At 36.8% G+C, this 72,089-nt stretch overlaps 1 long non-coding RNA gene across 1 annotated transcript; it reads left to right on the top strand.

Moving 5' to 3' along the window:
- The first annotated feature begins 41,457 nt into the window (after positions 1-41,457).
- LOC122198876 lies at positions 41,458-63,316 on the top strand. Its single transcript, XR_006193198.1, has 3 exons — positions 41,458-41,535; positions 61,216-61,277; positions 63,142-63,316. It is a non-coding gene; the product is annotated as an uncharacterized LOC122198876 (long non-coding RNA).
- The last annotated feature ends 8,773 nt before the right edge of the window (positions 63,317-72,089 follow it).

Raw genomic sequence — 72,089 nt, 5'->3', positions numbered from 1 at the left:
AGAGAAACATTGATTGTCTTTGCAACTTCAAGTCTAATCTGATTTAGAAACTATGTATCAGTTTAACTTGAAATAAGCTAAGAATGAAATATAGGCCATAACATAGAGTCTATCTAGAAATTCACATACGAGTAATTGATAGGTAATTTTTTTAAATACACTTCCTTGGGTTATTATTCCTATTTTGAGTGTAAGTTTCCTGTGATAAATTTTTTTGATAAAGTTCAGAATAGTTTTATTTCACTAATATAATCAGGAAAAAAAGGTACTTTGCTCTATAGACTGTAAGTGTCCCCCACAAAATTCATATGTTGAAGCTAAATCCCCAGTTTGACTATATTTGGAGATAGAGCTTTTGAAAAGAAATTAAGGTTAAATTAGTTCATAAGGATGGGGTCCTAATTCAATAGAATTGTAGATGTGATGAGAAGAGGCAAAGATTCCCCTCTCTTGTCACAGGCACACACCAAAGAAAGGCCATGTCTTCACACACTGAGAAAGTGGCCATCTGTAAGCCAGGAAGAGAGTTCTTTTCAGAACACAGCCATATCCCCTGACTTCAGACTTCCAGCCTCTAGAACCTGAGAAAATAAATTTCTGTTGTTTAAGCCACTTAGTCTATGGTATTTTGTTATGGCAGCCCAAGTTGAGTAAGACATTTCCCAAACTGACCTTCTACCTACGGAGATAAATTCTGTGTAATTGTATTTAGTACTTAGTATCACTCTCAAAAGCTACTGAGATCATTACTTCTCTTACCAAATCTTCATATTCCTTATTTTGTTCCATAAGAAACATAAATTCATTTCCCTTTGAAAGAATTGACACAAATTGCTATCAGAATCCTAGCTGATGCAAAAAGCTTCATAGTGCCACAGTTAAGAAGCTGTGCAGTATTTCAGAAGGATGGTTTTAAAGCTTAGAAAGCAGGAGTTACATCTGATCTAGTAAGTGAATTAGCAAGATGCTAATGAGATTAGAGAGGGGATATGCCTGGTCCAGTCGCAACTGAAGAGAAGGTTGGCTAAATTTCCTTTCAACACAGAACATACTGGATTCTGATTCTCAGACACGCAGAGCTTGGGAAGTGGGTCATCTTTTCAGACTGGGTTAGTTTGCCAACTGAGTATTTATTACTCAAGTATAATAAAAATGACAAAAAAAAACCCTCAGACTCCAACATTAAGCAATTGACAAGGTCTGTGTGCTAACAGTAAAGACTTACTGTGGGGATGGGTGTTAACGTAAGTGCTCTGTGCCAGATGCCCAAATTAGAATCCCAGCTTAGTTAGACTCCTACTTCTTGTTATTAATCTGATGCAACCTTTTGGAGCTTCAATTTCCTCACCTCCAAAATGGGATGATAGTACCTACTACTAAGGAGTAAATGAGTAAATTCATGTAAAGCCCTTGGCAAAGTCCCTTGCATATAGCACTCAATAAGTGTTAGCTACAGAAACAGTAGGACCAACTCTGTATGTGAGTGCCTACATACGTATAACATGAATGAAACAGGTTTTTTTTTTTTTTTTTACAAATTACATATAATTGACTTTATAAATTTGTGTAGATGCAGAAAATACTGCTCCTACCTCTCTATCTAAAGAACTCATTCCCGTCCTGTAAGTGATTTTTGAAGATGGAATATTAGGGTTAGATGTTGTGCTGGTTGGTCTCCACTTGCCCATCCAGAACCATTCCCCACTCTTTCCTGCCTTACTATATCCCAGGACATTGACCTCTACTCTCTTCACACATGGTTTCCAGCATTCTGCTCCCTGTGAGTTTGGACAGTGGGAGGCACTGATAGGAGACTGGAGGTTGGAAGGAGAAAAGGATCAGAGTGTATTCCTTCTTCCTACCCTCCTCATTTCCTCCCTCCTCCCTGTTTCCTCCCTCCCCCTCTCTCCATTTCCTCCCTCCCTGGCCAAGATTTTAGTTCTGTATGTGTTCCTCCGTGTAAGGGGCCACCCCCTCACATGGCCGATACCTGGTCTGTAAATCTTCCTTCTTCTCATCCCTTGTGATTTAGGGGTGGTAACACCATCCCACTGTTTCTAGTCCCTCAGTAAGGTGACTACACCATCCCCTACTCCGGTGTCTGTTTACTAAACATTATTCAATGATTGGGGTTTTCCATCTGCCCTGGGTGCTGACTCTAGTTTGCCTACATATTTATCTAATTTGGTATTGCTACTGGAGGTCACCTTTAATTGCCCTGTTTCTACATTACATATTCTAAGGTTTTTTAAAAAGTTTATTTATTTTGAGAGAGACAGAGGGTGAGCAGGGGAGGGGCAGAGAGAGAGGGGGAATCGCAGGCTCCATGCTGTCAGTGTGGAGCCCGATGTGGGGCTCCAACTCACAAAACTGTGAGATCACGACCTGGGTCAAAATCAAGAGTCCAATGCTTAACCAACTGAGCCATCCAAGTGTCCCTCTAAGTTACATATTCTAATTACGATATGCCTATTTAGAATCACCAAATAAGTTAACTGGAAACTATTATAAAAGCCCATATATTTCAATATTTGCTCCCTTACAGGAATTCTTTCTTTGTGTTACAGAGATTTTCCTTAAAAAAAATGAAAGTTATGCAATGGATTAGTACCAGTCAAGAATAGGTCTGGATACTGACTGAAGGTCAATTCTAAACAGAATGTCAGAAACACAAGCAAAGCCTTAAGATGGGAGTATAGCATACCCGCTGGCCCTGTCTTCAAAGTTAAAGAACCAAACAACTGGCTCACCCAATTATTGGCACATCATGGATGACATGAAACTCATAGATCTGTAATCTCCTTATAATAAGTAAATTATCCCAATCAATTCTTGGGTATTTTTCATTTGAAGAACTTGGATAATATTAGTAGCTAAGCATTTTTGGATTTAAGAAATAGAGACATGACAGATTAATTTTTTTTTCTTTTTTAAAATGTTTATTTATTTTTGAGAGAGAGATGGAGAAACAGAGCCATGAGCAGGGGAGGGGCAGAGAGAGAGTGAGACACAGAACCCAAGCAGGCTCCAGGTTCAGAGCTGTTAGCACAGAGCTGGACATGAGGCTCAAACTCATGAGCTGTGAGATCAGGACCTGAGCCAAAGCCAGACACTCAACCGATTGAGCCACCCAGGCACCCCTTAGTTTTTTTCTTCTAGTATGAAGCCAAGAAGCTGAATTACTACTGTCCTAGAAAACTGAAGTAAACACAGTGAATTGAGGAAATAGTATAAAACTCAAATATAGCCCCTGTAAGAATGTGACTCATCAAATCAGATGGTTTGAATCCTTCTATAGAGTACTTAACAAAATTCAGAAGAGAGATAAGAGCCATGATATTTGAAGACTGCATACCACTTTGGCGGGATTCCGACCCCACCCTTGCCCTACCAACAATGAATAGAAAACAAAATCTCTCTCAGACAGTAGCTAGAAGGACAAAAGAACTTGGTTCAGCTATATCAGGAAGAATCATTAGTATTACTCACATTATAGCAGGAGAAACGTCTAAACAGAACTGCTTAATTATGAGCAATGTGAAATGCCATGGCAAATAGGCAACCATAGTGTAGCAAATAAAATGCGTGGTGAAGAAGAAAGTATGCAGGACAGGAATGTAACTTTCAGAGGAAAAATAAAGACCCTAAATGTAAAATGAAAAAACAAAACAAAAAAACAACTTAAAGCACAAGAAAACTCATCACAAAGATCTCACCTTAGAGAATTAGTAAGAACATACATTCACGAGCTCAAAGATAAGATGATGAACAATAAAAACAGAAAAAGAGGCAGTTTGTAGATTTAGGAAAACAAAAGTAGACCATAAATATAATCACAGAAATAAATTAAATAAGGCAAAGTATAAAATAGAGTTTACTAAAAATTGAAATAGTGACCTAGAGGAAAGATTTGCGATGATTTTCGTTAATGTACATGAAAGAGGCAAACAAATAAAATAAATAAAATAACCATAGGAGGGCTAATGGATATTGAGGACAAAGAAAATCCAACATAAGGATATAAAGCACTCCTGAAATAAGGAATCTGAACAAAGAAACGCAGATGCATCCAAAGATAGAAGGATTTTTTCCTAAAATGAATTCACTCAATCTGTCTATATATACCCCCCCACATACACACAATGGGAATAGTATTCACCAAAATGTAATGATGAGTACTACCAAATGGCCAAATTCAGAGTTATTTTATTTACTTTTTATTTACTAATGAGAGACACAGAGCGTGAGCAGGGGAGGGACACAGAGAGAGGGAGAGAGGGAGAATCACAAGAATGTGGTCAGTGTACAGAGCCCTATGTTGGGCTCGAACCCACGAAAACATGATACCATGACCCGAGCCGAAATCAAGAGTTCAACGCTTAAATGACTGTGCCATCCAGGCACCGTAGGAATGACTTTAAAATTATTGTGTCATTTTCACTTTTCTAACATTTAAGGTAAATATGTTTCATCTGTATTAAAAAACAAAAAAGATGGGACTGATTTGCCTAGAAAATTAGATGATATATTAAAGCAGAAATTTTCAGTGCCTACCCATTTCCCTTCAACCCTCCCATGTGCTCCAGCTGGTTCCCTACCACCAATATCCACATTTCTGTGCCCAAGTGCCATCCCTCTCAACTGTGGAAGCCTACTATGTGTCTCTCCACATTGGGTATGACCCAGGAGTGTGGAGATATTAACATTCACCCCCAACAGCCCTACATCCAGTCTCCTTGATTTCAGGGGGAATCACTGAGACCTATGTTTTGTACCAATTCCCAGAATTTCTCCAAGAGACCAACTCCAGTCACCCACCATAGAACCAGATTAAATAGTGTGCTCTTTTCTGGCTGTTTTCCCTTCCCTCATTGTCCCACTCCTCTACCAGGGTCCTGTACTCATGTCAAGTAAAGGATTTGCACTCAAATCATTGTCTTAGGATCTTTTGGAAGAACCCAAAGTGATATGTACATCATGTGCAAGTAAAATAATAAACACTGGAATTTTCAAAAGTGCCAAAATGATTCTGGATGATGAGGTTGTTTTGTGTAGTTTTTCTTCATTGTAGGTTTAAAATTTGTCAATTATAAAGAAAAACAACTATAAACAAAAAGAGAAGCAAAAGATACAGACTAAAGTAAACACTGAGGCAGACATTATCATTATAAATTAGTAACCAATGACCATAATTAAGCAATACCCTAAGTTATCAGCACATTCTGCCACGTAAAACCATTTCCTTTGTGCAAAATAAATTTTACATGACAAATCTGGAAGGCAGGTACCACTGTACCTAGGTCTGTATCTGCTTCCTTATTTACCTCTCTTCTCCTATCGATTGTTCTGATCCTGTTAATCTCTTGGCATTGTGCTTTCACCTTATTACACAATCACATCTACTTCTGTGCTTTCTAGTGTATTTGTAGCAACACAGTTTAATTTTTAAAGGCAGCCTATATAGAGCCATAAATTTGGGAGAATAGTAAAAAATCTTGAGCCCTGTTTATTCCAACTCAGTAATTGTATAAATTATACCCAGAATTACAATGAGGTTCATTCAAATTCAGCTACTTAAAAGCAACTAGGACCAGAACCAAACCAGGTCTCCTGAATTCTAGTCCAATTATGTTCAAAACACTTCTTCATTCCAAAGCTCCTTCTAAACCTATTTCCCTAACCAGGTGCTGGTAAATAATGATGTAAGGTTGATAGCAAACAGGCAGGGAGGAAGAAAAAGGCCATCAGAGGCAAAAGGAGTAGGGTAGACCTTAAAAAGAGGAAGATGACAATGGCCTACTCAGGATTTGACATGATTCACTGATTGCTGCTAGATGGAAATGGGTATTGTCTGATGGACAGAAGGGGAATGATTATGCAATGAGTAGCAAGTCTGAACAGGGCTAAACCAAGCACATCCATCCGTGTCTGACCAGTTTCTCTTCTAGGGTAAGGTTTAGCTACAGTTCTTGCCACCACTTCCCTTCCTCTCTGGTTCCAAAAGTTCAAGCCTCTGCAGTTAAAAACTCAAACAAAACAAAACAAAACAAAACAAAAACAAAACAAAACAAAAAAAAACACCACTGCAGCCACCACCACCACCACCACCAACAAAAACAGAACACAACCCACCCTTCAAGCTTTCAGATATTTTCAAATGGAGTTCAGAGAAGAAACGCTTTTTCCATCATCTTAATGTTATTCTGAAGTTGGAGTCTTCAGAAGTGATTGCCTGCAAATTTAAGATGGGAAAACAAAATCACAGTTCCTAAGTTTTCTGAAGGACAGAGAAAGGCTAAAATTAAGGTATATCCCATTACCGAATTTTTGTATATTTTTGGATGCTGGACTTTTATCTATTTTTTTTTTGAAGAAAAATAGAAATAAAAGTAAAAATGTATTATAGGACATTTAAGGTCAAAGTCATACAAGTTTACGTATGATGATGGCATGGTTGTAGTTTGCTCCCTGTCGCAATCTTCTAAAACTAAACTTTGAAATCAAAGTTCTCATGTCATGTGTTCATGATTTATGCTCACAGATTGTTGAATTATGTATTATGTACATGAAACAGTGCTAGTCAATATGGGCAGTTTAGAGATTAGTAAAACTGGATTCGATTAGTAAAATTAGATTATAGGAGTTTATACTTCTATAGAATATAGTTAGCATAACAAAAAAAAATAAATGCCTATTAGATTTGCTTTATTAAGAAACTCAAACTTTCATGCTAGAGAAAGTCACATCATCTGATTACACGCAGTGCACTTCGTATCCTTCCTATTTCCCTTGAGTTTGTTTAAATGCTTTGTTTTAAAGTTCCAGTCTTCATTTAACCAGGTTGACTTGAGTTCAGGGAAGAAGTGAAAAATCCATCTTCAGACAAAAACATTAACGGAAGAGAATCCTTTTTGAGGTCCCCATGCTGTTGGGTGCAACCCATGCGAGGTTTTCTTGTTTTTTGTTTTTGTTTTGTTTTGTTTTTTTCTGATGAGAAGATAAATACTGCGGACCAGACCTCAGAACTTCAAGTCCATATTCATGCCCTACAGGTGAAGTTTTTCTTCCTTTCCTCACCTTGAGAAATCTGGGTTTGCTTTTAATGAACTAACTACAGATATTTCTTTCAAAAACGAAAGTGCCTAGTGTGAGTACAGAGGAAGATGTGATTACTTCTATTTTTTTTTTATTTTTTTTAAGTTTATTTATTCATTTGGAGAGACAGAGAACAAGCAGGGAAAGGGCAGAGAGAGAGAGAGGGAGAGAGAGAATCCCAAGCAGGCTCCATGTTGTCAGTGCAGAGTCCAACTCGGGGCTCAATCTCATGAATTGTGAGATCATGACCTGAGTGGAAACCAAGAGTCAGACACTCAACTGAGCCACCCAGGAACCCCAGAAGTGATTACTTCTAGTTGGAGAGTCAAATGAGGAAAGTTTATCAAAGGCTTCAACATTTGAGCTCAGGCTTGGAGAAGAATTTCTACAATGAGTATGTGGGAGGGACAGTCCAGTCTGAAGCAGTCTTACTTCCTGATTTGGGCCATTTCTATGTTCACTAATAAAAGATAAAGCAGCAAAGTACAAAACAGAGAAGTAGCTGTATCTTTGTTTTTAATGTGAAGTTCCAACCAAAAATGAATTAAAAACTCAGAAACAGAAGAGACTTAAAACAAGCTTTTAGAGTTTTCTGTGAATATGAATTATCCAGGGTACATTTTCCCAATTATCACGGCTGACTTAAAGTTTGGATATTATCCACTGCTTTATTTATGGTACTCCTTCATATTTTTCATCTGACTGGCTTTATAATATCATAGAAGCTCCTGAGTAAGTCACCTTAACTTAATCTTCCTAAAATTTAAATGTGGAAATCTTAAAAATATGAAGAAATGCTCTTTAGTGAGTACGTAGTTAAGGGAAGGAGATGTTAATAGGTTATTTGAATGATGAGATACAGTGTTTCCTTTGGATAGAAGAGCGCTTTCTTGAACTTTAATGTTTTAAAAGTGTATCTATCATATGGGATTTTTATTTTATTACTATCAAAGTTTAGCTTTTTGCAATCTTTTCTCCTTATTTTTTGCACGTGTATTGGCCTCCAGTTATATATAAGACAGGCCTATGATGACATACAGACTTTCATAGCTCTTATTATCAGATAAACACTAAGGAATACAGACTTTACATATATTAACTAATTTGCTCCACCATCCCTATGAGTTAAGTACTTTTATTATGCTCATTTGATAGTGGGAAAAACAGAGGCATAATTGACAGAGATTTCATTGTTAATAATTAGAGGAACAGAAATTCAAACCCAGTTTTCTTTGCTCTTTTCATCATTGCACAAAAGAGCCTTCTATAAAACCAAGACTATCATTATAATAACTGGCATATAGTTAAATCCGATTTTACAAAATACAAGTTAGCCCACTCCTAATGAATTTTAATTTGTACATGTAGCTGAAATCATAAACTGAAGGAACTTAAGGTGATACATCTAAATACCTTTGAAAGGTAAACATAAGCTTAAGCATTTCAAGATGTACACACCAACATTTTAAGAGGTGTCAGTTGATGCATAGTTCATTTACTTATTTAAAGCTGGCAAAATAGTTCTAAAAGTTCAGTTGTTTTTCTGAGCCTTTTTTAGACAATGCTTAGAATATATGCTCTATAATGTGCAATGTAAATATTATTATACATGAACTGTCAACCCTGAACTAAATCCACCTTGCTATTGTAACTGTTTACCTTTGCTTAGAATATATTCACTCAACCATGATTAATATGGCATTGAGTTTATAGTCAAGAAAACAACCTTTCAATTAAATGTTGTGCCAATAGAAAAATAGAGATCACTTTATAACAATTCTCTAAGTTGTAGTTTCCAGTCTTTACTCAACTGTGTTGCTAGAATTAGGGGAAGAAGTAAAAAATTCATCTTCAGAGCAAAATATTAAAGATAAAAGAATTCTATTTTCTCCATCATTTAAATGAAAAAATAAACAATCCTTTCAGGCACCTGTGTGTTTGACATTGTGTGGACAATATATAGGGAGGAGAGTAAAGTATGTTTCCTTTTTCTTTGGATATTTGGGACTGGGTAGATGCTCTCAACATTAGTCCTATGGTATAAAGTATGTGTTTTGAAATACAGCTGGTCAGACAATTACTTTCACTTTATCTTAACTGATCTGTGGTTTGCCTGTCACACAACCATAGTCACTAGACAGGATCATCTTTTATTGTGTGATAGCTGCTTGTGTAAAATATTTTACCCTTTGTGAGTATTGGCAATTGCAGTGAATGGCTGTAGCTATGCCTAACTTCTCATCACCATCAAGGTATCTTCTTTGTGTTGATTCCCTTCCATTTGCTGTCAAGTCAACCCTGCTTTCTTTCTGAGTAATGTAAATTGCCACAGCGAATTGGGAGATACCAATTTCGGTCCTAATTTTGCTATAGATTGTTCAGCTGGCCTCTCGTGTGTGTGTGTGTGTGTGTGTGTGTGTGTGTGTGTGTGTGTGTGTTTTGTACTTGCTTCCTTCCCTTTGAATTCAAGGTATCTCACAGGAGGATCATCAATCAACTCATTAAAAACTCTCTAACTGGAGAAGTTTCAGGGGCCTTTTAGTAATTACAGACTTGAGACGTGTACAAATTGCAAGCATTTAAACTTTTAAGACTAAATCACTGAACAAAATTAGCATTTATAGGTTCAATATTACAGGGTGAGTTCTGGTGGAGAAACTGCCTTCAGTTCACGAACGTACTGGGTAAAACCTCAAAATTCTGAGTCAGTATCAGTCTTTTTATCTAACGTTATTCTGTTCCTTGAAATTCTGGTGGTCAAAAGTACTTTGTCTTCATTTGTGACAAAGACTGAAATATCTCCTAAAAGACAGAAAGATCTTTAGCTCTTCCTGTATCTACTCACAAAGTTGGACAAATACATAAAACTTTATCTTATCATCCGGGTTCCATTTTCTCTTTTAAATTACATTGCTAGTTCTCTCCCTCTACTACCAATTACACTAAAGGAATCTAAAAGGTGAACAGAAAAATTCCTGTGAGAGAGAATCACTCCAGGGATCTTGGAATCTATTAATATCAAGGTGAAGGGAGACCTCGTGCTTCTCTGTGATATTAGCTTATAACCCTTACCTATAGTCTTTCTGCTTCAATAGAATATACCAATAATTTGTATCATGTATGAAAGTCCATAGCAGAGATTAAGAGAATCTACATGAATTTTTAATAACTCTTCATATTGCCCTATTGCAACAAACATTTAAAACATTAACAAACAATCTGAAATGGATACTGCTAGGGACTCTTCTAGTAAGTAACCTATTTGGGAAATGATATTAAACCAACTACAAGGCTATAAAAAAAAGTGTACAATATTCCAAAGCTGTGAAAAGTAAATTAGACAGCTTCAGTCTTGGCCCCAACTCTTGGCTTTTTATTTCAACTTTTATACCTGCCTCTGTAACTCTTAATGTTGATAACTTTTTGGATTCCACTCCTGCTATTTTGGAAGTTGTCTCCCCTGCCTGTGTTGAGTTCCTTGATCTCACAATCTTGCTCATCTTAACAGGCCAGTCATTCACAGGCCATTATTTTCTGTGAAAATAAGCAAAGAATTTGGAAATTCCCTAGTGCGTCATGGACATTTCCAGATAAATGTCTCACAAGAACCTTAAATTCAAGCTGTTCAAAACTGAACTTGCTCTCCTTCTAAACAAATTCCATCATTTTCCTGACTTCTGTATTTCTGACCATGCCACCACCCTTCTCTTGATTACTCAAACTTCTCTTCCTCATTCTCCTCATAATATCAAGTCATTAGGTTCTACTTCAAATTTCTAACATCCTTTACAGCTTTTCCATTCCAAGCTCAATAGCCTCATAATCAGTTTCCCCACCATTAACTATCATTATTTCAGTTTTATGAACCACCTCCCAAATAATTATTCTAAAGAACAGATCCAATAATGCCACTTCCTTGATAAGAAATACTTAATGTTTCTCACTGCATACCAAATTCACATAAATTGTCCTCTCTGGCATTCAAGATCATCCAAAATACATCTGTCACTTACTTACCATGTCTTAAGCACTGATGTGGACGTTATACCCTCACCAAGCTCAACACCCCTATCTTTTCTGAAGAGACCTGGACTTTGCTTCTTAGCTGCCTTTGCTGTTTTCTCACTGATAATGATCATAGACTCTTCTGTTCAGACACTACTCTCCAATAGAGCTTTCTGTGAGAATGGAAATGTTCTGAAACTCTGTGCTGACCAACATGGTAGATAGAAGACACGGGTAGCTAGTGAAACTTTGGCATGTGGTAGGGCAACTAAGGAATTAAATTTTTAAATTTATTTGATGTTAGTGAATTTAAATTTAAATTTCAACATGTGTTAATGGTTACTAAAGAATAAAGGACCAGATCCTGCTCCAATCCCTCTGAATTCTCTCCATCCTACATGTAAATGTGAACTTTCTGTACTTTAATGTCTCCAATGATTTCACTGATTAGAATAATTCCTTCTTGAACCCTTACAACATTTCAGCTATATCTTTTCATAGCTTGTATAAGAGAATATGGGGAAAAAAAGTGATTAAAAGTCTGGATTTTGGATGCACAGTCTAATACTCTACCTGTGTCACTTGGCCAATTGACCTAACTTCTTCAACCCTCAGTTTCCTTATTTGATAATTGTAATCTCATAGAGTTGTTATGAGAATCAAGATTAAGAGTGGAATGCTTATGGGAATGCAAGCTGATGCAGCCACTCTGGAAAACAGTAAGGAGGTTCCTCAAAAAGCTAAAAATAGAACTACTCTATGACCCAGCAATTGCACTACTACGTGTTTATCCATGGGATACGGGTGTGCTGTTTCGAAGGGACACATGCATCCCATGTTTATAGTAGCACTATCAACAATAGCCAAAGTATGGAAAGAGCCCAAATGTCCATCGATGGATGAATGGAGAAAGAAAATGTGGTATATATATCCAATGGAGTATTACTTGGCAATCAAAAAGAATGAAATCTTGGCATTTGCAACTACGTGGGTGGAACTGGAGAGTATTATGCTAAGTGAAATTAGTCAGAGAAAGACAAAAATCATATGACTTCACTCATATGAGGACTTTAAGAGACAAAACAGATGAACATAAGGGAAGGGAAACAAAAATAATATAAAAACAGGGAGGGGGACAAAACAGAAGAGACTCCTAAGTATGGAGAACAAACTGAGGGGTTACTGGAGGGGTTTGCAAAGGGGGATGGGCTAAATGGGTAAGGGGTACAAAGGAATCTACTCCTGAAATCATTGTTGCACTATATGCTAACTAATTCGGATGTAAATTAAAAAAAAATTAAATTTAAAAAAAAAGGAAAAAAATAAAATCTTAAAAAAAACATGACACAGACTGAAAAACAATAAAAAAAAACAATTAATAAAAGAGTGGAATACTTAGCTTTGCTTCACTGTAAGCATCTGTCTGCAAATCGGTGATCTATTCCTTAAAATTATGAATGCAATGTCTAGTGAGTATCCACTCATCACTTAGGATGCCAAGATGAAGAAGGTACAGTTCCTCCATTCTTGGACTCAGAGGCTGCTGTGGAAATGTTTCCTATCTTTCCTTCTGGATTTTGAGCCCTGAAGTGCAGAAATTATGTTAATGTTTATGGTCTACTAAGAGCCTTGTACAGTTTATCCTACAAAGGAGACTATCAATAAAAATTTATTTCTCTACTTAGCTCTTTCCCCTTTTTAACATAGGTAGAAAATTTTGTACTCCAATGGCACATTACTCAATCTTGTATTACAGTTCCTTGTGTGAACATTTTCTCCCTCTTTCCTTTATCCCTTAAATACTAAGTAATCAATATGCATTTGAGGCTACTGGCTGTCTTATTGCTTCCCCTCTCCCATGCTTACTTTGAAATATTTCTCTGAGAAGTAGAATATCCTCTAGAGGCTTGAGAGTAAATTAAACAAAAATTAAATGTCTTTTTTTTTAAATGACCTCACACCTGTCAGAATAGCTAAAATTAACAACTCAGGAAACAACAAGGACGTGGAGAAAGAGGAATTCTTTTGCACTGTTGGTGGGAATGCAAACTGGTGCAACCACCCTGGAAAACCATATGGAGGTTCCTAAAAAAATTAAAAATAGAACTACCCTAAGACCCAGAAATTGCACTACTAGGAATTTATCCTAAGGATACAAAAATACTGATTCAAAGGGTACATGCATCCAGTGTTATAGCAATGCTATCAACAATAGCCAAATTATGGAAAGAGCCCAAATGTCCATCAACTGATGAATGGATAAAGAAGACGCGGCATGCATACACACACACACATACACACGCAGACACACACACGCACACACACTGGAATGCTACTTGGTGACCCAAAAGAATGAGATCTTGCCATTTGCAACAACGTGGATTGAACCACAGTGTATTATGCTAAGCAAAATAAGTCAGTCAGAGGACAGACATCATATGATTTCACTCATGTGTGGAATTTGAGAAACATAACAAATGAACATAGGGAAAGGGAAGGAAAAATAAGATAAAAATGCAGTGGGAGGCAAACCATAAGAGACTCAAATACAGAGAACAAACTGAGGATTATTGGGGGATGGGGTAAATGGGTGATGAGCATTAGGGAGGGCACTTTTTAAGATGAGGATTGCATGTCATATGTAAGAAATGAATCACTGGGTTCTAATTCCGAAGCCAATACTACACTGTATGTTAACTAACTTAATTTAAATTAAAAAATAATGTTCTGAGAATTGCTAACACATGGTATATCATTTTAAGTTTCTGTAGATTGCAATGCTCATACATTATAGTTACAACTTCATGTTGCTAATAATTGAGAATAGAGCATATTTCATATGCCTTTTATTTAGTTTACTATATAATAGCCAATGACTATTTAGCGTATACCCATCACAAAACTTACTTGTTGAAAGATTTTTGATGAAATGGAGTTCTTTGCCTACTCATGGGTTTTTTTTTTTTGTTTTGCTTCCTTCTAAATTTTATTTTACAACCATAATTTCTATTATTTGCCTCTATAGATCTCATTTTTATTGCCCATATTGAAGCGATCATTTTGCTCTTTAATATACCAAGTGATTCTGAATCAAGGAACTCTGTTAAAGGGTTTGTTCTATTTTATGATTAAAAGTTATTCCTGATTTTCCATCTCATAATAGGAAATAAATTGTGAAATATAACCACCACCAAATAGTTTCTACCAGACAAAATCTCTTTAAATATAAAGGGGAAATGAGATTGACTAAAATTTTAAAGAAGTGAAAGTTATACTTATAAAAATAAATACTGAAAGTCATGTTTCTTATGCTTAAAGCCAGCAAATGAGAAGTATTGAAAAGCTCTGAATATAATTGCAGTCATGATAAAGCATAACTGGATAAGTCTAATTTTCCTTATAATACTTTGTTAATTAGAAGCATATGAAAAAGACACTTAAACACCAAGTAAGAATTTTAGCTTGAGGTTTGGGCAATATCTAAATTCTTAAAATTTTTTACCATGTCTAAGTTAGGTTTAAACCAGATAGAATGTAATGAACTTTGAGGTAAATCAGTGGTGCTTTTGTAAAATCCAATTAGTGGTTCATGGACTTGTCTGAAGCTTTGCCTCTTCATTCATATTCTTTGTAGAGGATAATTACACATAGACAAAGCCCTACAATCCATCAGGTCGACATTTGAGAATAAATTGCTATTAAATTACAATGCACTTTTGTCATATTTGCTGTAATACACAGGATTTATGTTGTGTCATAAATTTCTCAAGCTTATGTTTATGGCACTATTCAACAGATCGGATGTTTTCCATATTATTAACTAGGTGACTTTCCAGAATGTTAGACTCTCTTTTCTAACCCTTAACCACTAAACCCTTAGTTATGTAATAGTACAGAATTAACAAAAATTTGTCATAGAGTGATCATATAGATAAAAGCTGATAGATTTCTGTTTTTAAGTTGCTCTTATGATTCTTTTAATGGAAATGTTTTAAAGGGTATATTTTCACTTAGAGATTGTTTAAAGGTAATTTTTTTTTCCTTGACATGGGAAACTAGAGGTATATAAAGGATATCTTAAAATATTGCACTGAATTTTAGCAGGGAAGTGACTTAAAACGAAATAGGTGGAATTTCACCAAATATATCTACCTCAAAAAACTCTTCATCATCTGTCCAAGTTTTTATGTTAAGCTAGACCCTTAACCATTTATTGAATTTGATTTTCAGATGCATCTATCTCTGCATATTTTCCTAAGCTTATTTTCCTAAATAGATCTAAAACTATCTCAAAAGCTTATGGAGCTTTAATGCTGCAAGAGCTTATCTACTGCTGTCCCCTCCTTTCACAGAGGATAAAATAGAAACAGACATACAAATAAGGCAGTCTGGTCAAAAAAATAGATCTTATGTGTGTTACCTCCCACTTGTGTCCTACTTTTGGAGGGTTCTGTTTACAAGCTTTTAGCCTCTCAACTGCTGATGGGTCTAGATTTTGAATAATCTCTTTGTTTGATTTCTATTTTCCTTCTCCTAAGAGCTTACCCTCTGAATACATTTGACTATCACTCTTGAATTTTTTTTTCCTCAGTAAAATTACATTCTTCCATTTCTTACAATCAACGTGACAAATACTATTATTTTTCACATTTTTAAAAAGTTTATTGGTTTGTCTCCAAGTTTGTAGCCCAAATTGTATCAGTTAGCTACTACCATTATGTGCTACATAAGAAACCATCCCAAAACTTGGTGGCCTAGAGCAACAAGCATTTATTTTGTGTTCACACACCTGCAAGATGATGGAATTTGGTTGGTGTGGACTGGGTTGGCTGGGCTTGTTGCCAAACTCTAGATTAGGTCCAGATCTACTCTATGGGTCTCTCTTTCCTCTAGAGCTGGCTACCTAAGTATGTTATTTTCACAGCGAAACGCAAGACTGCATCCAATCTCACAAGCACATTGCAAACGTCTGCTTGCTTCATTGTGTCAGCATCCTGATGGACAAAACAAGTCACATAGCCAAATCTACCATCAATAATACAGGAAAGTTATTCCTCCCCAAGAGGCAGATGCATTGGTCTGGGAGGGAACATTTGCTGAACAATAATTTAACACACTAGTTCTGGAACTACTCAAACTATACTGATACAACAATGTCTTCATCAGATATATTCAAGTAATTTTCAGTGAATACTCATTGCACACCAGCTGTGTGCTAATACTATTCAATCCTTTGTTTCTGCAACTCTCCACTTTGTGAAGATGTTATGATCTAAGAACTCAGTAACAACTTCTTGGGATTTCCTTCTAGATGGATTGGATGTACAGAATTGGGTAGAGACTAATGAACACTGGAATCATTTTAAATTCATTGTTAGAATTTCACAAGCAACGTTTAAATTAACTGTTAGGAAAGACAGGACTGGTTTTTGCATAACCCTTCCCATAGTAGAGATTTTAAGAGTGTGAAAGAGAAATGGCCTTGCCCAGGGAAGCTGATCCATGTAGGCTGGCTCAGCAGTTGTGCAAGCCCAGAAATACTACACTGTCAGTATCTTTTGTGATCCAATGCCTGCATATCTCACACCATAGTCTGCCTTACACTTTTGTCTACACTTATTTCAAATGCATGTGTAATTGGATACCCATTCTACCACTGTTCAATTTTTGGCTCAGTTTTCACTATGATAAATAATGATGTGAGAAACATCTTTGTTTATAGATGGTCTATCTCTGATTGTTTTTTAGACTAGATGGGAAGAAGAGTTTTTCAATGGCAGGATATAATTTCTTATAAGGCATTTGTCACAGTTCAACAAAGTTCTTTATGCCTGTTAATCTGGTTTTTTTTGTTTTTAATTTTTTGTGCTATAGAAATGGAATGTAACTTATATAAATTCTCCTTTCCTATGTGGCCTACTAAATTTGTTGACCTACTTCTATATTTAACTGATAATGATGCTTATCACCAATCTTTTATACCCTAACTTTCCCATTCTTAAAGTTTTAAATTTTAGTCACCTTTCAATTGTCTACACAATAGTTTTAATAGTGTGAGTAAAATGTATTGGAAATGCTTGCATATTTGGAAATCTCTTCTAGCACTCTACGTATATATGAACATTGCTAAGTACAACCTCTTCCTTCATGATGATGTACATGTTGCTCAATTTCCAGCTGACATTAATTTTTAAGAAAAGAAAACTGAGGCCAAGCTAGTTTGTTTTCTTTCATGAGTGACTTGCATTTTCTGTCTGGATGCTTTTAAGACTTTTCTCTTTGCTATTCAAAAATGTCCCTCACATTTCATCAATCATTTCAGATAGAAATAGTCCTCTTACTCCATTCCAGAAAGTAGCATTTAATTACATCTTAGATAATTGCTACTGTTTTAGTTGAAAACAACTCCTTACAAGTAGTTGAACCAGTTTAAAGCTCTTCTCAATTCACAACCCATTCACAGTCAAGACTCAGTTGTTTAGGAAGGGCCTATAGCTATGGCCCCAGGGGCTCTCACCCTTCCCACACACTTGTACCTGGGTTCTGCCTTCTGCCTAGCCCTCTGTCACCTTTGCTTCAGTGAGGCAGGCTGACCCACATTCTGCTGGAGGCTCACCTTGTTTGCCATCTCACTCTTGGTTCCAGTGCCCAACTATAGCTGAAAGCAGGCCCATAGGAGGCAAGGCCAAGTCTACTGTCTCAGATATTTCTTATTCACGACAAAAATTGAGACACTCCCATGAACCAAATTTCCTAAATATATACATATGTATGTATGTGTGTGTGTATGTATGTACGTATGTATATATATACATATACATGTGTATATATATGTGTGTGTATATGTATATATATGTATGTATATATAATATACACACACACACACACACACACACACATATATATATAATAAATGGAATCAGTAGTTTAGGTTTACTTGTGTCCGTTATCTTCCGGAAAAAATTTCGAAACTATTGAAAAGTTAATTCAGAGAAATAATTGGTTATTTAAAAAAATCAGTTGAATTCCAACAACCAATTTCATCCACTTACTAAACAGTTGTTAATTTATTAAAAAAAAAAAAAAAGTTTATTTTATTTTTTTTGAGAGCGAGAGAGAGGGTGAGTGGGGAAGGGGCAGAGAGAGAAAGGCAGACAGAGAATGCCAAGCAGGCTCTGCACTATCAGCATAGAGCCTGACATGGGGCTAGAACTCACAAACCATGAGATCATGACCTGAGCCCAAATCAAGAGTCAGACGCTTTAACCGACTGAGCCACCCAGGCGCCACTACTAATTTTTTATTTCAAATCCATTTAAAGGGTTCATTTCGTGGGTGCCTGGGTGGCTCAGTCTGTTAAGCATGTGATTCTTGATTTTGGCTCAGGCCATCATCTCACAGTTCCTGGAATCAAGCCCCAAGCTATCAGCACACAGCCTGCTTGGGATTCTCTTTCTCCCTCTCTCTCACTGCCCCTCCTGTCCCTCCTTCTCACAATAAAAATAAACATTGAAAAAACAGTTTCATTTCATTAAAAATTTTCAAATTGCTTTCAATGTAGAGTCACTAGCAAAAGGACCCTAGCAACTACCATAACTCAATAGTATATATTCTCACTGATTATTCAAACAAACCATGTTTAAAGACTAGTTTGATTCAATTCTTCACAACTTGAATGTATAGCCTTGGATTCTTGCTATTAAGGGTGTCATTGTAATTAATCAACGATACTTTATATAAACATAGGATTTTAGTTATTAGGCTCAATTTTATGTGGTTATATACACAGCCTCTGTATGCATTCATGAGTATCTATGTGTGTGTTTAAAGGAGCTCCAAGTATACTGATAATTTAAAATTCTAAATTTCTTGGCTAAATTTTGCAGTCTTGATACTGTGTTTCAGTATTTTAAGTAATCAACTTTCTAAAAATAAAATGAGGGTCACTTAATTTATTCTGTTTATCATGTACATACTTAACATGTATATATATAAGTAACTTTTAAAAGTTCAGTACTTACAATTCCAATTTCCTTAAAGTGATTACTTTACATATATGATGTATTAATTATTAAATGTCTTATTATATAATGAATATAATTCCTTTCCTCAGCCAATATAAGTACCAACTATGTACTTTCCTAGATGCTCAGGAACCAGTAGTAAGATGATGAAGTTCCTTCATTCATGTAATTTTCATTCTGGTTTATGAAAATGTAAATATGGGAACAAATGTGAAATTGTATATATAAAAATACATAATTATACACACACACACATATAATTTCATTAGTGAAAAGACTATGAAGAAAATCATGTAGACACTTCTCACTAGGAAAATATACTTTTAATCTACCAAATACTCATGGCAAGGAAAAATAAAGGAGTTGTGTTTAATTTTCAGTCTGCTTTGCTTGCAAATGATTTCTAGCTCATTTATTTTATGAGCACTTGGATGTCCAATCTTTTCATTTAAAAATAAGTGTTACATAGCTACTCCACTTACTGTTTTGATACAAACTTATCACTAAAGAAAGCTACCAAACAAGGGAATAAAGCAAGAGTAGAAAGGAATAGGAATGCCTGGGTGGCTCAGTAGGTTAAGCTGCCAGCTTCAGCACAGGTCATGATCTCAGTTCGTGAGTTCAAGCCCTGCATTGGGCTCTGTGCTGACAGCTCAGCCTGGAGCCTGCTTCAGATTCTGTGTCTCCCTCTCTCTGCCCCTCCCCCATTCACATTCTGTCTCTCTGTCTCTCTCTCAAGAACAAACATTAAAAAAAAAAAAAACAGAGAAATTTCTCTGTAATGGGCCTGATAGTAAATATTATAGACTTGTGGGCCATATACTCTTTGTTATCACAAATATTCAACTCTGATATAGCATGAAAGCAGCCAGAGACAGCATGCAAATGAATGAATATGACTGTGTTCCAATAAAACTGTATGTACAAAAAAAATTTTTTAAGTAGAAAGGAACAGAGAAGAATGACAAAACAGCCATAAAACAAGTTTAAAAAGTGTATTAAATACCTGCCTATAAATAATGATTTAGAATGCAAATGGACTAAATGCTCCAATCTAAAAACACAGAATAGAATGTTAACATTTGGGGGATCTGAGTGAAGGCTATACAGGGATTCTTTGTACTATTTTGAAATGTCTATGTATTGAAAATAATGCCGATATTAAAAACAAAAAAAAAAAGGGAATGGAGGCTTGAGGGGAAGACAGTGGAGTAGGATGATCCTAATCTCACCTCATCCCACAGGTACACTTACATAACACCAACATGAGTGTAAATAACCCAGAAAACAACCCAAGACTGGCATAACAGACTCTCCACAGCTAAACATAGAGAAGAGGCCACATTGAAAACTGTAGGGAGGGTGGAGACAGGGCTTGGACAACTGACCTGTGACACTATCCATAGGAGGGAGTGACACCAGAGGCACAGAGATGGGAGAGAAGCAGACCCCACACTGGGAACAGAGGACCCACACTGGAAAGAAATTCCCATAACATTTGGCTTTGAAAACCATAGGAGGATTAACTTTGTGAGTTCTTACAATCTGGGGCCTTAAAAATCAGCTCTTCTCTGGAAGAGCTAGAGGGTGCTAGGAAACAAAGTACCTGATTTTCAAGAGACAACAGAACAAACAGCCCAGCTAAGATGCAGGATAGAAGCAGCAGGTTGAAAAACACTTGGGGTATATGGGAAACAGACTTATCTACAAATCTCAGAATGCATGTTGGAGGGGCAGGCATCTTTATGAGACTTCAACCAAGAACAAAAGAGCTGGTAGGTGCCATTTCCATCCAATGCCCCCAAGCCTAGATACATGGACACCTAAAAGACCCAGCATAGCATGAACACTCTCCACCTAGTTTGCTAACAGCAAGCCTCACCTTCACACTCTTCTGCAGACCACCCCTTCAAAGGCACCCTTGACAGGAGTTCTTTCAAGCTCTTCATTTCCCCTCCTACAGCAGACCCCTGCAAACCTCATGAATACCTTGTACCCTAACCCCATAGTCTCATGCAGGCCCTCCCCATCCAACATGCCCTTGGCAGGAGTCCATCCAAAGTGATACCACAGTGTGGCAGTGGGCAAGTGGCCCTGACAGGGGCCAGCACCACTCTAAAGTGACTCCTGCCCCAGGGAGAGAAGATAACTACACATACCAGTCCTACAGCCGCCCCAGCAGTGGGCAAGGGGACAGACATCATGTCTGACTTCAGGCCCCACCCACCAACTAAAGCTTCTCAGGGGACAACACAGGGAGAGAGTCCTGCAGTTCAGTTTGACCACAGCTCTGACAAATGCCTGGTCTGACCCAACTCAAGCCTAAGGGTGCCCCAAACCGGCCCATTAACAGCACAGGGACCAACCCCTGCCCATAACAGGCAAAGAGAGCCATTGGAGATGACTAGACTGAAGGTAAGTGCAGCTCAGCCATAGCTGTAGAGTACATGCAACACACATAGAAGACACCCCTGAAGCAAAAGAGGGGACACTGCACTACAGGGCATGACAGGACCTCTTCGTCATAAGGTTACTATTTTCAAGAGCAGAAGTTGTCACTGACCTTCCTAACATATATAAACAGACACAGAGAGTTAGACAAAATAAGGAAACAGGGGATTATATCTCAAGTGAAAGTACAGGATAAAATCACAGCAAGTGACCTAAACAAAATGGAGATAAGTAATAGGTCTGATAGAGAATTTAAAGTAATGATCATAAAGATACTCACTAGACTTGAGAAAAGAGTGGGGGACCTCAGTGAGACCCTCAACAAACAAAAAACATAAAAAAGAGCCCAACAGAGATGGGAAAATTCCACAACTGAAATTAAAAATATACTAGAGGGAATAAATAGACTAGAGAAAGCAAACAAATTGCTCAGCGACCTGGAGTACAAAGTAATAGAAAACAATCAGCTGAATATTAGAAAGAAAATATATAATAAAAAATGAAAATAGATTAAGGGAGCTCACAACACCATCAAGCATAATAACATTGACATTATAGGGATCTCAGGAAAAGAAGAGAAAGAAAAGACAGTAGAAAATTTAAAGAAATAATAGCTGAAAACCCCAAATCTGAGGAAGGAAACAGAAATCCAGATCCAGGAGACAAAGAGAGGCACCAACAAAATCAAGCCAAGCAGGTCCACACCAAGACACATAGTTATTAAAATGGAAAAAAGTAGTGATGAAGAATTTTGCAAGCAGCAAAAGAAAACAAAGCAGTTATATACAAAGGAAATTCTGTAAGCCTATCAGATAATTTTTTGCAGAAACTTTGCAGGCCAGAAGGCAGTGGCAGGATATATTCAAATTGCTGAAAGAAAAAAACCCTGCAACCAAGGATAATCTATCTAGCAAGGCTATCATTCAGATAGAAGGAATGACAGAATGACAGAATTTCCCAGACAAACAAAAGTTAAAGAAACTAATGACCACTAAACCAGCCCTACAAGAAATGTTACAGGGACTCCTTAAGTGGAAAGGAAAGACCATAAGCAGGAGTAAGAAAAGGAGGAAACACAAAAGCAGTAAAAATAATCACAAGTGTAAAAATCAGTCAAGGGATTAATAAAATTAAAGGATGTAAAGTATGACACCATATACCTAAAATGTGTATAGAGTAAAGAATGGGTACAAATTTAACTGACCATCAACCTAGTATAGACTGCTATATGAAGAAGAGTTTATATACAAACCTAATGGTAACCACAAACCAAAATCTAATAATAGATAGGCAAAAAATAAAGCAAAAGGAATTCAACTATATCACCAAAGAAAGCCAACTCATAGTGAGGGAGCTAAAGAAGGAAGGAACAGAGAAGAACTACAAAACAACCATAAAATAAGTAACAAAATGACAGTAAGTACATACCTGTCAATAATGCCTTTCAATGTAACTGGACTAAGCACTCCACTTAAATGACACTGGGTGACAAAATGGATAAAAAAATAAGACCCATCTATATGCTGCCTACAAGAGACTCATTTCAAACTTAAAGACACATGCAGATTGAAACTAAAGAGATGCAGAAACATGTATCATGCAAATCAAAGTGAAAAGAAAGCTGGGGTAGCAATACTTACATAGGATAAAACAGACATTAAAACAAAGACTGTAACAAGACACAAAGAACACTACATAATCACAAAGGGAACAATCCAACAAGAAGACATAACAATTGTAAATATTTATGCACACAGCATGGGAGCATCTGAATATATAAAGTAACTATTAACAAACATAAAGGAAGTAAGCCATAGTGATACAATATTAGGGAACTTTAACACCCCACTTACATCAATGGACAGATCATCCAAACAGGAAATCAATAAGGAAACATAGGGTTTGAATGACACATTGGACCAGAGGGTTCTAACAGATATATTCGGAACATCTAACCAAAAATGGTGGAATACACATTCTTTTCAAGTGCACATGTAACATTCTCCAGAATAGATCGCATGTTAGACCACAAAACAAGTGTCACCAAATTCAAAAAGTTTGAAGTCATACGATGCCATGTGTTTTTTCCAACCATTATGCAATGAAACCAGAAATGAACCACAAGAAAAAATCTGAAAAGCACACAAATATATGGAGATTAAATAACGCGCTACTAAACAGTGAATGGGCCAACCAAGAAATCGAAGAGGAAACAAAAAAATACATGAAGTCAAATGAAAACAAAAACACAATAGTTCAAAATCTTTGGGATGCAGCACAAGCTGTGCTAAGAGAGACGTTTATAACAAAACAAGCCTATCTCAAGAAGTAGGAAAAATCTCAATAAACAAACACTTAAAAGAGCTAGAAAAAGAAGAACAAATCCCAAGGCCAGTAGAAGGAAGAAAACACTAAATCTTAGAGCTTAATAAATGAAATAGAGACCAAAAAAAAAAACCAAAAAAAACCAAAAAAACAAAACAAAACAAAACCCACACTAGAACAGACCGATGAAACCAGGAGCTGGTTCTTTGAAAAGAACAGCAAAATTGAAAAACTTTAGCCAGACTTCTTGAAAGAGAGAGAAAGAGAGAGAGATAGAGAGAGATGGAGAAGTCAAAATTAGAAATGAAAAGAAATAACACCAAGAAATATGAAGGATTATAAAAGAATATTAAGGAAAATTATATGCCAACATATAACTTTTCATAGTATTCCCTGATAATTGCTTATATTTCTGTGGGATTGGTTGTAATAATTCCATTTTCTTTCATGATTTTATCTATTTGGGTCATCTCCCTTTTCTTTTTGAGAAGCATGGCTAGAGGTTTATCAATTTTGTTTATTTTTTCAAAAAAAACAACTCTTGGTTTCATTGATCTGCTCTACTGTTTTTTAAGATTCTATATTGTTTATTTCTGCTCTGATCTTTATTATTTCTCTTCTTCTGCTGGATTTGTGGTGTCTTTGCTTTCCTTTAGGTGTGTTGTTAGATTTTGTATTTGGGATTTTTCTTGTTTAATGAGATAGGCCTGGATTGCAATGTATTTTCCTCTTAGGACTGCCTATGCTGCATCCCAAAGCACTTGGGTTGTATTTTCATTTGTTTCCATATATTTTTAAATTTCTTCTCTAATTGCCTGGTTGACCCATTCACTCTTTAGTAGGGTGTTCTTTAACCTCCATGTTTTTAAGGTTTTCTAGACTTTTTCCTGTGGTTGATTTCAAGTTTCATAGCATTGTAGTCTGAAAGTGTGCATGGTATGATCTCAATTCTTTTATACTTATGAAGGGCTGTTTCGTGACCCAGTATGTGATCTATCTTGGAGAATGTTCCATGTGCACTTGAGAAGAAAGTATATTCTGTTGCTTTGGGATGCAGAGTTCTAAATATATCTGTCAAGTCCATCTGATCCAATGTATCATTCAGAGCTTTTGTTTTTTTATTGTTTCTCTGTCTAGATGTTCTATCCATTGTTATAAGTGGGGTATTAAAGTCCCCTGCAATTACCACATTCTTATCAATAAGTTGCTTATGTTTGTGCTTAATTGTTTCATATATTTGGGAGCTTCCATATTTGGTGCATAGACATTTATAATTGTTAGCTCTTCCTGATGGATAGACCCTGTAATTATTATATAATGCCCTTCTTCATCTCTTGTTATGGCCTTTAATTTAAAGTCTAGTTTGTCTGATATAAGTATGGCTACTCCAGCTTTCTCGTGACTTCCAGTAGCATGATAGCTAGTTCTCCATCCCCTCACTTTCAATCTGAAGGTGTCCTCAGGCCTAAAATTGGTTGGAGCATTTAGTCCGTTTACATTCAGTATTATTATTGAAAGATATGGGTTTAGAGTCATTGTGATGTCTGTAGGTTTCATGCTTGTAGTGATGTCTCTGGTACTTTGTGGTCCTTGCAACATTTCACTCACAGAATCTCCTTAGGATTTCTTGTAGGGCTGGTTTAGTGGTGATGAATTCCTTCAGCTTTTGTTTGTTTGGGAAGACCTTTATCTCTCCTATTCTGAATGACAGACTTGCTGGATAAAGGATTCTCGGCTGCATATTTTTTCTGTTCATCGCATTGAAGATTTACTGCCATTCCTTTCTGGCCTGCCAAGTTTCAGTAGATAGGTCTTCTGCTAGTCTTATTGGTCTCCCTTTATATGTTAGAGCGTGTTTATCTCTAGCTGCTTTCAGAATTTTCTCTTTATCCTTGTATTTTGCCAGTTTCACTGATATGTCATGCAGAAAATCAATTCCAGTTATGTCTGAAGGGAGTTCTCTGTGCCTCTTGTATTTCAATGCCTTTTTCCTTCCCCAGATCAGGGAAGTCCTCAGATATGATTTGTTCAAGTATACCTTCAGCCCCTTTCTCCCTCTCTTCCTCTTCTGGAATTCCTATTATACAGATATTGTTCCCTTTGATTGCATCACTTAGTTCTCTAATTCTCCCCTCATACTCCTGGATTTTTTTCTCAGCTTCCTCTTTTTCCATAATTTTATCTTCTAATTCACCTATTCTCTCCTCTGCCTCTTCAATCCGTGCTATGGCCACCTCCATTTTATTTTGCACCTCATTTATCGCATTTTTTAGCACCTCATGACTATTTCTTAGTTCCTTGATCTCTGTAGCAATAGATTCTCTGCTGTCCTCTATGCTTTTTTCAAGCCCAGCAATTAATTTTATGACTATTATTCTAAATTCTTGTTCCATTATATTACTTAAGTCATTTTTGATCAATTCGTTAGCTGTTGCTACTTCCTGGAGTTTCTTTTGAGAATTCTTCTTCTGTTTCATCATTTTGGGTAGTCCCTGCAGTAGCTCCAAACTGCAGGGCACTTCCCCTATGCTTCCCAGAGAAACTTGTGTTGGTGGGCTGGGCCACAGTCAGACCCGATGGATGTCTGCCCCTAGTCCACCGCTGGGACCACAGTCAGACTGGTGTGTACCTTATCTAAGGAAAATTATATGCCAACAAATTGGACAACCTAGAATAAATGGATAATGCCTAGAAACATATAATCTACCAAAATTAAATCAGGAAGAGAAAATTTGAACAGACCAGTTAACAGCAACAAAATTGAATCAGAAATTAAAACAAAACAAAACAAAAAAACCTCCCAACAAACAAATGTACAGGATCAGATGGCTTCATAGGCAAATTCTACCAAACATTTAAAGAAGAGTTAAAACCTATTCTTCTGAAACTACTCCAAAAAATAGAAGAGGAAGCAAACCTTCCAAATCCATTCTATGAAGCCAGCATTACCCTGATATCAATACCAGATAAAGACACTATAAGGGTGCCTGTGTGGCTCAGGTGGTTAAGCATCTGAGTCTTGATTTTGGCTCAGGACATGAACTCGTGGTTAGTGAAATCAAGTCCCACATCAGGGTCTATGCTTACAGTGCAGAGCCAGCTTGGGATTCTCTCTCTCTCTCTCTCTCTCTCTCTCTCTCTCTCTCTCTCTCTCTCTCTCTCCTTCTGTCCCACCTCCATTTGTGCTCACCCACAGTCTCTCAAAATAAATAAATGGGCTTTAAAAAAAAAAGGCACTACAGACAAAGAGCATTACAGGCCAATATCTCTGATAAACCTAGGTGTAAAAGTCCTCAACAAAATATTAGCAAACCGAATCCAACAATACATTAGCAGAATCATTCACCACAATTAAATGGGATTTATTCCCAGGATACAAAGGTGGTTCAGTATTTACAAATCAATCAGCATCATATACCATGTCAATAAGAGAAAGGATTAAAACCATATGATCATTCCAATAGATGCAGTATTTTTTAATAGGATTGTTTATTACGATTTCTTCTGAATAGCAAAAATGGTAAGTGAACTGATTCAGAATAAAATTTATTTAGAAATGTAAAGGAAATAGATTGGCTTCATGGCAAGAAAAATGCCAAGTGGAAGATAAGGGACATTAAATAATAACTTACTGTGTCCTATGGTTACAGGCTGAATTGTATACTCCACAAATTCATATGTTAAATTTCTAAATCACAATGTAATGCTATTTGGATATGAGCAACTTGAGAGGTAATGAAGAGAAGATGAGGCCATGAGGGTGCGGCCCTCATGACAGGATTAGTGGCTTCATGAGAAAAGGAAGAAAGAGAGAGAATTCTTTCCGCTATATGAACAAACAGTGAGAAGACTGCCATCTTCAAGCCAGGAAAATCCAGCTCTCAGTAAGAACCAAAGTACTTAGTACCTTCATCTTGGACTTCCTAGTGTCCAGAACTATAAGAAATACACATCTATTATTTAAGTCACTCAGTCTCTGGCACTTAATTATAGCGACCAAAGGAGACTAATAGATCTACTATTAGTAGATGGCGGAGATGGTGGAAAAACATACAAGCAGGCTTAACCAAATTATTAAACAGCACAATACAAGGATGGTAGGATAATTATTGTGACATTAATTTCTGTCTTGTTTCTTCTTGAAATATTAAAAATAAGTTTTACTTTCCTACATATAACCAAGCATAACTTCATATTCTGTTCATCTTCACCAGCTTTTGTGTACCAGGGCCCCAAAGTGTAAGCTGTGAGGCAGGCAAAAAAAACATTACCAGTTAGGTTTTTGTTTTTAAATTACAGAGACACTAGTGGTGGTAGTTTTACAGAGAGGGCAAGGAGTCTGAGCACTGAATACCTTGATCTTGGGGACCATGCAAGTTTTAGGCTGGGGCACTGAATATCCCAGGGGCAAACAGAAAGGACTGCAGTCTACAGGTTCTTCCTCAAATTCTTTCTATTCAGTATGGGCCCTCTTATACATTTATCCAGCCCTGCAGTGGGGAGTGAGACCAGTCCCCTAACAATGACTGATATTGGGTTTCTAATTCACAGTTAAAAAAACTCAAGTCAGATTTAACATGATTTATTTATTTTTTTTTAAATTTTTTTAACGTTTATTTATTTTTGAGACAGAGCATGAACGGGGAAGGGTCAGAGAGAGTGAGACACAGAATCTGAAACAAGCTCCAGGCTCTGAGCTGTCAGCACAGAGCCCGACGCAGGGCTCGAACTCACAGACCACGAGATCATGACCTGAGCCGAAGTCGGCCACTGAACCGACTGAGCCACCCAGGCGCCCCAGATTTAACATGATTTAAAAAAAAATAAATAAAACAAGAGAACTTTCTTGTAACCAGTAAGGTAAAGCAAATTCATACCACATCATGCAAATTGCATACAAATATGTGAAAAGGGTTTTTAGATGCTCTTCCGGGCAGGATCTCCAATTTTAGTATATGTGCTGCCGAAGCGAGCACCCGGGCAGGATCTCCAAATTCACCCTAGAAGTTTGGGAATTGTAGGGAGAAACTTCTATAAGGTAGTGTTTCTCAATTCTGCTGTAGCGGCACAGAATTCTCTTGAGAGCTTTTATACTAAATGCCCAACCCTAGCCCAAACTAATTAAAGAATCTTTGGGCATGGGATCCAAGCATCAGTTCTGTTTTGCTTTGTTTTTAAACCTCTCCAGCCACTGCAGAGCCAACATGAGATCTATTGACTCAGACTATACTGAGCCATGTGGCAGTCAATAGTGAGGCCATAGGACAAGGAGAGGCAGTGAGAGTGTGCATGCTATGGACAGATGAAACTGTATGTGGAAAGGTCTGAGGCATACAATTGAGGAAGATGCTTATGAGGAGTTACAATTTGAGTCAGTGGACTCTGTTGTACATTTCTGGAGAGGTAAAGGAGGTATTGAAGGATGCAGCTAGACAGGCCCAGTAGAATTTTGGCACATCCTTGCTGCCATGCCAAGAAGCTTGGCTTTTATCCTGTGCAGTCCACTGGAACACTGTACTCAGCTGGCTAGGGAGTTGTCAAATTGGATTAGCATGTGAAAAGGAGCATTTCAGCAGCAGCTTCGAGAAGGAACTGGAGCTGGAGGCAGATAACACCAGTGGTAGGGAGAACAGTTGGCATTTCAGAGAAAAAGATGATGCGGCTGTACCCAGAAGTATCCAGAATGGATAAGAAAGAAGTGTGATAAATATTTAGGAGGTTAAATTGATAGGGTTTGGATTGAAAGGTGGCAGACATGAAAATGCATTTGTCAGATCTCCCGCAGTGTGTGGAGGGTAACTGACCAGTGCCCCCAGGTTCCAGTCCACCAGATCAACCACTTTATTTATGACAAGGCCATGATTCTCAATGTTGCTCCTAGCCAATGAATGAACATGGTTGGGGGTACTGATGCAAGCCATTCCTGTAACACGCAGGACTCCTGCAGCATACAGGACACCTACAATGAGAGACTTCAGCTGGAAGACTCCTCCTTCACCAGCTTTAACCTTTGTCTTCCTGCCTTGTCCCTCTCCTTTACAGAGAAGAGATTTTCTTTACAGTCTGAAGGATTTTCCTATTGACTCCTGCTCCTCTCCCTTTGTCCTTCAAAGGTATTCCCCCCAATAATCTTTTTTTAATTTTTTTAAAATTTATTTATTTAAAATCAAGTTCATTAACATATAGACATATAGTGTAGTACTGGCTTCAGGAGTAGAACCCAGTGATTCATCACTTCCATACAATACCCAGCACTCATCCCAACAAGTGTCCTCCGTAATGCCCATCACCCACTTAGTCCATCCCCCATCCAACACCTGTCCAGCAACCCTCAGTGTGTTCTCTGTATTTAAGAATCTCTTAAGGTTTGGGGCACCTGGGTGGCACCTGGGTGGCACCTGTGCTGACAGCTCAGAGCCTGGAGCCTGCTTCGGATTCTGTGTCTTCTCCCTCTCTCTGCCCCTCCCCGCTCACACTCTGTCTCTATCACTCAAAAAATAAATAAACATTAAAAAGATTAAAAAAAAAAAAGAATCTCTTAAAAGTTTGCCTCCCTCTGTGATTTTCTTATTTTTCCTTTCTTTCTCCCATGTTCATTTGTTGCATTTCTCAAATTCCACATATGAGCGAAATCATATGATCTGTCTTTCTCTGACTTATTTTGCTTAGAATATGCTGTAGTTCAATCCATGTTGTTGCAAATGGCAAGATTTCACTTTTTGAGCACAGAGTAGTATCCTATTATATATACATACACACACACACACACCACATCCTATATATATATATATATATATATATATATATATATATATATATATATATATATACACACACACACACACACACACACACCACATCCTCTTTATCCATTCATCAGTTGATGGACATTTGGGCTCTTTCTATACTTTGGATATTGTTGATAGCACTGTTATAAACATTGGGGTGCATCTGCCCCTTCAAATCAGTATTTTTTTATCCTTTGCATTAATACCTAGTAGTGCAATTGCTGGGTCATAGGGTAGTCTATTTTTAATTTTTTGAAGAACCTCCATACTATTTTCCAGATTGGTTGCACCAGTATAGATTCTCACCTACAGTGCAAAAGGGTTCTCCTTTTTCTGCATCCTCACCAACATCTGGTGTTTCCTGAGTTGTTCATTTTAGCCATTCTGACAGGTGTGAGGTGGTATCTCATTACAGTTTTGATTTGTATTCACCTGATGATGAATGATGTTGAGAATCTCTTCATGTGTTTGTTAACCATCTCAATGTCTTCTTTGGAAAAGTGTCTATTCATATCTTCAGCCCATTTCTTCACTGGATTATTTGTTTTTTGGGTGTTGAGTTTGATTATTTCTTTATAGATGTTGGATACTAATCCTTTATCCAATATGTCATTTGCAAATATCTTCTCCCATTCTGTTGATTACCTTTTAGTTTTGTTGATTATTTCCTTTGCTGTGCAGAAGCTTTTTGATGAGGGTCCAATTGTTGATATTTGCTTTCATTTCCCTTGTCTCTGGAGACATGTCTAGTAAGAAATTGCTGTGGCTGAGGTCAAAGAGGTTGCTGCCTGTTTTCTCCTCTAGGAGTTTGATGGTTTCCTGTCTCACACTTAGGTCTTTCATCCATTTAAATTTATTTTTGTATGTAGTGTAAGAAAATGGTACAGGTTCATTCTTCTGGATGTTGCTCTTCAGTTTTACCAGCACCATTTGCTGAAAAGACTGTCTTTTTTTCCCCACTGGATATACTTTCCTTCTTTGTTGAAGATTAGTTGGCCATACATTTGTAGGTCCATTTCTAGGTTCTCTATTCTGTTCCATTGATCTATGTGTCTGTTTTTGTGCTAGTATTATACTGTCTTGATGATTATAGTTTTGTGATGCAGCTTAAAGTCCAGAATAATCATACCTTCAGCTTTGGTTTTCTTTTTTAACATTACTTTGGATATTCAGGGTCTTTTCTGGTTCCATATAAATTTTAGGATTTCTTGTTTTAGTTCTGTGAAGAATGCTGGTGTGATTTTTATAGGGATTTCATTGAATGTGTAGATTTATTGGGTGGTATAGGCATTTTAATAATATTTGTTCTTCCAATCCATGAGCATGGAAGGCTAGAAAGGTCTGAAATACACAACCTAACCTAACACCTAAAGGAGTTAGGAAAGGAACAGCAAATGAAGCCTACAGCCAGCAGAAGAAGGGAAATAATAAAGATTAGAGCAGAAATACATGACAGAGAAACAAACAAACAAAAAGACCCAGTAGAACAGATCAATGAAACTAAAAGCCGTTTTTTTGGAAGAATAAACAAAACTGATAAACCCCTAGCCAGACTTATCAAAAAGAAAAGAGACAGGGCCCAAATAGATAAAATCACAAAAAAAGAGAAGAGATCACACCCAACACCACAGAAACACAGTTATAAGACAACAGTATGAAAAATGATATGCCAACAAACTGGACAGTCTGGAAGAATTGGACAAATTCCTTGATACTCACACACTACCAAAGTCAAACAGGAAGAAACAGAAAGTTTGAACAGGCCCATAATCAGCAAAGAAATTGCATCAGTTATCAAAAATGTCCCAACAAATAAGAGTCCTGGGCCAGATGGCTTCCCAGGGGAATTCAGACATTAAAAGAAGAGTTAATACTTACTCTTCTCAAACTATACCAAAAAAAAAAAAAAAAAAAAAAAAAAAAAGAAATGGAAGAAAAGCTTCCAAATTCATTCTGTGAAGCCAGCATTACCCCACTCCCCCAATAATCTCTTTCACATTTTATCCCCTCTTGGTGTCTTCCTCTTGAAAGATTCAAATTAACACTATACTAATTAAGTGTGAGGATGTGAGAAAAGGAAGGTTTTAGGATTTTAGAACATTCAGGTACAGATTTCCCTTAGGGAACCACTTATTATGAATCAGAACTCAAAAAAGAGGTCAGAAACACAGGTATACATTTGAGAGTCATCAGGGGCAGTTTGCACCATGGCCATGAGTGAGAAAATCAAAGATAATAGATAGCATGAATGAACCAAGTATAAAGCGAGGAAAAACCACAGAGGACCCTGTGGAGGAGGCAGAGAAATGACTAACAGATGGGGAAAGGCGCGCACACACACACACACACACACCATTCTATACACAAAACAACGGAGAAAAAAGTTTGAGTAAAGGTCAAGAGCGAGTAGGGGACAAGTATGTTAGGAAATAAAAAGATTCTCTCGCATCAAGTATGTTAAGTAAGCTAAGTAAGGGTTGTTAATTGGGGTGACTGTGGAAAATGCCCAAATGCAAAATATTTAAGAAGGAATGGGACATGAGGATGCCAGGCAAGAGCATTTGAAGAGCTACCGTGTGAAACAATGGGAAGAGGTGGGATGTTAGTTGGACAGTCTGGGTGTTCATGTTTCTTTCAAGATGGAGAAGTGAATGAATTCACAGGCAAGCAGCAAGAAGCCAGAGTATACAGAATTCGAGATAAATGGTTTGGAGTTGTCCTAGAGAATTAGAGGGGATTAAATTAAAAACACAAGTGGTAGAACTAAGCCTCATCAAGCTGAGGTCATGGCTCCCTTTACTCTGAGCCAGGTAGCAGATACCTTTCAAGGTGCAATAGAGGGGAATTAAGACTCTTCTTAGGGCAGCTTCAATTTCCTCTCTGAAGGATAATGCCTAGAGAGAAGGTGGTACTGAAAAGGGAAAAGCTTAAGTGCTTTTCATAAAGGAGATTTTAAAAGGTGATTGTGGTCTGGGAGTGGCATATCGATATTTAGGATTTCAGAGCTCCCTAATGATGAGATTGAGAAGGCACACTATAAAAGCTGGAGATGATGAAATCAGGAGGCCATACTGGATGGCTTGTTCATATGGACATGACTTCCAACAGGAAACAGGGTGGAGGAAAATGCTAAGGCAGCTGCAAAGTTGTCAGTGATAGCAGGATTGTGATTAGGCTGACCAAAAAAAAATAAGATGGTTTAAACCAATGGTGTAAGTCTTGAAACACCATGAGTTTCTGCAGAAAGATATAAATTAATAGTCTACCAACAGCAGTAAACAGCTGGTAGAATGCTAGAATCCAGACAGCTGGTAGAATCGTTTTATCTCCATCAGGGGAAACTGAAACCTTAGAGGGGAATGGGAAACTTCCCTTGAGATAATTGCAAAGTATGTCCTCTGGGTAGAACCAGGTTTCAGTTAATAAGTGTTATGATAATGATAAAAATGTTTATTGATACTTATTATATTCTAGGCACTGCTTCAAATATTTTCATGTTTATTAATTTATTTCTGGAAAGCAAGGGGTGGGGGTGATCTGTGAAAAAGCTGAGGATATTAAAGTATTTGTTTCTGATGAAATAAACAAATACCAGAAGGTAAAAAGGAAAGAGTGACAAGGTCAGCAATGAAAGGGCAGAGGAACATGCAGAAAAATGTGATAATTAGAACATTAGTTGTATTGAGAGTTTGGCCATGAACAGAATCTCTAAATCTTGTTTTCTCACAGGTATTTCCAGTGGATTCCCAAGAAGGATATAAAATGATAACAAGGACTAAGAAAAGGACTAAGATGACACTTCATAAGTAACTTGGGTTTCAGCCCTAAAGCTTACATGGAACCCTTCATGTTAATGAGATACAATGGATAAATGAGCCATAATAATTCGTTTCGACTCTGGCTTAAGACCTGGACTAAAAGCAAACTACCATCATCTACTTGGCTCTTTTTTCCATAGGTTTACACTCCTATCTCAGAAAATGATTACAAACGGAGAGGCCCAGGGACCAAATCTTTTCTGTGTTTTAATCTACAGGCTATTTTTAAATTTTAATTAATTCCCAGTATTTAAAAAAATCATATTTTACATAATGAAATAGGAAGGAATGGAAAAAATAAAGTTCCAGTATAGTACCAATTGGCTATGTTGAGCAGAAGCTAAGGTGGCCCACTTATGCCAGTTGCCCAGGACTTTTCCAATTTTAGAACTGAGAGTCCGACCCCACCTTGGAAACCCCATCCATCACAGGTACACTGCGACTGTTGGACACTCTTTTTTGATTGATGTAATGTGCTTTGGGGTTCACCAGAATTACTACCCGACCAGCATTAGTTTTCTGGCTGGTTTCTGTAGGTTTCGGGCTTTCTAGATTTCGGCCAATCAAAGGCTGATAAACAGGGGGTTTAATTCTCCCTCTCCCAGGCAGTACCTCCCACAACGGAAGTGACTGACCTACTTAAAGAATCTTAGAGGAGCAAAGAAAGAGAAGCACTTTATGTAGGTAAGTGGTTATAGAGGATGAATGCTACAGGCCATTCCACAAAGTTTGTCAGCTTCTAGCCCATTCATTTATTATACATTAAGGCCCAAGCTCCATAATGGCTTTCTTTGATTCCTCGGCTTCTTGTGGGTAGACCTAGGCAGGAAGAAGCCTTGTTTCTCCATTGTGGTTAGAATCTGCTTCTAAATAGCTAGACTTTTAGAGTTTGGGGGCAGTGGGAAAGAAAAGAAGATACAGATGCAGTTCCTTGATCTGTTTTCCCCTGGAACACTGAGCCTAAAGAATCAGCTTGGAAGCAGAGGACACTGGCAATTGAGGGCTGCCTTCAGCTGCTGGGGCTGCCATAAGTCTGAAGTTCAGTGTGTTGTTGGTGTTGGTGAAGATGTGATTGCACGGTATTCCAAGACCTGCCTAAAGGGGTGTCAGCTTTGGCTTATAAGCCAAAAGAAAACAAACTAAAATTAGGGTTCTAGAAACATCCAGCCCCAGGTACTCTGAGAGATTAGTGCCAGTTCTAAGATCTCTGCTTCTACTGATTAGTGACTTCTCCCCATCCAATTGCACTTTCTGAAATATACTGCACTGTCATTATATAGCAAATACAGCATCCACTGCATCATTTAGAAGTAAAAATCTAGGCTTTTACCAAATGGATTACATGTGACTTTATATCAAATGAATTCCCTGATGTGTTAAGAAACATGTGGTATTTTAAAGCTATCCTTAAAACCATCCCTTAAGTATTAAGTGTGGGTGCCACCCCTGAAACATAAAATATTATCAATTGTATAAATAATAATTTGTATGAAACAATAGTTGCTTCAGGTCAAGTTCAAGAAGTCAGGGGATATAGTAGTGAAGTAACAGTGTACAAATGCTGTTGTGGCTATGTAATTGCTATGACACACTCTCTTGCTTCCCTAATTCATGGATCTCAAGAGTTTAAGTTTGGCTGCACTTATTACCCATAACCCTTCCGGCTGTCAGGGAGGCTCTCTGGCCACTTTCAGGATACCTGCCACTTTGGAACCAATGCTGTGGCACTGGACAGCGATTTTCTACTAGGAAAGAAACTGAGATACCATAGTCTACACGGGCTCTCCCAAGGAAACCAAGGGCTCTCCCAAGGAATCAAGAGTACCTTGATTACTGAGGTGATTTTGAGGGAGTGATTCAGAAAAACAGAATAGATAGTAAAACTCACTTCATAAAAATGATTATTTTTTAAGCAAGTTAGAACCTAGAGAGTGACAGGTAATCTATCAATATTTGTTTAATTAATATTTACTGAATAAATTATTTGGCCTTCTGTCAAGTTTCAAATTTCTGGAACCAGTAATCATTTTAGTGTGATTAATCTGAAGTGTGAACAAACTAAAGTTGGCAAATGTGTCTTATTAGAACTATTATTTTTCTGCTTTTTGGAACAACAACAAATCTCGTTGCTTCAATCTATTACTCTTCTACAAAATCCAAAACAAAGTCCCTTCTCTTTAATATTACTATGTCAGGTTAGTATTTAGCAACAGTCGTGCTATTCTTTCCCCTCTTTTCTCATAATGTCAATATTGTTAATGGGAGATTAAGACTAGGTAAAACAGCATCAAAATGACACCAAGTGGGGTGCTTGGGTGCCTCAATTGTTTAAGTGTCCACTATGCAAACAGAGCACTAAACAACAGGTTCAAAATACATTAAAATAAGCTGTTAGAGGCAAAGGAGATATAACCCAATCTATAATTATAGTTGAGGACTTAAACACCCCACTATTGGCAATTTGATAGAACTAAGGGGAAAATTAGCAAAGGTAAGGAAGAATTGAATAACACTATCAACCAATAGGATCTAATTGGTATTGAGAGTACAATCCAGCATGCATGAGAATACCCTAGTCCTCTCCAACCCCATCCAGTTTCAGTCACCTGCAGTCAACCATGATCCAGAAGCATGATGTTACTGATGTAACATCAGAAGGCCACAGAGTAGCCTACAGCTACATCACAATGCCTACATCATCTACCTCACTTCATCCCATCAAGTACAGTGTGATATTTTGAGAGCCAGACAGACCACATTCATATAGCTTTAATTACAGCATATTGTTGTAACACTTCTATTTTATTATGATCATTGCTCATCTCTTACTGTGCCTAATTTACAAATTAAGCTTTACCATAGGTAGGTATGTAGAAGAAAAAACATAGTATGTGTAGATAGGGCTCAACACTATTTACAGTTTTAGGCATCCACTGGGATTCTTGAAATACATTTTTCACAGAAAAGGGGGCTATTGTGTACATTCTCTTTAAGTGCTCATGGAATATTCATTAATATAGAATATGTCCTGGGTCATAAACCAAACCTCAATCAATTTGAAATAAATGAAATTATAGAGAGTGTGCTTTCTAATAATAATGGAATCAAACTAGAAAAACAGGAAAACAACAGAAAAATCTTCAAGCACTTGGAAATTAAACAGTATATTTCTAAACAAGCCATAGGTCAAGGAGGAAGTCTCAAAGTAAACTTACATATATAGATAATTGAATGAAAAGGACTGTACAACATATCACAATCTGTGGATGCAGATGAGTCAGTGCTGAGAAGGACATTTGTAGCATTAAATACCCATATTAGGGAAACTACATAGGCAACTCAAGTATCTAGTCCCTTTGGCAGTTACACCTTTAAAGATACATTAATAAATTTGTCTTTTTGCATCAGTCTCCCATTTTGTTGGTTCTAAGTTTTAGTGAGAGGCATTATGTAATGAGTGGTTGTTATGATTTAGTTGATATTTAGCCAGCTTCCTCCTGTGGTCATTTCAGTTCTTTCCACAGTTGCCACATAATCCTGAAAATCATTATGGATAGACCTTACATCAGCTACAAGATTATTTTTTCTGGATAAATTCTTAGATATGACAAGTTGTTTCTTCTTATTTCAACAAATCTTCTGAAATTCCAGTCAGAAACCTTGTTAATTTTTCCACATTTATCTATTATTCTGGAGTTTAATAGTTACCATTAGGATGGTAATAAGTTTCCATTTCTTTTTAGAGTATGGGTACAAAGTAACTGAATGTGTTTGAGTGTAATTTGAGGTTCAAATACAAATAAATAATGTGATCATTTCCAAAGGTATAAAACCTACAAATTTTTACAACACACTATCAGCCTGCTATTTACAATGACCTCTTGATATTCAAAAAAGATTTAAGACATATTCTAGATAAATCAACAATAACATCTTGATATTTATACCCTGAAGGGATAGTGGGGAAAAACAAAAGGTAGAAAGAACATGCATTTTGGTCTAACATTTGCAAAATCTCCCCAATACAAAGGTATTCTTTTTAACTTTAATAAAGTAGATATTCAAAGCCATTAGATGAAGAATAAACTTGGAGTCTTCATGTAATGTTATAAAAAGTGGGTTTTCTCCTAAATAACTCAGAAAATTGCCTTGTCTATTATAAAAGTTCTCTTGTAATGCTCTATTCTGGTCTTTTATGAAAGTGCATTTTCTATATATATATGTTCTGGTATTCATTCAGCAAATGTATTCTAAGAATAAAGTTTGATTTCATACTAGTGGAAATTAAAATGTTTAAAGATTATAACATAATATAGAAGGATCAGTTATTAATAAACAGCAACCAAAAAGAAGCCAAATATTATACAACTAAATAGTTGTGAGTGAAAATCCATTATAACAAATAAAATATAATTTTCTGCGTAATCAAGATATTTTAATACTCAGCTAGAACGCATTTTAAGAAGCATTCAACTAGATAGCATTTCAACATAAGAACATACACTGTACAAAAACCTTCTAGATTGTTTTTCAGCTCAAATTCACAAACATTTACTATGTACCAGTGCCATGCTAAAAACCTTGTGTTTTATATAATTTCATCCTCACAATGACCCTACAATACGTATACTATTTTTATTTTGTTAGGGAGGAAGAAACTAATGCTCAGAGAATTTGTGTAACATGCTCAGTACCACATTATTTGTATTCAATCAAATCCAGGCAGGTAGTTTCCAGAGCATAAGCTGGTTGCTTTCTCCAGTAGAGCTAATACTCTTGATCTGTCAAATAATCCCTAATTTTATTATTTATCAACCGTTCACTACGTTATTTTGTCTAATTCTAATGGAGAATAATTAACAGTTTATTTTAAAAGGCTTTTTCAAAGATGGATTAAAGAGTCTGGTTTGTAATTTGGGAAAGAGAAAGATGGTACTAAGGAATAGCACTGGAAACCACTAAAATGTTATTACTAGAATGTTGCATCTGTTCCCAGTAAGAAAGAGTTCATCTGCAGCCTGTGGTTCATGTTAAGTCTGAGAAAAGGAAAATCTTTATCAATTTGGTTCTCACACTGGTTTGGAAAATGATTTACAGTATACTTCAGTGAGCCAGCACCCAGCTCTCCTGACTCACCATCAAGGCTATCTGCATTGTTTTATACTAGAGTTTAGAGTTACACTGTATCATTTCTCAAGATCGCTACATTATGCTCAAATTATATAATCTGTGATTTGTGTAAACATTCAGAGATAGAGTCTGTACCAGCTTTTAATAAGGGGGAAGGAAATCTCTCTCTCTCTCTCTCTCTCTCTCTCTCTCTCTCTCACACACACACACACACACACACACACACACACACACACACACACACCTATTTAGAGTATAGTATCAGGCTGCTTTTCTATTCCTGTTATATAGAAATAGCAGAGGGACCTTGGGTGCCCTGGGCAATTCTCAGAGGCATACCCAGTAGAGGTGAACTTGGCTGCCACACACAGTGATTCAGCAATTTACCAGGAGAGAATGTGGAGAGATGAGGAGGATTTTTCATCCTAGGTTTGGATAAGTAACATTTCTCATTGTGCATACATGAAGAGATATCTACAGTTAATTTTGTTCTTTATTCCTTTTTAATGTTTATTCAGTTTTGAGAGATGGAGAAAGACAGAGCATGAGCAAGGGAGGGGCAGAGAGAGGGGGAGACACAGAATCCGAAGCAGACTCCTGGCTCTGAGCTGGCAGCACAGAGTCCAATGTGGGGCTTGAACCCATGAACCGTGAAATCATGATCTGAGCTGAAGTCGGACGCTTAACCAAATGAGCCACCCACAGGTCCCAATTTTGTTTTTTATTCTAAAGTTACTAATGTGTGTAACTGGCTGGTTTCAGACCAAAAATTCCATTTGCCTTGAGAATATAGAACATGGAAATGGATTTTATAAGCTCATATCAGAAGTAAAATTTAAATTAAATGGTGATTATGACAATGTATTTGTATTACATGGCTAAAGACATGAGAATTTTTTTGGTTGTTAGACATGTATTCTATTTAAATCTAATATACATCTGGGAGAAAGACTAATAATTTGTTAATCCAATTTTACAGAAGGGGAAGAAGAGGCAACAGAACATTAAAGGAAAATTCCTTAAGCCATGTAGCACAGTGAAGTCTATGAGCAACATTGGTCTCTGAAATCAGACTGCCTCTCCAAACAATTCCCATTTTATTAAAATATCAACTCTTCCTCAGATTGGCCGATTAAAAAAACAAATGTTATATTAATTCTATTGGTCTATCAAATGAGTCAACGCAGCTGTGAAATGACTCCGTGAAAAAATGACAGCCAGTGGCCTTTCAAAAATAACTTTTTCTGAGAAAACTTGGGACTTCCAGAAGGTGACTGTAATCGCTCAGGGACATGACTTACTTAGGGAGAAAAAAAAGTTCAACTCTCAAAGAGGAAAATGGAAATCAGTAGTGCTGAGAGAAAAAAAGACTTTCAAAACCTGATTCTAAATTCCTTTCTGAGATTCACATGAGCACTTTAGCTCTAGAACAATGTTTCCAGAAACACAATCTATCAATAATGACATTTATAGGTCAATTACTATTACCTGGGGAATTTGGTCTACTCTTATTTTACAGTATATCTGCCAAAAGAAAATCATATATGGCATGTTTTGACTTGGCTCTAAGCTTTCTAAAAGACTTTCTTTCTTTTTCAGCTGAAACTCTGAAACTTACCTGCTACCCTTTTGGCCCAGAGCCAGTTCATCACTAAATCTACACTGTGCTGTGCTTCTCTGTATTCCAGCCAGCCTCCTATTTCAGACTTTGGCACAAATAACAAAGTGCTGATAGTGAAGCCACAAAATGTTAATATGAGGTCATTGGGGAGGAGGAGTATGGAACTTCTTGGTAAAGCCTGGAAAAGGCCAAATAAGCAGAGAACACTCAATTGCTGAAGAACCAAAAGGCAGATTCCTTGTAGCCACTATGGTAACAAACCATTCTCTTCACGGTTGGTAAGACAACTTCCTGGTCAATAGATTTCTAAGGCCTACTTTCTGTCTCCTAGGAGATAGGTCACTGAGGACTCGCTTCATTATTCATTAATTTATTACTTTACCCATCCCTTGCTACTTTAACCATCCATTTAAGAATAATTTTATTTTTAATATATACAACAGTGCTTGTAACAACTTAATGGACAAATTACTTGGGAATCTTGTTAAAATGCCATCTCTGATTCAGTAGTCTGGGGTGGGCTCAAAATTCTACATTTCTCCTAAGCTCACAGGTGATACCTATGATGCTTCTCTAAGGACAGGAGAGATATAAATCTATTTCATTTCCCTTTCTCCTACACCAGTGTTTTTGACACTTGTTCAAAAAAAGCAAATTGTTGGGCCCAACCCAGCCCTACTAAATCTTGAGGTTGGATTGAGCAATCCTTGTATTATCAAGCCCTGCAGGTGATTCTGATGTGTGCTTAATGACCTATAGTTCCTAAAACCTGGCTGCATATTAGAATAACTTAAGGAGCTTACAGGTTGAATTTGACCCATAAAAAGAAATGTAGAAGTCCTAACTCCAGGTGCCTGTGAATGTGACCTTTATTTGGAAACAGTCTCCCCAGAGAAGAAGACTATGCAGGAAAAGGGCAGAAAGTAGAGTGATGCAGCTATAAACCAAGGAATGCCAAGGACTGCCATCAACTAGCAGAAGCTAGGAGAAAAGCATGCAACAGATTCTTTTCTAGAGGCTTCAGAGGAAGCCTGGCCTTGCCAACACCTTGATTTAGGACTTCTGATCTCCAGAACTATGAGAGAATGAATGTCTGTCTTAAATCACTTAATGTGTGGTACTCTGTTACAACAGCCCCAGGAAATTAATACAGAGCTTTGAAAAACAAAAGAATGCATACCCCCTTACCAATTAAATCAGGATTTTGGGGAAAGTGTCTCTGCATGAGGATTTTAAAATCTCCCCCAAGGGATCCAATAAGTGATCAGTGTTGAAGTCCACAGCTCTAGACATTTTTTAGACTTAAATAGATTGAGTCAAAAACACTATAAGCAATTGTGTATCAGTGTAAGATCATGTGTAAGTTTTTTTTTTTTTTTTAATTTTCAATGTTTATTTTTATTTTTGAGAGAGAACACATGAACAGAGGAGGAGCTGGGGGGTGGGGTGGGGGGGTGGGGAAGAAGATCCGAAGTGGGCTCTGTGCTGACAGCAGTGAGCCCAATGTGGGGCATAAACTCATGAACTATGATATCATGACCTGAGCTGAATTCAGTCAGAAGCTCAACTAAGTGAGCCATACAGATGCCCCCATGTGTAAGTTTTTTTAAGTATAAAAATCAGTTATATAGATAAATATACTAAGACAACATTTCTCAGTTTGGTTAGGGAAATACTGTTATTAGAATCACCTACAGCCCATTAATAAGTGGTTCTTGGGCCCATCTCAAACCTAATGACTGGAGTCTCCCGCAGTAGTGTTTGAGTAGTTATCAAGCTCACTTGAGGTAACCCCTGTGCACATTGACCTTTGAGAGCCATCCATATAGAGGTGACTGAGCAAGCCTGAACTACTAGGGAGAGCCTTCCTGAAGGTGAAGGGCCTGGATGAATGTAGGAAGAGAGCACGAGTGAGCAATGTTATCAGTTGGAACTACTGAGAAACTTAGCTGCTGGATCAAAGAAGCATTCTAGAAGCCAATGAACATCAGCTAGGGCTGGTGAAAGAATGGAGAATTTTAAAATGCAGGTGACAAAGGAACACAATTGGCATCACCCAGGAGCTGAGAATTAAAATGCAAAACCTTGGGGTCACCTCAGCCCTATTGAGTTAGAGACTGCATTTTAATAATATCTCCAAGTAATATAAATGTACATTAAATTTTGGTAAGCATTGTTCTGGTGCAGTAAGAAAACCTGTCAGAAGTTTCTAAGCAAAGACATGATATCATAAAATTATTCATGAATGAGCTTAGCTTAGTGGGGATGTCCAGGGCAAATAGAAATGCTTACAGAGCTTTCCTGTAAACATTTCTTCAATGATAGAAATGTTCTACATCTGTGCCATTCAATACAGTAGCCACTTGTGTCTGTTGAGCACATCAATGTGCTTAGTGTGACAGAGGAACTTAATTTTTAAAAAAATTATAATTTAATTAATTTAAATTTACATTTAAATAGCCACATGTAGCTAGTGGCTCCTGTATTAGCACAGGCTTGAGGCTACAAATGTGAAAACTAGTTAGGAGGCATTGGTGGCCAGAGGGTTCTCTGGGGCACCTGTGGGTATGACAATGTCATATGGAACCAAGTGTTAGTTCTGATGCAATTTTTATATCTGCTTAGAAAATATAGGCAATCCAATTTTCTACTGAAGAAATGAGGATATAATTATCCTATCTAGGGCTTATCTAGTGTTTATGTCCATTGCTTGCTTCTTACCTTTCCATTTTACTATTTACATTTCTTAGTTTGTCAATATTGCCATAGGGTCAATAGAGACAAGAAAGCTCATGTTGCAAGAGATCTGAATGCTCAAGGAGAGACACCATTAGTTGCCTGAAATTTTGGGGTTTGTTCAATCAGTTCCAAATGTCTGTTGCTCCCAAAACTCATTGTCTTTTTCCTTCATAACAGGAGAGGTGTGAGTGAAATGTCCTTAATTCTTGTTGGTGGGGTTTGTGTAGTGTACCAGTACTGTATTGAGAAAGTATTTGCTTGGAAAAGGGGAATGGACTCTCAAGGTTTTAGTAGATTTGTGTATAAATAGTTATTGAACATACAGACACAGTCTCCACTTGCAGAGTCCAAAATCTGTTAGGAGGCAAAATGCAAAGAGATAACTTCAGCAAAATATTGCTCTTACAAACAGAAATAATGATTTTGGCATAAAAGAATTCAAACAGGACAGGGAAGACTTCAATGGAAGGAAAATTTTTGAGCAGAAAGTTGAAAGATAAATAAACATTCCCCAGGTAAGATGGGAGTGGATTGGGGGAAACATGAACATCCTAGGGGGCATGGAAAAGGATGGTGGGTTTAGAGAAATTCTGTATGTCTGGAACAAACAGTGTAAGAAACTATCTTGATTGATGAATATTTAAGTCAGGAGCTAGATTGTGAAATAAATATTCACTGAGGAATTCTGACTTTATCTCACTGGTGATGAAGGGCCATGGAAGGTTTTCAATGAGGATTAATAACCAGGTCTTTGTGTTTAATATTTTAACATGGATAATATACTGGAGTGCACAAAACTAGACTCAAGAAGACAAGTTACAGTGGTATTGCAACAATCCAGGTAAGAGACGATGAGACCCTAAATTGAGAATGGAACAATTGGATGGGGAGACGAATTCTTGAGATGAGTTAGAAGCTAAGAAAATAGTCTAAATATCAAGTAAGATGAAGTTTTTAGCAATTTTTAAAAAAAAGCCATCCTCTAATGAATTGCTGCACTGGCAACATAGAGCTGGTGATTGGATGGGGGTGGAATGTGCTTGGACTTGGAAATCAGAGAAGTCTACACCTGAGACCCAAATCCATCACTTCTCAGATGGGTGACTCATGGTCAGATACTCAATCTGCCTGAACCTCAGTGAACTCAATGTAATTCCTGAGCTGCAAGACTGTTGGAATGCTTAAATAACATACGAAGAATACCTGGCACATGTGGATAGCCAATTAACAATAGCTTTCTTTCCACCCTTTTTTTCAACTCTAAAATCTGTAACAATGAGGCTTTAATATATATAAAAAAAAGACAACTTTAGTTTTAGGAGTTTGTGTGGTCCAAGACTGTGATATAGAACCAGACCAGCCCTCTTCATGGCACACACTAAATTACACCTATTAATAGACCAAATCCTCCTGAAAAACTGAGGGCTGACTGAACAGTTTCGGAACAACCATTCATAGAACAGCAAGAAAGACAGAGACATATAACAAAGGGAAGCCCCACCCTCAACTGTGAACTGCAGTGGGGAAGGATAGCACTGGGGTACCAAGAACAGATCCCTCTGTCCTTGGGCACAGAAATTAAGCTGTGGTTTAAAAGAGCAACCAGGCTATCAATAAGACAACACTACAAATCCACCAAATGGATATGAAGCTGCAGGAACACTATCCAAGTCAAAAGGACTGGAGAATGACATGGTTTATGTTTCCACTCAACATTAAAAGCCTAGGACAGAGGAGTCTGGACACCATAATGGGTTGGTCTGGTTCATCACAGCTAGTTTGTGACTTCAGTGAGCCCAGGGTCTGAAAGCCCATGGCAGCTTCTGTGGTACTAGGTCACAGAGAATAAGCCACTTTTTTTTTAATTAAAAAACTTTTGAATTTCATTTAATTTTTAAAATTTGTCTTATTTTGTTTTTATTTTTGTTCTTTTGTTTTTCTTTTTTTCCTTTTTTTCTTTATTTTATTTTAGCATTACTGTTCTCTTTTCTTCTTTCTGTAAAAGCCACAGTTTAAAAAAGAGTAACTAACATATATAGCCACACTCCCGCTAGTCAACCAGCAAAAGAACCAAGCACACATAGCTTGCATAGGGGACATCATACACAAGACTACTCCTTCAAATTTAGGAGAAGTAGTCATTCTACCTAATACATAGAAACAAACACAGAAAGCAAGCAAAACATGGAGACAGAGGAATATGCTCCAAAAGAACAAGAAAAAAAATACTCATAAAAGAACTAAATTAAATAGAAGCAATATGCCTGATCAAAAATTTAAAGTAATGATCATAAAAATACTCATTGGGATGAAAAGTAGAAGAACTCATGGAGACCTTCAATAAAGATATAGAAAGCATTAAAAGAAGCAATCAGAGTTGAATACAGTAACTGGAATTAAAAAAAACAAAAAACAAACAAAAAAAACTAGACAGAGGTGCCTGGGTGGCTCAGTCGGTTAAGCCTCCAATTCTTGATTTTGGCTCAGGTCATGGTCTCATGGTTGTGAGACTGAGCCCCAAGTCAGCTTCTGCACTGAGCATGGAGCCTGCTTGGGAAACTCTCCCTCCCCCTCCCCCTGCCCCTCCCCTGCTCATGCCCTCTCACTCTCTCTCTCGAAATAAATAAATAACATTAACAAAACACACTAGAGAGAATCAGCAATAGATTAGATGATGCAGAAGAATGTATTAGTGATCTAGAAGACAGTGTAATTGAAAGCACACAAAATGAACAGCAAAAAGAGAAAATTTTTAAAAATATGTGGACAGATTAAGAGATCTCTTGGATAACATCAAGCTAACATTAACATTATGGGTGTCCCAGAAGAAAAAGAGAAAGGAATAGAAAACTTATTTGAATGAATAACCACTGAAAACTTCCCTTAACTAAGAAGGATATGGACATCCACGTCCAAGAATCATAGTGTCCCAAACAAGATGAACTCAAGGAGGGCCACATCATCACACTTAACTAAAATATCAAAGGTTAAAGATAAAAAGAGAATCTTAAAATAAGCAAGAGAAACAAAAAGTTACTTACAAAATAAAACTTATAAGGTTATCAGCTGATTTTTTAGCAGAATCTTTTCAGGCCACAAGGGAGTGGCAATATATATTCAAAGTGCTGGAAGGAAAATATATACAACCAGTAATGCTCTATCTGGCAACATTACCATTCAGATTTGAAGGAGACATAAAGCATTTCCCAGACAAACAAAAGATAAAAGAGTTTATCACTACTAAACCAGGATATGAGAAATAATAAAGAGACTTCTGAAAATGGAAAAGAAATGACCATGATTAGACATATGAAAATTATAAATAAAAATATGTAAATTTTGCCTATATACACATAAAACATGGAGCATAAAGTAAAAAGGGAAGAAATGGGTGGAAAAGGAAAGTTTTTTCTTTTCTTTTTTTTTTCAGAATAAATTTGAACTTAAAAGACCATTAAATTAATATAGACTGCTATTTACTTAGGATGTTACATATGAAGTGTATGGTCACCACAAACCCAAAATGTCCACAAAATTTTTGATGGATTCACAAAAAAATAAAGAGGGGCGCCTGGGTGGCTTAGTCGGTTAAGCGTCCGACTTCATCTCAGGTCATGATCTCGCGGTCCGTGAGTTCGAGCCCTGCATCAGTCTCTGTGCTGACCGCTCAGAGCCTGGAGCCTGTTTCACATTCTGTGTCTCCCTCTCTCTCTGACCCTCCCCTGTTCATGCTTTGTCTCAAAAATTAATAAACGTTAAAAAAAATTTAAAAAAAAACAAAAAAATAAAGAGAAAGAAAGCCAAACATAACACTAGAGAAACTCTACAATCACAAAGAGATGAAGAGAAGAGAGAAACAAAGAAAAATTACAAAAACAAGGAGAAAGAAAATTTAAAATGGCAGGAAGTACATACCTATTACTGATCATCTTTATTGATGACTTTGAATGTAAATAGACTCTACACTCCATAAAGAGACATAGGGTGGTGTGATGGATTAAAAAAAAAAAAAAGACCCATCTATATGCTGCCTACACAAGACTCACCAAAAGACATGTACAGACTGAAAGTGAAGGGATGAAGAGACATTCACCATGCAAATGGAAGTGGGAAAAAAAAAGCTAAGATAGCAATACTTATATCAGACAAAATACACTTTAAAACAAAGACTGTAATGAGAGATAAAGAAGGACACTACATAATGATAAAGAAATTAATCCAACAGTAGGATATAACAATTATAAACATCTATATACCCAACACTGGAATGCCTAAATACATAAAGTAAATATTAATGAAAATAAAGGAAAAAAAGTGATGGCAGCACAGTAATAGTAAGGGACTTTAACACTCCACTTATATTAATGGATGTATCATCCACTCAGAATCAATAAGGAAACGTCTTTGAGTGACACAGTAGACCAGATGGACATAACAAATATATACAGAACATTTCATCTATAAACAATAAAATACATACTTTTCAAGTGCACATAGAACATTCTCCAGAGTAGATTACATATCAGCCATAAAACAAGCCCCAGTAAATTTAAGAAGATTGAAATAATACCATGCATCTTTTCCAATTACAACAGTATGAAACTAGAAATCACAAGATAAACCTGAAAACACACAGATATGTGGATAAACAACATAACACTAAACAAGCAGTGGGTCAATGAAGCAATCAAAAAAATTTTTTTTAAATACATGGAGACAAATGAAAATGAAAACACAATGGTCCAAAATCTTTGGGACACAGCAAAAGCAGTTCTAAAAGGGAAATGTGTGATGATATAGTCCTATCTCAAGAAATAAGGAAAAGCTCAAGTGAATAATCTAGCTTTACACCTAAAGTAACTAGAAAAAGAAAAGCAAACAGAGGCAAGGTGAGTAGAAGAAAGGAAATAATGCAGATCAGAGCAGCAATAAATGACATAAAAATGACTAAAAATAATAATAAAAAAATCAGTGAAACCAAGAGCTGGTTCTTTTAAACAAAATTGTCAAACCCTTAGCCAGAGTCATCAAGAAAAAAAGAATCCAAACAAATAAAATCAGAAATGACAGAGAAGTAACAACTGATACCACAGAAATAAAAAGGATTATAATACTATAAACATTATACACCAACAAACTGGAAATCCTAGAAGAAATGGCTAAATTCCCAGAAACATACACTCTTCCAAAAGTGAACCATAAAGAAATAGAAAATCTGAACAGACTGATTACAAGCAACAAAATTGAATTGGTAGGAAAAAAAACTACCAAGAAATAAAAATCCAGGACCAGATGGAGTCACAGGTGAATTCTACCAGACATTTAAAAAAGATTTACTACCTATTCTACTCAAACTATTCCAAAAAATAGAAGAGGAAGGAAAACTTCTAAATACATTCTACAAGACTAGAATTACCCTGTTGCCAAATCCAGAAAAAGATACCACCAGAAGAAGAAGAAGGAGGAGGAGGAGGAGGAGGAGGAGGAGGAGGAGGAGGAGGAGAAAGAAAGAAAGAAAGAAAGAAAGAAAGAAAGAAAGAAAGAAAGAAAGAAAGAAAATGAATATACAGGCTAATATCCCTGATGAACATAAATGCAAGAATCCTAAACAAAATATTAGAAAATTGCATACAATACATTAAAAAGACCATTCACCACTATCAGGTGGGATTTATTCTAGGGATGCAAGAGTGATTTAATAGTAATCAATCAACATCATCTACCACAACAACAAAATGAAGAATAAAAACCGTACAATCATCTCAACAGATGCAAAAAAAAAAAAAAAAAAAAAAAAAGCATTTGAGGGATACCTGAGTGGCTCAGTCAGTTAAGCATCCAACTTCCACTCAGGTCATGATCTCATAGTTTGTGAGTTCAAGCCTGGTGCCTGGCTCTGTGCTGACAGCTCAGAGCTCTGAATTCTGTGTCTCCTTCTCTCTCTGCCCCTCCCCCCCTCACAGTCTGTCTGTCTCTGTCTCTTTCTCTCTCTCCTTCCAAAATAAACATTAAAGTTTTTTTTTTTTAATTAAAAGAAGAAGCATTTGACAAGATTCAACAACTATTCATGATAAAAATTCTCAACAAAGTGGGCTAAGGGGAACATATCCCAGCATAATGAAGGCCATATACAGAAAAACCCACAGCAAACATCATACTCAATGGTGAAAAGCTGAAAGCTTTCCCTCTAAGATCAGGAAAAGACATGGATGTCCACTCTCACCACTTTTACTCAACATAGTACTCAAAGTCCTAGCCACACCAATTAGACAAATAAGAGACATCCATATTGGTAAAGAAGTTAAACTGTCACTATCTGCAGACATGATTCTAAAACTAGACAATCCTAAAGACATTACCAAAAAGCTACTAGAAATAATAAATAAATTCAGTAAAATGGCAGGATACAAAATTAATAGCCAGAAATTGGTAAGGTGTTTTTACACTAATAACTAAAGGGAATTTTTAAAAAGACACCATTTACAATTGCACCAAAAATAATAAAATACCTAGGTATAAACTTAACCAAAGAGGTGAAAGCTCTGTATTCCAAAAACTATAAAACACTGATAAAAGAAACTGAAGATGACACGTCAAGATATGTCATGCTCATGGGTTGTAAGAGTTAATAGTGTTAAAATGTCTGTATTTCCCCAATCTACTGATTTAATGTAATCCCTATCAAAATACTAACAGCATTTTTCACAAAACCAGAACAAATAATACTGAAATTTGTGTAGAGTCACATCAGACCCTGAATAACAAAATGAATCTTGAGAAAGAACAAAGCTGGAGGTACTATGTATCAGATTTCAGGATATACTACAAAGATATAGTAATAAAAACACTATGGTACCGACACAAAAATAGACATATAAGATCACTAGAACAGAGTAGAGTTCCCAGAAATAAACCCACCATTTTATGGTCAACTAACCTATAACAAAGGAGGCCAGAATATACAGTGGGGAAAAGACAATCTTTTCAATAAATGGTGCTGTAAAAAGTGAGATAGCTATTTACGAAAGAATGAAATGGGCAACTTCCTCACATCATACACAAAAATTTCTCAAAACGGATTAAAGTCTTAAATGTTGGACTCAAAACCATAAAAATCCTAGAAGAGAACAGAGGCAGTATTTCTTTGACATCAGTTGTAGCAGCATTTTTCTAGATATGTTTCCTAAGGCAAGGGAAAAAAAAACAACAAAAATAAACTTTTGAAGCTACATCAAACAGCTTTTGTACAGCAAAGGAAACCATCACCAAAACAAAAAGACAACCTACTGAATGGTAGAAGATATTTGCAAATGATAGATCTGCTAAGGTGTTAGTATCCAAAATATAAAGAACTTACACAAGTCAACATCCAAGAAAAACATACAATCTGATTTAAAAATGGACAGAGGACCTTAATAGACATTTTTCTAAAGAAGACATCCAGAGGCCAACAAACACATGAAAAGATACTCAACATCAGTCACCATCAGGGAAATGCAAATCAAAACTACAATGAGAGGCTCCTGGGTGGCTCAGGTGGTTGGGTGGCCAACTTTGGCTCAGGTCATTATGTAATGGACCATGAGTTCAAGCCCCATGTCAGGCTCTGTGCTGACAGCTCAGAGCCTGGAGCCTGTTTCAGATTCTGTGTACCCCCTCTCTCTCTCTCTCTGCCCCTCCCCCACTCACGCTCTGTCTCACTCTGTCTCTCAAAAATAAATGTTAAAAAAAATTTAAAAAAACTACAATGAGATATCTCCTCATACCTGTCAGAGTGGCTAAAATAAAAAGAAACAAAAGGTGGTGTGGATGTGGAGAAAAAGGAATGTTCATGCACTGCTGGTGTGTATCTAGCCACTGTGGAAAACTGTATTGGCATTTCTCACAAAATTAAAAATAGAATTACCATGTAACCCAATAATTCCACTATTGGGTATTTGCCCAAAACAAATGAAAACACTAATTCCAAAAGATACATGTATTCTCATATTTATTGCAGCATTCTTTACAGTGGACAAGATATGGAGGCAAACTAAGTGTCCATGAATAGATGAATGCATCAGGAAGATGTGGCATATACATACAGTGGAATATTACACATACCATATAAAAGAATGAGATGTGCCATTTGCAACAACATGGATGGATCTAGACGGTATTATGACAAATTAAGTCAGAGTGAGGAAGACAAATACCATATGATTCCATTCACAAGTAAAATCAGACAAAAAACAAATGAATAAAAAACAACAAAAACCAAAACCAGAATCAGACCTATAAATACAGAGAACAAACTGATGGTTGCCAGAAGGGAGAGTTTTGCCATGACAGGATTTCAGTTATGGCATGAGTAAATCACAAGAATAAAAGGCACAGCACAAGGAATACAGTCAATGATATTGTAATAGTGATGTAATGAGACAGAAGATAGCTAGACTTGTGGTGAACATAGCACAATATAAACTTGTCAAATCACTAAGTTGTACACCTGACATGAATGTAACACTGTGTGTCAACTAGACTTAAAAAAATAAAGAAGACAACTTCTCTTTTTAAATTGGCAGTCTGAAAGCCTAAAACATGTTTCTGGTTTTTTTTAAATAAGCAATTTATTATTGGTTTTCCTCGTATGATAAGGCCCAGTGCACCACTATTTGAGATCTCCAAGTGACAGCTAGGTTAAATGTAACAAAATTGTAATGTTCATAAAGCTGACATATTCCAATCAATATGCGTGTTGGACAAAAAGTTGGATTCAATAAAGCAGTCCAATGCTACATCTATTGCCAAGTGGATTATAAACAATTTCTGATAATAACTAAAAATCCCCAAAGTGAAAAGTTATGTCAAGTCAAATGCTGTGCAGAAAGGTTGTTCTCCATCTTCTGAGATACTTTTAGAAATTGCTTTGAGTTAAATATGTCCCTCTGTGTAAGATAAGTAATTATCAGATACACCAATAGGAAAAGGCCGTAAAAGGGAGATTTAGCATTGATGGTTGCTAGCATCACTAGTCAAAGTCATTTTGATGCAAACTTTCTATACGAGGCCAGACTGCCAAGAACCTTTTTAAATTATAAAGCTAATAGGAAAATTTTGTTTTCATAATATTTCTCTAAATTTACTACTGTGGAATATAAAGTAGAAGAATCTCTTGGAATTTAAAGCATAATTCTATAGTTAAATTTGCAAAAACAAAGACTAAAGCAACAAAGGAAAGCCTACAAGAATCTTACTTGATAACAGTGCATACAAAGATGTACTTAGAAATAATAAAGGCGAAAAAGTTTAGCCTTCAGACTACTGATTCTGAGTTGGAAATTATCAAACTATATCCAAAATTTTACCAAACACTATGACTTGTAGGGACTTCTTAGGACATGAAACTGACAGTTTTTAGTAACCACTTTGTGCTTGAGGACTATGAGGATTACTTCAAATGCATTATCACTTACAATAGTCACAGATATCTTATGTGCTGGAGTTATTTTGCATGGGGGAATACTGACCTGCAGAGAATTTAACTTGCCCCAACTCACACAGCTAAAATGAAGTTACATAATTTATACAGCTTAAGTGATTTGCTCAAAGTTATACAGGATTTGAACTCATGGCTACCTAGCATGAAATTTCTGCAATCTTTATTATCCAGGATAAGTTCTTTTAGTATATGTGCTGCCGAAGCGAGCACACAGGGTAAGTTCTTTTGAAGACTCAGTGTCATCACCTGAAAAATTGGAATAGTGATTATTTCTGGGTGTATTCTTCAGGATTCCGATAGGAAATCAATGTACACCCAAACTAGGCAATTGATGATTCTAATAAAGGGGCTATTTACCAGAGTGTGAGAAAACATATGAGAGAGGGACGATGCCCTGAGCTAGGAATAAGGAAGAGCTCTTACTACTCCTTAACCTTCAATGGCATGGAAGGAAGGAGGAAAAGTTGTAGAGAGCGCTTCTTGCCATGAGCCAAGGATTTCAAAAGGAAAACAGAGCCAGTGATCCTCTCAATAGATGCAGAAAAAACATTTGACAAAATGTAGCATCCTTTCTTGATAAACCACACCCCCCCCCAAGAAATTATACAGAAGGAACATTCCTCAACATCATAAAGGCCATAAATGAAAGGTCCACAGCTACTATCATCCTCAATGGGGAAATACTGGGAGCTTTCCCCTTAAGGTCAGGAACACAACAGGGATGTCCACTCTCACCCTGTTGCTCAACATAATACTAGAAGTCCTAGCCCCAGCAATCAGACAACAAAAAGAAATAAAAGGCATTCAAATTAGCAAAGAAGAAGTCAAATCTTCACTCTTCACAGATTACATGATAAAACCCATGGAAACCCACAGATTACATGGAAAACCCAAAAGACTCCACCAAAAAACTGCTAGTACTGATACATGAATTCAGCAAAGTTGCAGGGTTTAATTTCCATGTACATAAATTCGTTGCATTTCTATACGAAGCAGCAGAAAGAGAAATCAAGGGATTCATCCCATTTACAACTGCACCAAACACCGTAAGATACCTAGGGATAAACCTAAACAAAGATATGAAAGATCCATACACTGAAAACTATGGAAGCTTATGAAAGAAATTGAAGAAGACACAAAGAAATGAAAAAAAAAAATTCCATGCTCATGGATTGGAAGAACAAATATTGTTAAAATGTCTATGCTGCCAAAAGCAGTCTACACATTCAATGCAATCCCTATTAAAATAACACCAGTATTCTTCACAGAGCTAGAACAAACCATCCTAAAATTTGTATGCAACCCAAATAGCCAAAGTATTGTTAAAAAAGAAAACCAAAGCTGGAGGCATCACAATTCAAGTCTTTAAGCTGTATTACAAAGCTGTAATCATCAAGACAGTATGGTACTGACACAAAACAGATCAATGGAACAGAATAGAGAACCCAGAAATGGACCCACAAATGTATGGCCAACTATCTTTGACAAAATGGGTAAGAATATTCATTAGAAAAAATACTGTTTTTTCAGCAAATAGTACTGGGAAAACTGGACAGCAACATGCAGAAGAATGAACCTGGATCACTTTCTTACTCATACACAAAAATAAATTCAAAATGCATGAAAGACCTAAATGTGCAACAGGAAACCATGATCTCACAGTTTGTGAGTTCTAGTCCCGCATTGGGCTCTGTACTGACAGTGTGGAGCCTGCTTTGGATTCTCTCTCTCCCTCTCTGCCCCTCTCCCATCCAATCTCTCTGTCGAAAGAAAGAAAGAAAGAAAGAAAGAAAGAAAGAAAGAAAGAAAGAAAGAAAGAGAAAGAGAGAAAGAGAGAAAGAAAGGGAGAGAGAAAGAAAGGGAGAAAGAAAGAAAGAAAGAAAGAAAAAGAAAAGATCTCTTACAAATATATAAAATGTATGAAAGACCTAAACATAAGACAAGGAAACCATCAAAATCCTAGAGAACACAGGCAGCAACCACTTTGACCTCAGCTGCAGCCACTTCTTACTAGACACGTGTCTGGAGACAAGGGAAATAAAAGCAAAAATGAACCAGTGGAACTTCATCAAGATAAAAAGCTTCTGCACAGCAACGAAAACAATCATCAAAACTAAAAGGCAACCAACAGAATGGGAGAAGATACTCACAAATGGCATATCTGATAAAGGGTTACTACCCAAAATCCATAAAGAACTTATCAAACTCAACTCACTCAAAGAACAGACAATAAAGAAATGAGCAGAAGACATTAATAAGCAATTTTTCAAAGAAGACATGCAGGTGGCTAACAGACATGAAAAATTGCTCAACATCACTCATCATCAGAGAAATAGAAATCAAAACTACAATGAGATACCAACTCACACCTGTCAGAATGGTGAAAATTAACAACTCAGGAAATAACAGATGTTGGCGAGGATGCAGAGAAAGGGAAATCCTTTTGCACTGCTGGTGGGAATCCATGCTGTGCAGCTACTCTGTACAACAGTATGGAGGTTCCTCACAAAAATAAAAATAGAACTACCCTACAACCAAGCAACTGCACTACTAGGTATTTATCCAAAGGATACAAAAATGGTGATTCAAAGGGGCACAAGCACCCCATTATTTATAGCAGCGCTGTCAACAATAGTCAAATTGTGGAAAGAGTCCAAATGTCCATTGACTGATGGATGGATAAAGATTTGGAATATATATATAAAAGAATATTACCCAGTGATCAAAAGGAATGTAATATTGCCATTTGCAACAGCATGGATGCCAAGTGGAATAAGTCAAGCTAGAAAGACAAATATCATATGATTTCACTCATATGTGAAATTTAAGAAACAAAACAGATGAACATAGGGGAAGGGAAGTAAAAATAAGATGAAAACAGAGAGGGAGGGAAACCATGTGTGGATACTGAATAATCAATTGGACTCATCCACTCATTCACTAGTTAATCCAAACTTTCTAGCCTTGCAGCATGTTCAAGTCCAATTTATGCCTCCATAGAATTATAAAATATTTCCAGTCAGGAGTCTAATAATATCACACACCATTTTGTAGAACAGTGACTATTAAATCTAAGAATGCCAAGTTGCTAACATGTTGCTACATAGCCTTATTTACATTGCCCAGATAAAAGGAACCTGTCTCTACTCTTCATCCCTACATGAATGGGAGTTAGTTTGATGCACTTCTCATAGTTACCACTCAAGATACATGGTGTGATTTAAGATTGTCTTAGAAGACTGTAATCCTGATGATTTTATTTCCCATTCAGAACGTATGGAGTGTTGTCCTTGGAAACCTATATATGTAATGGTGCACTCAGGATGTATTGTGAGTGAACTGTAAATACATTTTCTAAGTCTACTAGCCTGGTAGGAAATCAGATCCAGAACTGTTCTCTTCAGTATGTTTACAGCTGGAAGAGTTCTTCCCCTGGAGAATTTAGAGCTGATGTGTGCATAAAGACCACTTCATACGCTCAAGTTTCATACATTGTAAGGAAAAATAGGGCTCCTTCAAGCTTTTTCCTCTGAGGGATTATTGCACAAAGAATCCTCTACCTCTCCAAGATCTAGGGACTAGAAACATTTACCTGAAATGCTTTCCTGCGAAGAATAATGACATGCTAAATCTTATCTTAATATTTAGAATCCCTCAGGTTTTTGAGCTGGTAATAGTCTAGGATTGTGAATATCATTTAGACTTATAGCCTGAATTTTCACTGTTAGTTGTGGCCAGTGATCCCAAGAATAAAGAGGTATTGTCACCAGACCAAATGGGGATGGCTCTAGTCACTCATGACCACTGCTCTAAAAACAATGAGAACAGTCTTCAGAAATGGCTGCATTAGCATTTACTTCGTCCTGTGTGGACTTCAAACATTGAGAGTAAAGTGAAATAATTTTGGAGTTTCCCTTTAAAAATTTCTATAGGTAATTATTTTCTTAATTGAATAATTCTTCAGTAACACTACTACCCGTCACTCACCAAATGCTCTGTTTTCAAAATTCAGCTTTTCGTAGAAAATGACATATACTGTCATTCCCATAAATCAGAGCTCCCAACCTTTTCTGAAGAGGAAATTATTTATTCTCCTAAATATTTGACCTCACAGTAAAAGAAATGAGGTTGTTGTTCATAAAATCAATGAGTGGGCAGAGAAACGCCTGGGGGAAGTGTTTGTGTATAATAGCTACCACTCTGCATTTGACCAGGAAATTATCATTGTCCAGTTGGGGGTATTGTTTTTTTGTTGTTGTTGTTGTGATAATAGATCATATTTTCTATTAATCTTATAAGAAAGTTGTCTCTTTGCCCCTCTTCCAAAAATTACATACCCCACACGTCTATCTCCTATTCCTGAGGGGAGCTAATATAATCATAAAACTAGAATGTTAACCTGTGTATCATGCCTCAAGCCCCACTGGCAACTTCCTGTCAAACGATTGTTTATCCCTTTCTTCCAGTAATGGAAAACTCATTACATACTATCGTACTCCCCTCCATCTAGACAACTCGGTCTTTCAAATCTCATCCCTATGTAGATTCAAAATCTCCTTCCTTCTTTTGTATTTGTCCTGACCCTTCCATAAACAGAGATGGTTGTCTTCCTCATTGTCAATGCTATATGTTTGGCACTTACTATGTGAAAGACATTGTACTAAATACCTTATTTAATTCTTTCCCAAACATCGGAAGGCAGGTATTGTTATCTCTACTGTGCAGATGAGAAACTCTTGAGACTTTGAGAGGTAAACTAATTTGACTGATGTCATCTATCAAAGATGACAAAACTGGAATTTGTACACAGGCTGTCCTGATATAGACTGAATTTGACATATTTGGTTCCAGAAAAATTCTGTTTTGTAACTCCAAATCCATATACTAGACTCTTATATGTATTTAATTGGAAAATCTAAAGGACTTTTTCATCTTCAATGCAGCTTGACCCCTCCATGACACCCAATACTGTTAACTGATCCATGACCTTCACCCATCATTGATGTATCATTTATTACCAAAATGATATTTATAAACAGGAACTCCCTAATTCCTACTATAGGACTATTTTCAATATGTTTTTATTTAGTTACACATTGGCGGCCCAAATTGAAAACTTCTAGAAATAATTCTGTTCATTCTCCCTAGTCAACACATGTAGAAACCTATGTGTCCTTTGATCTCCTCCTCCTCTCAGTGCTCAGTCCAACACTCAGTTAGTATTGAAGACTTGGCCTAGTTCACCTTGGCTAATGACAAGTGCTCCAGCTGACCATTGAAAGAATATATTTCATGATCATAAGCAATAATATTTAGTCCATTCCTCATACTCTAAGTTTTCACTTTTAACCAATCTCTAAATATAGATACTTTATATACTTCTCTAGATATTATCTCTTTACATGCATGTATTTATGATGTAAAAGTATTTTGGGTAGAGTAAAAGGTTTTTAATATTATTTCAATTGGCTTTTTACGATTTCTACTTGTTGTTCAGCATTCTTATACTTATTTTCTCTGCATATGCAGCTATTTAAATAAATGAGCATTTAAATGTTAGTTTTAATTTAACTGTTAGTATTAAATAGAGAAAGAGGAAAAATTATGCCTTTAAGAGCAGAGAAGGTCTTACTTATTTTTATATCATACTACCTAGAGGTTGTATTAAATATCAAATGTGGGCTGAAGAATAAAAACTAAAAATAAAAATGATTGAAAAATTAAATAGATTAGAACTCTGCTGAGATAAATTCCTGAAATATATGTTTGGTGTATGTTGAACAAAAATTTAACGTGGAAATTATCCAAATATGAAATAACTTGAAACGAACCCGTCTTCCAATTGTTTCCTCACATACTAGGCAAGTGAGGCAGCCTCTATTCTTTGTGGTTCCAAGCTTTCAGCTCATTCATTTTCAGTTAGTCATTCAGCTACTAGACAGACAATTATTAACCCCAGGTCTTCAACTAGTTACTTGGGTCAGGCCTTCGACCAGGGACGATACATTATCAAGATGAGAAAGCCCAGCAATGCTTCCTGCCTTTCTTGAGCTTATGAGCAGGGAAAGCACACAAATATAAAATTTCACAGTGAAAATTGTTACAAAGGAGAGTTTTATTGCCCTCAAAGAGCATATAATAGTGAGATTTAAACCAGTAAAGGCAGGGTTCCCAAGGGAAGTGAAGAATGAGACATGATCTAAAGAAGAAGTAGGAGGAAGCCCAGGAGAGCCCGGGGAATTGTAGGTCACAAAGAGTGGAGTGGCACAGGGTCAAATGACATGAAGAGGACAGAGAGGTGAGGAATGAAACCTTCAGTAGGTTTAGTAGCTGCTGACCTTAGCAAGGGAGAGTCTGGTAGGGTTTTGAAACAGAAGCTAGATCAGATAGGCTAAGGAGTGAGTGGGGGACAGGAACTGGAGACAGGGTGTGTATATGGTTCTTTCAAACAGTTGGACTGAAAAGGGAAGAAAGATAACAGAATGAGCCAGAGAAACTTGTGGGGTTAGGAGTGGTTGTTTTGTTCCTCAGTCTTGTTAATGAAAGAGGCCTGAACATATATAAATCTAGGTATAGACTGAGACAGTGTCTGAATAGATTCAGAGACAAGTCTTTGAGAGTGTCAGACTCCTGAGGAGCTGGACGGAGAATGACAGGAGAGAGCAGCAGAAGATAAGATCATGTGTTTCATATCAAGGGTATGGGAAGTTTCTGATAGCTTCTATTTCCTATATAAAGCACGAGTGGAGTCATGCAGTCACCAACTGAAATAGGATATCTGGGGTTGGAGGTGAGGGTTAGGCAATGGAGGAGATTTGAAATGAAGGGGTGATAGATGAGAGTGAGTTAATGAAAGGTAGGAAGACTGCCACAATTGAAAGCTTATCTGAAGTTGATAATCCTGAATTTCTCATGGCACACATCTTTATGTCTCAAAATGTTACTTTTACTCTCCCACCACTAAAAATATATGAGTTACATTGTACAGTACCCATACAAGGCTATCTCTTCAACCTCAAGTTTTTTTTTGTTTTTTTTTTTTCATTTTTTATTTATTTTTGGGACAGAGAGAGACAGAGCATGAACGGGGGAGGGGCAGAGAGAGAGGGAGACACAGAATCGGAAACAGGCTCCAGGCTCCGAGCCATCAGCCCAGAGCCTGACGCGGGGCTCGAACTCACGGACCGCGAGATCGTGACCTGGCTGAAGTCGGACGCTTAACCGACTGCGCCACCCAGGCGCCCCAACCTCAAGTTTTTTGAGTTGCAATCTGAGATTCTCCTTTTCTCACTTTAGACTACATTTTTTTCTTAGGAATTTTATTTAGGTTTATAATTTGCAATACTGTCTACAACAGAAGTGTCCATGGACTTGGTGTAACCAGCCAACTAATTTGTTTTGGCTCAAAAAGTGATTTTTAAAAATCTTAAACTAGTTAGAGCTTATAATAAAATCCAAGTTTCTGTTTTCTCTTAAAAGATTAAAAAAACTTGCTGCACTGACCCCACAGTCCCACATCAACGATCTATTGGAGCAGAGTAACAGCTGCCCCCCTCAGATTGGACATGCTCTCTCCAGCTCATGACAGTCCCCCCCATTCATTATTATCCACTTCATTCACTTCCCTTGCCTAGGCAGCAACCATGACCTGTAGACGTTTGAGTTTACGACTCTCAATTTATGAATTTGTAACTCCCAAAGATTTAATTTCACCTCAGACAGCTCTTTTGTATTTCAGATATCAACTACCAATAGTTGACTGGATGGTCTTTGGGTGATTGAAACTCAGTATCTGCAGAGGTAAGTGATCTCCCAAAGTTGCCTCCTTTAAACTTATATCCTGGCTTTTTTATGATTACTCTGTTTACCGAACAAAAAACCTGGGAGTCTACTTTCCAAGTACTTCTCTATTCTATTTCCTTCCTCATTTTTATTGCTATGACTTAATTTCAGACAATAATATTTCACCTGAGCTATTAAAATAACTTAACCAATAACCTCTACTTTCTCTTCTCTTCCCATACTTCCTCTATACGGCCACAAGATTGATTTTTCCAAGCATGGTATCTTTTCTGGCACATTTATTTGAATTGTAGCAAACTTCTCATAATTTTTTCAATGTGTTGGCATACTTCACATGTGCATCTTGCCAGTTGCTGTTCCCTCAACCTGAAATGCCCTCTGCTTCTGTCTTCTTGGTGAATCCCTATTCATCCTCCAAGACATAGCTCAAATATCACCTCCTCTGGGAACCCTCACTGCTACAAAGGTCATTTAGGCAGAGCCTAATGGCACAGCCTTTCATACAGTGCTCAGGAGGGATCTGCTTACATTCAGACCTACCCCAAGTAGACCATGAGCTTGAGGGTAGATACTGTAGCTCTATAATCCGGTTATCCTCAGTGCTTAATTCCTGGCCATCTACTAGATATTTAAGAAAATAAATTCTTAAATTCAGAAAAACAGTAACATTGTAATAGGGAAAATCTGCCTAACTTTAAAAGGAAGATTACCGATCTATCACAAACTCTGTAACCTAATTTACTCTACAAAAGTTAATCTTAAGACTCCAACCAAGAGGACGTAACATGCTCTAAAAATATTTGTTTTTGTAGGGGAGTGTTCCTAATATATGAGAAATGTGGGATCCCTCCATCCTACTATGTATTAAAATAAATTTAAAAATGAAATGTAAAAAAATAAGCTCATAAAAGAAAGAAGAATATATTTAGAAGAGTAGTTATATAATATTGGTGAGGGATTAGCCTTTCTGACCATCACACTCAAAGCAGAAAACAGCAAGTTAAAAAATGGGTAGCTTTGAAAATGGATAATAGATGGGTAGTGTAACTATGAAACTTCTATAATTAAAAAAAAATTAAATTAAGTAACGGTCAGGAGAAAATATTGAAGACTTTTATGACAGAAGAAGGTTTATTTATATTCTTAATATATAATCAATTGAAAAATAAAAAGTGAGGTCTCTCTCAATTAAAATGCATTAGCTTAAGTCAGAAGATTTTTTTTATATGCGAAATGTTTCTCTACTATCATCTCAACTAGTGTTTTGCCAGATATCTGATTCTCTAGATAGCTAAGGTATTTAGGTACTGGTATATCTTTGGTTTTGGTTTTTACTTCTATGTTTTGAGCAGTTTTGTCTAAGACAAAGTTACTGTTTGATACCTTTTGGGAAAAAAGTATAAAAGTGAAGATGTTTAGTCATTTCCCTCTCTAGATACCACGCACACTGTTAAAGGGAAATGAAAAGAAGGAAAATGACACGTTTTTCCTTGCTTCAGTTCCCACCTGCCTATTATTCAATTCACAGAACTTTGGGGAAGATTAATGATACAGTTAAAAGTACCATTCTGAACATACTTTTTCCTAAAGAAATCTGTTCAGAGCTCTCTTCTCTTTGGAGAAAAGATTGCATATAAGGGAGAAGTTTATTTTAAAAATTTTATTTTACAATAAAGTTGAAAAGAATAAGAGTGAAAATGATAAATGTTGTAATAAACACGTAAGTAAGAGAAGGATGGAATCTTAAGAGTCAACTAGAAATACAAAGGAGCTGTGTCCCCCCTGTTGCATAATTTGTCAGACTAACTTCAGGGTATTGCTCTCAGCTCAAGGTTTGGATTAAATTTGTTTTTCTTCACAGAGTCTACATTTCTCCTAACAGAGGTTTGCATCTATGGAGACAGTTTGGAAACCTCAAGCATTAGGATACTTACGCTGCTTTTCTCAACACATTCTGTGAAAGGACACAGTCCAGACCAAGGTTATGCAAGTGAGAAAAATAAGAACCAGAAACTAAAAGAAACTATAAAGCCAAATTACGGATTTTTAAATTAAATGTATTGTTCAGATTAATCTGTTCAGAATCATTTTTAACATTTAGAATTCAATCATGTATAAATTACCATGGATATTACGGTTCCTGATTATAATGTGATATATATCAATACTAGATTCAGAATAACAGGCAAAGCCTTACAGAAAAGGAATGTAAATGAGTGTGTGGATGGTAACCACTGTAGTCTTACACCTGTCTTCATAACCTGGAAGTATGATATTATATTGGTCTCTGGGATATTCTAACCCAATATCTGTCATAAATAGTTGTATTTTTATTCTTGGACTTAAATTTCTGAATGTTGAGTTTCAAATATGGCTCAGTCGGCTGAGCCTTCGACCTTGGTCATGATCTCGTGGTCCATGAGTTTAAGTCCCGTGTCAGTCTCTGTGCTGATAGCTCAGAGCCTGGAGCCTGCCTCAGATTCTGTGTCTCTCTCTCTGGCTACCCCTCCCCCACTCATGCCCTGGCTTTCTCTGTCTCTCAAAAATGAATAAACATTAAAACAATTTTAAGTTACAGTGAGTATGCTAAGTGAAATTAGAGAAAGACAAATATCATATGACCTCACTCATATGAGGACTTTAAGAGACAAAACAGATGAACAAAAGGGAAGGGTAAAAAATAATATAAAAACAGAGGGTTACTGGAGGGGGTGTGGGAGGGGGGGATGGGCTAAGTGGGTAAGGGGCACTAAGGAATCTACCCCTGAAATCATTGTTGCACTATATGCCAACTAATTTGGATGTAAATTAAAAAAATTAAAAATAAGACAATAAAGCAATTTTAAATTACTCACTGTAAAGAATAATTTATTCCCTTGTGACTAATTTAGAGGTGAGATTTCACACATCTTCCACCATTTAGCAACCAGCAACTAACATGGAATTAAACCAAGTATCTTCGAGTGGTGAATGCCATTGCTAAAGTTATCATAAAGCCAAAGCACTTTAAAGAAGAGATAAAATTTTCAAAGTGGAAAATTCCAGTTGTAGGAAGTCAACAAATTAGAAACAAGAACATTGGGGCAGAGAAACAAACGCCAAAAAAAAAAAAAAAAAGACCAAAAAATTCTAATATCTGCTAAAACTACAGAAGCAGAATATGTTCGTACCATTTTGTCCCAACAAAAGAAAAATCTTTTATTCCTTCACACCTCAGTGGAGTCCCAGGTCATTACCAAGGGTAATAGGTTATGATGGTCTTGAGTCATTCTCTGAGGGAGAGAAGGAGAGATTAAATTCAGCATCCTCTACTGGCAAAGCAATTTGGTATGTTCTACATCAGAAAATAGTTCTGATGCTTCAGTTATCTGGAAAATTCATCTTTATGAACCAGTTTCCTGGAAGTGCTCAATAAATGGAGCATCATTGCATAGAGATTTGTTGAAGGGTTTGGCAAAACCCTTCAAGTTATCCATTTAGAGTAAATGGCTCAGCATAAGCATCCAACTCCACATCTTTTAGTTTTATGATACCTACTGTTTTAATTTTAGGCTTGGAAGATTCAGTTCTTAAATGAAACCTTAATGGGATCTTCCTTAAAACATTGTTTCAAGTTTAAAGAATAGCCCTTGAGATTGATTTTGCCTAGAGCTGGGAGACAGAGATGTATGCCATGTTTTCATCAGATGCGTCAGTAACCCGACTTTTGAAAAGCCTTACCTGGTAAACATTAACAATCTCTCCCAGCTCAGAGTAGATGTATTTGACTCATATGACTCATCCAACTGTTATTACAGCTTATACGCAGTTTAATTATACTTTGATCAAGGCACTGACTCCCACAGAAGCTAGGGAGGCATGAATTATCATTATAATTCTCCTTGTGAGAAATTGCTATGGTTTACTTCTCTATTTCTCCATGACACAGGATAGTGGCTGAAAGGGAGTGATAAATCATGGAGAAACTGAATTCAGACTCCCATCTCAAAGAATTTTAGTTGTTTTAGTTGTTTGATCCATTTTCCTGTGATTTGTCTGTTTCCAGGGCCCAACCTGTTCCTATGAGGAAGGATTACCCACTATGTTCATCCCTAAAGCCAATATCTGACATTCCATCTCTGATTACTGTCCCCTTCTTAGTCCTCCATTCCTGGAGATTATAGTTCCATATTATTAATCCATTCTGCCTGAACTTGGGCAACTGTTTCTTATATTTTAATAAGACATATACCATCAAGTCAATGGTCTGACAAATGTGCTATGGCCATGAAATACCTTTCAATGATTTTGTCAATATTTGAACTACAAAATTAAGAAGTCATTAACTTCTATATTAAAAAAAAAGAAGCCATTAACTTTTAATTTCTGCTCAAGTTTGTTACTTGACTAAAAACTTTTCATATTAGCTCATGTGACATTTCCATTACTCATTATAATCATGTTTTTAGTTCTTGCAGCCATGATTCTTTTAGTGCATTCCATTTGGCACCTTTCAAATTCTTCACCAAAAATAAACTTTTGTTCTCTCTTTAGTTTCTTTTTTATTGGGATACATCCCAGTAATTTTTAACTATAACTTATATTCTTCTAAATTCTTGTGTCACATTTCCATTAACCTTTTAAATAATAAAATTTGCTTCAAATAAAATGTTATTTTTATCAACTTGTATTTACTTAACCCAGTAACTTAATGAGTCTGTCTGAAAAGTCTCTGTTTTCCTATTTAGCAACAGTTCCCAAGTTCTAATCATATAGGTTGTTTTTCCAGCTAGTTCCAATCTGCTTCATGTTTTCTTGATACGTCTATTCTTTGGCTTGAATTTAGGGCCACTATTCTTGTTGAATAGCACTGATTTTCTGTCTCTAGTACCCACCTTCAAATTCTGTAGCCCAGGCCCCAGCAGAGTTCTGCCCAAGTGTTCCATTCATCCACTAATTCATCTGCACTGATATTTAACAAATACATGAAATTCTACTATGCTCCAAGAATTGTGCTGGACACTGGGAAAACGTTACTGGGAATGATGTACATAATGCCTTTCATTAGAGACCTTACATTCCAGGGAAGAAGGCCAAAAGCAAGTATACATGGAGAATAATTGGGCAGATGACAAATTTTATAAAAGAAGCAAACAAGTAGCTAAGAAAAATGTGGTAGAGAGTGTTCAGAAATCCTCTTTTTATAGGGTGGCTAGAGATGCCAGTCTCATGCAAGACGACTCTAGCCATGTAAGGGCATTACAGATAAGGGAAACACCTGTGCAAAGGTCCTGGCGCAAGAGAACATTTGGGTATATTTAAGGCGCTAAAGAAAGCCTCGCGAGAAAGGTAGGAAATAAAGATGAGGAGCTATGGGATATATACCTCAAGTAAGTTAGGGTTCTGACCATTGTCATGTGGACTACAGCTCCAGGGCTGAAACACAAGGTCCCTAGGCAAGGAAACCACCTGGACTTCAAAAACAAAAGGTATGGCCAAATTTGGGGAAAGTATCTTTTCTTCTTCAACAGTGAGAACAACAACAAAAATAGATATCTCAATCAATTATCCTGTCTCTTGTGGTCCCTATGTTAAACCAAGTATCCTTATGAGAAATACTAGAATTAAAGGTTTTCAAACTGGAAAGGAATTTGAAGCTCGTCTGCCACAGTATTTTTATATTATATCATGGAACAGCCTTTTAAAAATAATTTCACAGTTTTATCTAGACTTTGTTTTATTAGATATGGTTATGTTTGGTTCCAGGGAAGATGGCCAAATAGGAGGATTTTAGGCTCACCCTGCCCCAGAGATATACCTAAAAAACACCTACATCAGTGTAAATAACCCAGAACATGACCTAAAGATTGGCCTAACAGACTCTCCACACCTAAATGTAGAGACGATGCCACAATGAAGAGAGTAGGAAGAGCAGAGATGCAGTGGGGAGCCAAACTGACACTTGGGACCATGTGCAGGAGAGAGGGATTCTGCAGGCACCGAGAGGGGAGAGGAGCAGACCTCTCACCCCGAGCACCCCGAGCACAGGGAGACTTGCACTAGGAAGACTAATTCCCATAACGTTTGGCTTTGACATCACAGGGGATTAATATCACAAGTTATTACAATAAGTGGGGCTTGACACTATAACTTTAAAAAACGAGTGTACTTGGCTCTTTGAGGGCTAGAAGTGACAGGAAACTGAATCCCTGCCCTTAAAAGAGCACAAAAAACAGCCTGGTGAGATACAGCATAGGAGCAGCAGTTTGAAAAAAGCCTGGGGTATACAGGAGGGAGATTTGTTTACTAATCTCAGAGCATATGTACAAGGGGCAGGGATCTTTGGGAATTTCTCCGAGAACAAAGGGCAGTGGCCCTTTTCCTCTCCCACCTCCAAGCCTAGCTATATGGACATCTGTGGGAACCAGCACAGTGTGAACACTCAGAATTTAGCTTGCTCACCCAGCTAACAGCTCATTCTCCTGTGGACCTGCCGCCTCCAACACATGCTTGGCAGGTGTCCATTCAAAGCAGTACCATAAGCATGGCAGTGTGCTTGGAGCCCTGACAGGAACCAGCACCATTCCAAAGTGACTCCTGTCCCAGGGAGAGGGAAAGATAACCACAGTCTGACTGGACCCCAGCAGTGGGCTGGTGGCTAACATTTAGTTTGACTGCAGGTCCAGCCTACTAACAAAAGCTTCTCAAGGGACAATACAGGGACAGTGCCCTGCAATTTGGTGCTACTGTGTCTCTGACAAACAGCTGGTCTGCACTCAACTCAAGCTCAAGGTGACCCAGATTAGCCCACTAAAAACAGAGGGACCAAACTCTGCCTACAATAGGCAAAGAGAGTGATTGCAGATGATTGGACTGAAGGCAAACACAGGTCAGCCACAACATTAGGGTGCACGCGACACACATAAGAGACACTCCTGAAGTGCCAGGTTCTGGTGAACAGGGGACATTACAATGCAGGACACTACAGGACCTCTTCTGCATAAGGCTGCTACTTTCAAAAATGGAAGATAGAGTTGACTTTCCTAACAGATAGAGACAAACTTAGAGAGTTAGACTAAATAAGGAGACAGAGGAACTGGTCCCAAATAAAAATAACAAGACAAAAATCATGGAAAGATCCAAATTAAACAGAGGTAACTATATGCCTTACGGACAGGTTAAAGTGATGACCATAAAGATACCCACTGGACTTGAAAAAAGAGTGGAGAGTCTCAATGAAACCCTCAATAAAGAGATAGAAAACATTAAAAAAAAAGAACCAGAGATAAAGAAGTCCATACTGAAATTAAAAATACACTAGAGAGAATAAATAGTAGACTAGAGGAAGCCAGAAGAGATCAATGATCTGGAAGACAAAGTAATGGAAAACAATCAAGCCAAACAGAAGAAAGAATAATAATAGTAACTAATGAAAAAACATTAAGGGAACGTAGGGACTCCAAGTGTAGTAATATTAGCATCATAGGGATCCCTGAAGTAGAAGTTAGATTTGAAGAAGTAATAACTGAAAGGAAACAGAAATCCAGATCCAGGAGGCAAAGAGTGTCCCCAACAAAATCAACCCAGGGAGGTCCACACCAAGACAAATACTAAATAAAATGGCAAAAAGTAATAATCGAGAGAGAATTTTAAAACTAACAAGAGAAAACAGTTACATACAAGAGAGCCCCATAAGACCATTAGTTGATTTTTTAGCAGAAAGTTTGTAGGCCGGAAGGTAGTGTCCTGATAGATTCAAAGTGCTGAAAGAAAGAAAAAAAAAACATTCAATGAAGAATATCCCATCTAGCAAGGCTATAATTCAGAAGAGGAGTTTCCCAGAAAAAAAAAAGTTAAAAAAATTTATTACCACTAAACCAGCATTTCAAGAAGTGTTAAAGGAACTCTTTGGGTGGAAAGGAAAGACTGTATGTAGGAATAAGAAAAGTAGGAAGCACAAAAGCAGTAAAAATAAGTATACCTATAAAACTCAGTCAAGGTATTCACAGAATAAAAGGATATAAAGTATGACACTATATACCTAAAATAAAAGGGGGAGAGGAGTAAAAAATTACTGTCTTTAGAATGGGTTCAAACTTAAGTGACCATCAACTAAAGACTTCTATATGCATAAGATGTTATATAAATACCTAGTGGTAACCACAAATCCAAAGCCAGTAATAGATATACAAAAAATAAATCAATAAAGAGAAAGGAATCCAAAAATATCACTAAAGCCAGCAAACCATGAGAAAAAAAGCAAGAAATAAAGGGAGAAGAACTATATAAACAACCATAAAACAAGTAACAAAATGGCAATAAATATATACCTATCAATAATGGATTTGAACGTAAATAGACTACATGCTCCAATCACTCTGACACAGGGTGACAGAATGGATTAAAATGTAAGACCCATCTATACGCTGCCTACAAGAGACATTTCAGAACTAAAGACATATGCAGATTAAAAGTGAGGGGATGGAGAAGCATTTACCATGCAAATGGAAGTGAAAAGAAAGCTGGGGTAGTTTATGTCGGACACAATGGACTTTAAAACAAAGATTGTAACAAGAGACAAAGAAGAACACTATGTAATCATAAAGGGATCAATCCAACAAGAAGATTTATGCAAACATTTATGCACCCAACATGAAAGTACCCAAATACCTAAAGATACTAAAACAAACATGAAGGAAGTGATAGTAATATATAGTAGGGGACTTTAACACCCCACTTATATGAGTGGATAGATCATCCAAACAGAAAATCAACAAAGAAACAGTGGCTTTGAATGGCATGTTGGAGCAGATGGACCTAACAGATATATTCAGAACATGCCATCCTGAAATAGCAGAATATGCATTCTTTTCAAGTGCACATGAAACATTCTCCATAACAGATAGCATGTTAAGCTACAAAACAAATCTCAACAAATTCAAAAAGGTCAAAGTCATACCATGCATCTTTTCTGACCACAACACTATGACTAGAAATCAACCACAAGAAATATCTGGAAAGAATAGAAACAGAGGTTAAATAACATACTACTAGGGGCACCTGGGTGGCTCAGTCGGTTGAGTGTCCGACTTCGGCTCAAGTTATGATCTCACGGTTTGTGAGTTCGAGCCCTGCATCGGGCTCTGTGCTGACAGCTCAGAGCCTGGAGCCTGCTTCGGATTTTGTGTCTCCCTCTCTCTCTGCCTCTCCCCTGCTCATGCTCTGTCTCTCTCTGTCTCAAAAATAAATAAAACATTTTTAAAAATTAAAAAAAATAACATACTACTAAACAATGAATAGTCAACCAATAAATCAAAGAATAAATCAAAAAATACATGGAGACAAATGAAAATAAAAACTCAATAGTCCAAAATTTGGGGGATGTGGCAAAATCAGTTCTAAGAGGAAAGTTTATAGAAATACAGGCCTACCTCAATAAAGAAAAATCTCAAATAAACACCAAAAGGAGCTATAAAAAGTAGAACAAACAAAACCCAAGCCACAAGGAAGGAAATAATAAAGATTAGAGCAGAAATAAAATTGAAATAAAAAATACAATAGAACAGATCAATGAAATCAGGAGCAGGACTTTTGAAAAGGTAATTGGTAAATCTTTAGCCAGATTCATCAAAAACAAAAACAAAAACAAAAACAAAAACAAAAACAAAATGAGAGAGAGGAGTCAAACAAAATCAGAAATCAAAGAGAAGTAACAACCAACACCATGGAAACACAAAGGATTCCAAGAAAATATTGTGAAGAATTATGTGCCAACAATTGGACAATCTAGTAGAAATGGATAATATCCTAGAAACATATAACCCAAAAAAATGGAATCAGGAATAGAAAATTTGAAAAGACCAATTACCAGCAATGAAATGGAATCTTAATAAAAAACAAAACAAAAACCCTCCCAACAAACAAAAGTCCAAGACCAGATGGCTTCACAGGTGAATTCTACCAAATATGGAAAGAAAAATTAGTATCTATCCTTCCCAAAGTATTTTTAAATATATAAGAGGAAGGAAAGCTTCCAAATTCATTGTGAGGTCAGCATTACTCTGATACCAAACCCAGATAAAGACACTACAAAAAGAACTATGGGCCAATATCTCTGATGAACATAGACGCAACAATTCTCAACAAAATATTAAGAAACAGAATCCAAGAGTACATTAAAAAAAAAACATTCACAACTGTCAAGTGGGATTTATTCCTAGGATGCAAGCATGTCCAATATTCACAAATCCATCAATGTGATATATCACATCAGCAAGAAAAAGACCAAAAACCATATAATCATTTCAATAGACACAAAAAAACTTTTTGACAAAGTACAATGTCCATTCATGACAAAACCCCTCAAAAGAGTAGATTTAGAGGGAATATACCTCAACATAATAAAGGGCATTATGAAAAATCCACAGTTAACATCATATTCAATGGGGAAAAACTGACAGCTTTCCCTCTACACTCAGGAACAAGAGAGGGATGTACACTCTCATCACTTTTATTCAACATGGTACTAGAAGTTTTAGCCACAGCAATCAGACAAGAAATAAAAGGCATCCAAATTGGTAAGGAAGAAGCAAAACTTTCACCAATTGTAGATAACATGCTTCTATATATAGAAAACCCTAAAGAGTCAATCAAAAAAACTACTAGAAATGATAAATGAATTCAGTAAGGTTACAGGATACAAAATCAATATACAGAAATCTGTTGCATTTCTATATACTAATTAAGCAGCAAAAAGAGAAATTAAGAAAACAATTCCATTTATAATTGCACCAAAAATAATAAAATACTTAGGAATAAACTTAAACAAGG

The sequence above is a fragment of the Panthera leo genome, chromosome C2, assembly GCF_018350215.1.
Source record: "Panthera leo isolate Ple1 chromosome C2, P.leo_Ple1_pat1.1, whole genome shotgun sequence".
Classification (NCBI taxonomy): domain Eukaryota; kingdom Metazoa; phylum Chordata; class Mammalia; order Carnivora; family Felidae; genus Panthera; species Panthera leo.
This window is presented reverse-complemented; position numbering and strand designations above follow the sequence as displayed.